Source organism: Vicugna pacos, chromosome 4 (genome assembly GCF_048564905.1).
Source record: "Vicugna pacos chromosome 4, VicPac4, whole genome shotgun sequence".
Taxonomy (NCBI): domain Eukaryota; kingdom Metazoa; phylum Chordata; class Mammalia; order Artiodactyla; family Camelidae; genus Vicugna; species Vicugna pacos.
The window spans coordinates 19,974,344-20,035,375 of record NC_132990.1 but is presented as its reverse complement, the minus strand read 5'-3'; the positions used below and the strand labels follow the sequence as shown (position 1 = coordinate 20,035,375).

The window sequence follows — 61,032 nt, the reverse complement described above, 5'->3', positions numbered from 1 at the left end:
AAGTGTTCTGCCTATGTTTTCCTCTAGGAGTTTTATAGTGTCTTGTCTTACATTTAGGTCTTTAATCCACTTTGAGTTTATTTTTGTATATGGTGTTAAAGAATGTTCTAATTTCAATCTTTTACAGGTAGTTGCCTAGTTTTCCCAGCACCACTCTTTGAAGAGACTGTCTTTTCTCCATTGTATATTCCTGCATCCTTTGTCATAGATTAATTGACCATAAGTTTGTGGGCTTATTTTCTGGATTTTTCTATCCTGTTCCATTGATCTATGTGCCTGTTTTTGTGCCGGTACCATGCTGTTTTAATTACTGTAGCTTTGTAGTATAGTATGAAGTGAGAGAGTGTGATTCCCCCAGCTCTGTTCTTTTTCAAGATTGTTTTGGCTATTTGGAGTCTTGTGTTTCCATACAAATTGTAACATTTTTTGTTCCACCTCTGTGAAAAATGTCATTGGTAATTTGATAGGGATTGCACTGAATCTGTGTATTGCCTTGGGTAGTATGGCCATTTTAACAGTATTGATTCTTCTAATCCAAGAGCACGGTGTATCTTTCCATCTGTTTATGTCATCTTCAACTTCTTTCATCAGTGTCTTACAGTTTTCAGAGTACAGGTCTTTTGCCTCCTTGGGTAGGTTTATTCCTAGGCATTTTATTCTTTTTGGTGCAATGGTAAATGGTATTGTTTCCTTAATTTCTTTTTCTATTTCATTATTAGTGTATAGAAATGCAACTGATTTCTGTATATTAATTTTATATCCTGCAACTTTACCAGATTCCTTGATGAGCTCTAGTAGTTTTCTGGTCGCTTCATTAGGGTTTTCTATGTACAGTTATCATGTCATCTGCAGTGACATTTTTACTTCTTCGTTTCCAATTTGCATTCCTTTTTCCTCTCTGCATATTATAAAAATCTTGTTTCATAACATAAAGCATTGGTTAATACTTCCAGCAAATTATAGTGTAACATGAGGCATTGTGTCTTGTAGGTAAGTTTTTTTTTTTTTTTAGGTTTTTTTTGGGGGGGGTGGCAGGAGGTAATCTGGTTTATTTAGTTTGTAGGTAATTTTAATAGGGATAATTCTAGTTTTAGAATTCCTCTGTAGAGAGATATTCTTGATCTTGTTCATGAAGTATCTATTCTTCATTAGTTGGGAGTCTTAAAAAAATCAGTGATTCCTATTTAATTTCTTTCTGATAGTTCGTCAGTTTATCACAAGTGCTTATCAAAATTTACTGAAGTGGCAACCTAATTCTCATGTCAGATACTGAAAAAGTTTTTTTTGTCTGTTTCCAACTGTTGGGTTAGATTAGAAAGCACTCTCATACCTTGCTGACTGCATTATCTATTGGTATAGTTTAGAAAGTAATTTGGCAAGAGTAGTGAAAGATTATCTTCCAGATTTCATACAATTTGGATGTTTAATGTATTACTGGAATTAGTAAAAAAAAAAAAAAAGCCCAAAATTGTTAATATCAGCATGACACTATTATTATTTGCTTCCTAATATGACCTCATCAGACCTTCCATAAGTTTACTTCTACAAAATGAATTTTCTGGAATTCTTTCCCTGATTTTCATACTTTATCTGTGTCTCTGGTATCCACTGTTAAGCATATATTTGAATGGCTAGTATCCACTGTTAAGGAGGATGTATTTGAATGCCTGAGTGATCGTTGAAAAAAAAGACTTAGATATTCACTAAAGATCATTGCACACACTGTAGAACTGTTGAGGTGTGGTGCTTAACCAAATGCAGTAATAATAGGTAGCTCCTCTATTTTCTTGGTAACAGTCTCTGAGCAACCACTTTCTAGATGTTAATGTCATTTTGCCATCTACTGTTTGAAATTTAAAATCCTTATTTAGATAGGTTACAGAAAATGTCTGCTTTTAAACAAAACAGTAATGACAAAAACTAGCAGAAATTTTCATAGTGTGTGTGAGAAAGTTTAGTCTTTAACTCGTACTTAATTACATAATTGAATACAAAAAAACCTATGGTAACTCTTGGTGTATAGAGTGGGTCAGATACTCAGAGAATATATTTCTTTCTGAGGTTTTATTTAAAAGAGTTTTTAAATTGAAGTATAGTTGATGTTCAGTATTATATGAGGCATACAGTATAGTGATTCAAAATTTTTAAAGGTTTTACTCCATTTATAGTTACAAAAAATATCAGCTATATTCCCTTGTATGATATATTCTTATAGGTTGTTTTATAGATAATAGTTTATACCCCCCAATCCTCTACCCCTATAATGCCCCTCCTCCCTCCCCTTTCCCCACTGTAACCACTAGCTCTTTATATCTGTGACTCTGCTTCTTTGTGTTATATTCACTAGTTTGTTGTATTTTTTAGATTCCACATATAATGATATCATAAAGTAATTATCTTTCTCTGTCTGACATTTCACTTAGCAAGTTTTTCCATGTTGCTGCAAATGGCAAAGCTTCCTTTTTTATGGCTGAGTAGTACTCCATTTTATACAGATACCACATCTTTATCCATTCATACGTTGATGGACACTAAGGTTGCTTCCATGTCTTGGCAATTGTAATGCTGCTGTTGTAATGCTGCTATGAACATTTGGGGTGCATGTATTTTTCAGATTGGTGTTTTGGGGGTTTTTTGGATTTATACCCAGAAATGGAGTTGCTGGGTCATGTGGCAGTTCTATTTTTAGTTTTTGAGAAACTTCCATATTGTTTTCCACAGTGGCTGCACCAGTTTACACTCCCACCAATAGTGTACGAGGGTTCTCTTTTCTCCACTCCCTCATGAATATTTGTTGTGTTGTCTTTTTTATGATAATCTGACGGATGTGAGGGGATACCTTGTTTTGGTTTTGATTTGCATTTCCCTGATAATTAGTGATACTGAGCATCTGTTTCATGTGTCTGCTGGCCATCCACATTTTCTCTTTGGAAAAGTGTCTTTTCAGTTCTTTTCCCCATTTTTATTTTATTTTTTTTTTTGAGGTTGTGTTGTATGAGGTGTTTGTATATGTTGGGTATTAGCCCCTTATCAGTCATATCATTTGCAAAGATTTTCTCCTAATAAGTAGGTTGTCTTTGCATTTTGTTGATGCTTTTCTTTGCTGTGCAAAAGCTTTTAAGTTTAATTAGGTCCCATTTGTTTATTTTTGCTTTTATTTCATTTTAGGAGATGGATCCAAAACAAATATTGCTAGTTTATGTCAAATAGTGTTCTGCCAATGTTTTCCGCTAAGAATTTTATGGCATCCCATATCTTACATTTAGGCCTTTAATCCACGTTGAATTTATTTTTGTATATGGTATTAGAGAATGTTCTAGTTTCATTGTTTTACATGTAGCTGTCCAGTTTCCCCAGCACCACTTATTGAACAGACTATCTTTCCTCCATTGTGTATTCTTGTCTCCTTTGTTGTGGGTTAATTGACCATAAGTGTGTGGGCTTATTCTGGGCTCTCTGTTCTTTTCTATTGATCTAAGTGTGTTTTTGTGCCAGTACCATGTTTTGATTACTGCAGCTTTATGATATAGTATGAAGCCAGGGAAATGATACCTTCAGCTCTGTTCTTTCTCAATATTGTTTTGGTTATTTGGGGTCTTTTGGATTGCCACACAAATTTTAAAATTATTTGTTCTAGTTCTGTGAGAAATGCCATTGGTATTTTGATACAGTTTGCATTGAATCTGTAGATTGCCTTGGGTTATGCTAACAACATTAATTCTTCCAGTCCAAGAACATGGTTTATCTTTCCCTCTGTTTATGTCATCTTCAGTTTCTTTCATCAGAGTCATATAGTTCTCAAGTACATATATTTTGCTTCCATAGGTAGGTTTATTCTGAAGTATTTTACTTTAATACAATGGTAAATGGGAGTTTATTTAATTTCTGGTAGTTCATTATTAGTCTATAGAAATGCAACTGATTTCTGTATATTAATTTTGTATCCTGTAACTTTACTAATTCACTGATGAGATCTAGTAGTTTTCTCTAGTGGTGTCTTTAGGATTTTCTGTGTATAGATCATGTCATCTGCAAATACTGACAGTTTTAACTTACTTCCTTTCCAATTTAGATTCTTTTTATTTCTTGATCTTCTCTGATTGCTGTGCCTAGGACTTCCAAAACTATGTTGAATAAAAGTAGCAACAGTGGACATCCTTGTCTTGTTCCTATCTTTTCACTGTTGTGTATGTTATTAGCTGTGAGTCTCTCCTATATGGCCTTTATTATCTTATGTTCCCTCTGTGCCTGTGGAGAGTTATCATAAATGGATGCTGAAATTTTGTTAGCTTTTTCTGCATCTATTGCAATGATTTTTGGTTTTTACTCTTCTGTTTGTCAATGTGGTGTATTAGATTCATTTGTGGATATTCAAAAATCCTTCCATCCCTGGGATAAATCTCACCTAATCATGGTGTATGATCCTTTTACTGTATTGTTGGATTCGGTTTGCTAATTTTTTTTGAGGACTTTTGCAACTATGTTAATCAGTGGTATCAGCCTGTAGTGTGTGTGTGCTGGGGGGGTCTTTGTCTGGTTTTGGTATCAGGGTGATGGTGGCCTTGTAAAATGGGCTTGGAAGTGTTCCTTCCTCTGCAATTTTTGGAATAGTTTCAGAAGAATAAGTGTTAACTCTTCTCTAAATGTCTGGTAGAATTTACCTGAAGCCACCTGGTCCTGGACTGTTTGTTGGGAGTGTTTAAATTACTGATTCAATTTCATTACTGGTAGTTGGCCTGTTCATATTTTCTACTTTATCTGGTTCAGTCTTGGGGAGCTTGTACCTCTCTAAGAATTTGTGCATTTCTTCCAGGTTGTCCATTTTATTGGCATGTAGTTGTTCTTAGAAGTCTTTATGATCCTTTGTTATTTCTGTGGTGTCAGTTGTAACTTCTTTTTCGGTTATGATTTCATGTATCTGGGCCCTCTCCCTTTTTTTCTTGATGAGTTTGGCTAAAAGTTTATCAATTTTATCTTTTCAAAGAACCAGCTTTTAGTCTTTGATCTTTTCTATTGTTGTTTTAGTCTATTTCATTTATTTCTGCTCTGATCTTGAGGATTTCTTTTCTACTAACTTCGGGTTTTGTTTGTTCTTTCCCTAGTTCCTTTAGGTGTAAGATTAGGTTGTTTACGTGAGATTTCTCTTCTTTCCTGAGGTAAGCTTGTATCGCTATAAACTTGCCCTTAGAACTGTTTTTTCTGCATTGCATAGGTTTTGGATCATTGTGTTTTCACTTTCATTTGCCTGTAGATATTTTTTATTTCCTATGTGATTTCTTCATGACCCATTGGTTGTTTAGCCTCTACATATTTGTGGGTTTTGCAGATTTTTTTTTTCTAGTTGATTTCTAGTCTCAGCATTGTGGTCAGAAAAGATGCTTGGTGTGATTTCAATTTTCTTAAGTTAACTCAGGCTTGTTCTGTGGCACAGAATGTAATCTATCCTGTTGAGTACCCTTGAAAAGAATGTGTATTCTCCCTTTGGATGGAATGCCTTCTCTCTCTCCATAATGTGTCATTTAAGGCCAGTCTTATTTCTTTTCTGTCTGATTTGTCCACTGATGTAAGTGAGGTGTTAATGTCCCCTACTACTATTGTTACTGCCAGCTTCTCCTTCTATGTACATTAATATTGCCCTTTATATATTTAGATGCTCCTATATTGGGTCACATTTACATTTGTTAAATTTTCTTATTGATCATTATATAATGACCTTTCTTGTCTTTTGTGATAAAAGTCTATTTTATCTAGAAGTATTGTTACTCCAGCTTTCTTTCCATTTCCATGGAGTACTTTTTTCATCCTCTCATTTTCAGTCTGTCTGTGTCTCTAGATCCGAAGGGACTCTCTTGTAGGCAGCATATATGTATGGGTTTTGTTTTTGTATCCATTCAGCCACTCTGTGTCTTGGAGTATTTAGTCCATTTACATCTAAGATAATTATAGACATGTATGGTCTTACTGCCATTTTGTTAATTGTTTTGGGGGTTATTGTAGTTTTTTTCCCTTTTGTTCTCTTGTGACTTGATGACCATCTTTGTTACATTTAGATTCCCTTTTCTTTTAGGGGTGGAGGGTTGGAGGAGTGGAGAGGGAGGTAATTAGGTTTATTTTGTTTCTAGAGGAGGCACTGGGGATGGAACCCAGGACCTCCTGCATGCTGGAGCATGCACTCTACCAGTGGAGCTAGGCCCGCCCTCCCACCCTACCGGGTTCCCTTTCCTTTTGTTACCCAACCCTCTGTCTCTTAGTTTAGTTTAGTTTACTTCTAGAGGAGGCACTGGGGATGGAACCCAGGACCTCCTGCATGCTGGAGCATGCACTCTACCAGTGGAGCTAGGCCCGCCCTCCCACCCTACCGGGTTCCCTTTCCTTTTGTTACCCAACCCTCTGTCTCTTAGTTTAGTTTAGTTTACTTCTAGAGGAGGCACTGGGGATGGAACCCAGGACCTCCTGCATGCTGGAGCATGCACTCTACCAGTGGAGCTAGGCCCGCCCTCCCACCCTACCGGGTTCCCTTTCCTTTTGTTACCCAACCCTCTGTCTCTTAGTTTAGTTTAGTTTACTTCTAGAGGAGGCACTGGGGATGGAACCCAGGACCTCCTGCATGCTGGAGCATGCACTCTACCAGTGGAGCTAGGCCCGCCCTCCCACCCTTCCAGGCTCCCTTTTCTTTTGTCTGTCACAGATTTTTTGGTTTCTGGTTACCACGAGGTTTTTATACAGCAGTCTACATAGACAGATGATTGTTTTAAGTTGCTAGTCTCTTAATTTCAAATGCATTTTTAAAACCCTGCATCCATATTCTTCTCCCCTCAGGTTTACTATTTTTGATACATTTTATATCTAATTTTTTATGTATCCCTTAACTGCTTATTATGGATATAGATGATTTTACTACTTTTGTTGTTGAACCTTCCTCCTAGCTTATGATTGAGTGCTTTCCTACCTTTACTCTATATTTACTGGTACCTTTACTGGTGAGCTTTCCCATTTCATAATTTTCTTGTGGCTTTTCCTCTTTTGCCTAGAGTGGTTCCTTAATCATTTGTTGTAAAGCTGGTTTGGCGGTGCTTAATTCTTAGTTTTTGCTTGTCTATAAAGCTTTCTGATCTCTCCATCAGATCTGAATGAAAGTGTTATTGGGTAGAGTGTTCCTGGTTGTAGGTTTTTACCGTTCATCACTTTATATATGTCTTGCCACTCCCTTCTAGTCTGCAGAATTTCTGCTATAAAATCAGCTGATAACCTTACGGGAGTTTTCTTGTTACTTTCCCCTTGGTGCTTTTAATATTCTCCTTACCTTTAATTTTTGTCATTTTAATTATGATGTGGCATGGTGTGTTCCTCTTTGGGTTAATCTTTATGGGACTCTGTGCTTCCTGGATTTGGGTGACTGTTTCCCAGGTAAGGAAGTTTTCAGCAGGGCCCAGAGACCCCAGAGCTGGTGTCAGGTTGCTGTGGGGGGAGGCAGGGCATTTCCTGACACAGTTGGGTACTGGGTCCATGGTATCCCAAACCATGTGTTGGCCTGTTAGTGGCAAGGTCAGGGTCCAGCTTGTCCTGGAGGAGGTTCTGGCCTGCTGGATGCAGCCTGGGTCCCCAGGCTTTGTGATTATGGTTTTCTTGAGTGTAATATCTGCCCCTGGTGGGTGAGGCTAGTCTAGAAGTGTGTCTAAAGGTGGCTGGAGGATCAGCAAGTCCTTAAGCAGCCTGTCTGCTGATAGCTGGGGCTATGTCCCCACCCAGTTGCTTGGTCTGAAGTGTCCCAGCACTGGCCTCTATAGGCTGTTGGGCGGACCCAGGTCTTGGTGCTAATAAGCTAGAGGGAGGATCCCAGAATGACACCTGCTTGCAGCAATGCCCACGTAGTAAAAGGAGCTCCCAAGTATGGCTGCCACCACTGTCTATGTCCCTAGGGTTAACTGCAGTCACCCCCACACCCAACCTCTCTGCAAGACTCTCCAAGACCAGCAGGTAGGTCTTACCAGGCTCCCATCAAATTACTGCTTTTTCCCTGGGTCCTGCTGCATGTGAGATTTTATGTGCCCTTTAAAGAGTGAACTCTACTTCCCCCAGTCCTTTGGTACTCCTGAAATTAAGCCCCTTTGTCCTCCAAAGCCAAATGCTTTGGGGGCTCCAGTTAGCCGTGCAGGACCCCCGGGCTGGGTAACCTGAGTGGGCTCAGAACTGACTCCTGTGGGAGAACCTCTGCAATATTAGTCTCCAATTTGTGGGTCACCCACCTTTGGGTAGGGAAATTGAGTATATCTGAGTCCACCCTTCCTACCTGTCTCACTGTGTTTCCTTCTTTCTGTCTTCAATTGTAGAAGATCTTTGCTAGTGGGTTCAAGTCTTTTTCATCAATGGTTATTCTGCAAATAGTTGCAATTCTGGTGTGCTCATGAAAGAAGCAAGCTCAGAATCTTTTATACTTCGTCATCTTGGCCGTAGAGAATATATTTATTGATATAACAAAAAGATTTAAATTGCTTTAACCTTTACTAATAAGTTCACGTAATTTGAGATTTATAAGAAACTTGCCACATTTCATCTGGATTCTCAGCATTCACACCCACTGCTACATGGTTTTTTTTGAATGGGTTACCCGTAACTTTTTGGGGTTTTTTGGCAGACCTTTAGTTTACAGAATAAGACAGAGTAAATCACTGTGATGTCATCACGAACGTAATGTACCAATTTCCAGGTAAAAAAAAACCAGACAAACTTACAACACTTTAAGAGCTTTTTATATTGGCTTGCTCATGCAGATGCTAGGATCAGATCACTGCTCTACTTTCATCCTGTCCAGCCAGCAACACATATACAGAAGCACACAGGTGTGATACAGTGGTTCCTGCACCAGCAGACCAAATTCTTTCTAGTACCATCCATGGACTCAAGGAAAGCCGGTTTCTTGGCTATGGGAACAGTAAGAGTGGTGTAACTACTCATTTCCTCAATCTCCAAAACACTGCCTCGTAGCAAAATCGTTTCATATATGGAGCATTCTTTCCCCTCCGGATGGCTATGACTGAAATCAGGTGACCTCTTCGTTGTCCTCCTGAAGGCTATGAAGAGTTCACTTATGACCATATTTCTTTTCTAGACAGAACTGAAGGAACAAGGTTGTATTCCATGCAATATTAGAGCAAGATGAATATAAAGGTGATGACAGCAGTTAAGGTCTGCTACCTGAGCTCAGATGTTTCATTGGTTATATGGCCCCTTCTCCTGGCTCTTTACTGGTCCATCATCCAGAAGGCTGTTGCTATACAGGTAGCAGTTTTATCCTTTGCTTCATTTACCCAAGAGCCAGTCAGCAGGGTGTGTGTGTGTGTGAGTGGACTACACGTCTAATTTCTACTGACTCAACTTTGTATTCTTAGTTAGAAGTATAGTTTATCACTTAGAAGTCAAAACATTCTTCCAGCCAGGAATTAGTGATCCACAAAAACTTTCTGACTCATGGTGTAAGTCATGAACCAAAATACAATCAATGTACAATCCTAATTAGTAACACTCATTTCTTCATACTAGGCAGAGTGTTCAGTTTTTATTAAATTTTTTATTTATCCTTCTCCAGATGAGAAAAACATTTCATAAAACCTTCGATGTATCATATGTATACAGATACACTTGAAGGCATTGCTTAAGCTCAAAGACTGGGGAAAGAGGGTTTTCGAACCTTGCACGCTCTCTCCATTAACAAGCTAACCCCTGCCCTGGTTTCCTGCTTCATCCTGCGAGGGGAGTCAGTTATGGATTCCATTTACAACTGTCCACTTCATGTACATATCAAATTTTGGTATCTACACTTCCCATTCACTCTCACCCCTTACCTGGTAGCCAATCCAGCCATGTGCAGCATGCTCCTGGCTATCATTTGGGAATAGTTCTATGTGCAGGTCAAGCTCAAGGAGATTCCTCTGGACTTAAACCCCAAACTCAATGTCCGGACATGGGTTTTTGCATAATGTGCTGGGCACTTGCGGCTGGTCAAAGTTCCCAGTAGACATCCTGCCTGTGCGGAGTCCTGGTTGGGGCAGAGAAGATTGGTGAGAAGCCCTGTCAAGATCTAGGTAGCAATCAGGATTGCAGCTTTGAGGATGACCCAAGTCTGCTGAAGTCTTGGTCTTGTGCAGAGGCAGGAGCAGGAAGGGGGCTTTGTTCAGAAGAATGACAGAACTGGAACCATCTCATTACTGCTACTAACCAGTCTTAAACTACAAACAAGTCACCAGCCGTATGCTTTATTAAAAACAAAAATAAAAAAATAAAACTGATTATTCTCTTGGTCCACTATCTCACTTCCCTGGGGTAATTATCAATTCACTTTTGTTCCTGGACCACAACTACTCTCTTTGGAAAGATGTGCAGTATGAATACTTAACCATATTCAGGATGACACCTGCACTCCAATGTTCATAGCAGCACTATTTACAATAGCCAAAACATGGAAACAGCCTAAATGTCCATCAACAGGTGACTGGATAAAGAAGATGTGGTATATTTATACAATGGAATACTACTCAGCCATAAAAACCGACAACATAACGCCATTTGCAGCAACATGGATGCTCCTAGAGAATGTCATTCTAAGTGAAGTAAGCCAGAAAGAGAAAGAAAAATACCATATGAGATCGCTCATATGTGGAATCTAAAGACTCATGGACAGAGAATACAGACTTGTGGTTACCAGGGGGGTAGAGGGTGGGAAGGGATAGACTGGGATTTCAAAATTGTAGAATAGATAAACAAGATTACACTGTATAGCACAGGGAAATATACACAAAATGTTATGATAAATCACAAAGAAAAAAATGTCACAATGAGTGTGTATATGTCCATGAATGACTGAAAAATTGTGCTGAACACTGGAATTTGACACAACATTGTAAAATGATTATAAATCAATAAAAAAATGTTAAAAAAAAAGAATACTTAACCATAGACACGGACAGGATGCTCTTTGGGAGGTGACTGCAGATGGTGGTATCAGACACAAGAAAAATGCTCAGCCTGCTGCTTCTACACTCCATCCCTGCACAGAAAGTGATTCACTTTCTTCTACTATCCATTACTGTCTCATCATCACACTGCTGGCTTTCAGAAGATGAGGGTCACAGAAAAATCTCAACAATACTCCAGTTTAACTCTAATAGCAGCCTTTGTCCATCCCCCATGATTGACTTTACATCCCAGATCCTTACCACAGTCCCAGCAATTCTATTTTCCTACCCAAGTTGGGCAGTTGACCTTCAAAAACTGCTTTTATTAATACCAAGGATATAGTGGTGAGAAGCACTGTTTTCTCACATCATAGACTAATGTCTGATATATCTGACCATCCTCTTGAAGGATCTGACCCATGTGGTCACTTTCATACAACAGAGCAGCAACTGTACAACCCAAATGCAAAGCTTCCTCTACTGGGTTTTCATATACTTTATTCCACTTTTATCCTGGTATTTCATTTTCCAAGGAAACAGGAACAGAATCCTGTTTAGTACTGTTGCATTGGTAAATATGACATGATGTTCCTAACAGACCTAGAACAATCTTTCTAAAGAAATGTGGTCAGTAACATAACTCTTGTTTCAGAGTGATCTGTAAGAAAGCGACAAGGACTACCCCAGCTCTGCTGTGTTCCTAGAACCTCTGGTACAAACACTAGCTTGCAAGAGTGCAAATACTATAGTCCAGAGCTGATGCCCTCTCCCCTTCTGAGAATCACGTAGTCCAAGCATTAAACCCTCTACAAACCTCCTTCCCACTCCTTCCTACTGAGCCTCCTCATGGCTCTTCATGGTGAGTGCTCTCCCTCACTACCAAACTTAAGAAACCTGAATTTGTTTGACCGTAGATCTATTCCTAGGGGTCTGTACCTGCTGGACTTCATTACAAGTCCAGGAAAGAAGGCATGTGAGAGTAGCCAGAGAAAGAAAGCTCAGTCTTCCAGCCCTATCTGCACTGTAGTGGTCTAAGGAAGGTGGCACCTATGTTTTTAACTGTTTTAAGAGTATATGAAAGGTTTTAGAAAAGAAAACTCTATTTCCTTCAGCTAATATTTTAAAAATGAAGATGGGAGATTTAGATCTGTAACATTGTCACAGCTATAGTGGAAGTATTTTGTATTATTAAATTCAGCAATGTGAACACATCTTGTACCCAAATCCCTTGAAATGAGAACATCATCAAAACTGATTTTGAATACTTTCTGGAAGATAAAAACAGACTGATAAGCTTGTCTTCTCAGAGCAGAAACATCCTAAAATGTGAGTGTGACAGAAATCACTGCAGAGGAAGAGAAATGGAGGGAGACTCTGTGACAGATTTTATCTTCTAAGACAGCCACAGTGCTGTCTCCCATCCCACATGTGCCTTGAAAACTTTGCCACTTCTCAGGGTTGAATCTAATTCATGTCTCTTTAAACATGGGAAGGCTTGTGGTGGGCTGCACCCCACAGCCTTGCAAGCCTTCTAGTTACTCAGCCTGGGAACCAAGGAAAGAGCCCAAAGACAGCGGCAGAAATATCAATGGCTTATTGGACAGGGGATCATAAGCAAAAGGTCCTGGAGCGACACCCCATGGACAGCAGAGGGCAGGACATGGCAGCAATCTTCACTACTTGGGCTGTATATTTATAAGGGTAACTGACATCCAGTTGGCTCATCAGTTACCAGGGAAACCAGCAGCTGGGGCACATCTTCACTACCCCTCAGGTTAACAGCTGCCACAAGGGCAGATATTTCCCTTTAATGAACTAGCAAGTGGACCCATTCTGACCTAAGTATTAAAACAATCACTAACTGGGGCAGTGAGCAAGCAAGTGTGCAGACACAGCCATCAAGACTCATTTTGCAGTGAGGCCACCACTGTCACCCAGTCTGGGAGGGAGCTGATCCCCGGCCCTCAGGCTAGGGAGGAGATTTGAGATCTTTTAGCAGCACAGTACAGGGAGGTCATGACCCATACACCAAACGCACCCAGTAACAGCATTGTGAGAAAATACAACCACCGCCTGTGGTTTTCGTTCTGACTTGCAGTACCAAATTGCCTTTCCACCACCGGTCCCCACAGTTAGTGCCAAACACTGGAGCCTTTCAATTTACTCGGCAGCAGCAAGGTTGTAGGGCACATGGAAATGCCAGTGTCTGAACTTCATGTAAAATAAAGTGGATTCCTCGGTTTCTACCATTGTCCATAGTCAGACAGGAAGACAAGAGTTCAGCCATTTTGAAAAGGACCAGAGAATAGCCTTTGGCAAAAAAGCCTTTGCAAACTTTTCCAAGGGAAAGAGAAAAAACAAAAAAGCCTCCTTGGAATAAAAGATGAGCTTTATCTCTGTTACGGTAACGAGTATACCTATAGCTGCCACAGACAAGAACCTCAGCTATAAATTTTACCCGTATCTGTTCCTGTGCTTTCTTGCGGAAAATTCTCCTGCTTTTCTCCCCTCAGAGAAGCACTCCCTATTCCTGATAGCCACTATGTTTATTGATATGACTTGTAGTATTTTTTGTGCAAAGACTGCTGAAGCCATCACTCATCAGCTGCTGCCGCCACCCCACACAGTGAGCTCAGGGTGCAGACAAGCCAGCAGCCCAGCCTCTGCAGCACCCACAATAGTGCACTCTGAGGGGACTCAGAATAAGAAAGGACAGGATACTGGCCCTTCACAGCTAAGTGCTTGTCAAAGGGATGGTTTCAATAAGCCCGGACATTTGCCTCTTCCCATACACAGAAAAGTGCTAAATTCTTTAACTTGAGATGTCTGGTTTTGTTTTTAATGTTTTAACTACCTGGTCTTTGTTGTAAAACTCCTATATATCCTGGCTCCTCCCCTCCCTCTTCTGGAGCATTCCCTGAGAGCCTGGGCTCAAAGGGGTTCAGGTCCTCAGAATTGTCCACAAAATAAAACATAACTCTCAACTTTCACGTTATGCGTTATTTCAGTCGACAGTATTGGTGACCACAGGGGACCCAGAGCAGACTTCTCTCCTTCGCCTGGACTCTATGAGGACCCGGAGCCTTGGTACCAGCAGAGGCCTCTTGGGCTCATCTGACTCCTCAGAGTCCAGACTCTGAGAATTTGGGTGTCTCCTGGTTCTAGGATCACCTGTTATTGGTTGATGATCCTAAGTTTTATTTGATAGTGTTAAACTCCTCTCTGGAGTAGTAGGTTGTCCTTGAAACTTTTAGTTTCAAGAAGAGGACCAGGTTATCCTCAGTGAAAGGCCCTGGGAAGATTTTACTCACTTTAGACACTGAGTGTTTTTATCCTCAGTTGAAAGACTGGGAAGACTTTGTTCAGTTAACATTGAGTGGGGTTGGACTGGGTAATTAGGGGGGAAACTGGCCTGTCATTTTTTTCTTGAATTGGCTACATTAATAGAGTCTGTCAAAACTGAAATCATATGAGAAGCCATTTGACTCCAAAGACGGGGCCCTCCTCCTGGCCAGCAATGGCTTCCTCAGGTGACTGAGAAACTTGCAAGAGTGGTGGAGGCAAAGACCTCATGCCATGCAGCTGTCGCATGCAGTGGGGAAACCCACTAGCGATTTTATTCTGACAAGCTAACCTAAGAATGGAGATAAAAGCTTTCAAAACAAAAGAAGGAATGACAGGTTGCCAGCCTCTCACTAATACCCCAGCCAGGTTCATGTATATACAAAACTTACAAGTACTTAATTGGGAATTAAAGAAAAGCTCTCCCTGAAAATACCTAAGCTGGGGCTCTATTATTGCATATGCAATAAAGTTGAAGAAAAAAAAAAAGGCAGCCTGATAAAAACATCTTTTCAGAATTCTAACCTTATAAAAACAAAAGCCCTTCTGGGGGAACTTGCATTTCTCTTCCTGTGCCTTTTCGAAATGAAAATGTTTTATATGAATTTTCAAATAACTTTATTAGTGACTTTTACCTTTACAATATAATCTAAGCTTTATCCCCAATCACTTGATAATTTTTAAAGTAATTTAACATACCAATTATGTCTAATTAGTTTAATATCTCTCACTGGGATGTTTAAGGGGCCCTCTGAAGCTTCTCAAAGTTAGCAGGAGGTCAAAGGAACTTTAATCAAAATTTGGTATTTGGAAAACTTGTTAAAAAGTTTTGAAACACTTGGTAAGATAAAATCATAGGTCACAGTGAAACAATACTTATTTACTCAACCAAAGTGACAATGGTTTCAAAAACAGATACAAGCACAGACACTCACACAATCTGTTATCAAAAGTAGCACTAAGAAACTTTGTTTTCTCAACAGAGAGCATCAAAACCCAGCCTTCTACCAGCTGACTTTTAACAAAAATCCATTTAGTCACTCCTGACAATACACACACTCTTTTCTCAGGATTCCTTTTCCATAACCTGTCACTTTCTGCATCCATATTATTTCATCCCTTAGTTCACCCAACTAGAAACTACCAACTCTAAAGTAGCAAAATGAAGTCTTATCTTTTATATCTTCTTTTACTGAAAACATACACTCATTTTTCTACCGTATACCAAAATATTTCTTCATTATTTGTAGCTTAATTACATACTTACATAAGAATACTTAACTCTTAAAATCCTTAATTTCCTGTGAAAACTAGGAAATAAGCAATTATGAACTGTCTTCTACATTAGTGTTTTGTAGATTGACAAATACCAATAATAATTTCTAAACCCATGTTTTCTTATAGAAAATCTTTTTTTTTACTTTTTTCCATTTTTTCTTTATTCTTTAGTTTATTATAATTTTTTAACATTTTTTATTGATTTATAATCATTTTACAATGTTGTGTCAAATTCGAGTGTTCAGCACAATTTTTCAGTCATTCATGGACATATACACACTCATTGTCACATTTTTTTCTCTGTGATTTATCATAACATTTTGTGTATATTTCCCTGTGCTATACAGTGTAATCTTGTTTATCTATCTTATAGAAAATCTTAGTGTGGCACCAAACATATTTATCAATTGTCCCAAATACCTTTATCTTCTCTGTAAAGGGAAGCCAATGTTTGGTAATTAATGTTCTAATATTTTACTTTATTTGGGAATGACCTAGTTATTTAATAAACTCCTACCATTTAATTTAGCACAAGTCTAGAATTTTAAGATACCAAATATTTGCAGAGATTACTTCAAAAACACATTCCTAAAATGTAATTATTTTTAAATTGTTTACCCAAAAGCTTTTATCTCATTTGCGTTTAATTTACTTATAAGACTTTTATCACACCAAATTACTATTTTTTTGACAAATCTGAAACAGATACAACAAGATCTTATTTGACTGTCATCAAACCTAAGTACAGTAAAGGTATTATACTTAATATTGATGACTCTAAAGATGTCTTAAATCAACAAACGATTAGAGCAGGGAGATAGCTAGATATGAGCAAAGGGGGACACAGACCAAATGGCAGGAATTGGGCAGAAAGGAGGAGCACAGGCCAAATACAGAAAATCACACATCATGTAAGCACCGGGGCAGAGAAAGAAAAGCAGGAACCTCTGGGTTGACGTGGTTACGACTTTTGGGGTGATGAGTGGCCTGTAGACTTACAAAGAAAGGGGGAAAAAGGCAGGAATTTCCAGTGTCAGAATGTAACCTTTTGCTCATTATGCCCTCATTACAATCAAATTAGCCTTGCAGATTAGAAGTACCCATCATACACCAACATGCCATGACACTTCTGATCCAGACTAAATAAGGACAAAAATCCCTCCTCCATTCGGGAGGGTGGTTAGGATGAAAATCAGGGAATACGATCCCTGACCATTAAGACAATGGGCCATCAGTGATACTGAAGCTACGAGTATACAGCCTATGAGGATTTAAACTTCGACTCCTACATATCCCCACGTCAGATCTAAAACTGGGCGAACTGCGATTATTCGAAGTGGATAACCAAGTAATCCTGCCAATAGAAGTAACAATCCGAGTGCTAGTTTCATCTGAAGACGTCCTGCACCCATGGGCGGTCCCTTCCTTAGGGCTAAAAACAGATGCAGTTCCTGGGCGCTTAAATCAAACTACACTAATGTCGACACGACCTGGACTTTTCTATGGGCAATGCTCAGAGATTTGTGAGTCAAACCACAGCTTCATGCCGATTGTCCTTGAAATGGTGCCACTGAAATACTTTGAGGAGTGATCTACGTTTATGCTATAAGTTCATTAAGAAGCTAAATAGCGTTAACCTTTTAGGTTAAAGAGTGAGAGCCAAGGACTCTCCTTAATGACATGCCCCAGCTAGACACATCAACATGATTTATTACTATTTTATCAATATTTTTGACCCTCTTCATCGTATTCCAGTTGAAATTCTCCAAGTACACCTACCCATCAAGCCCTGAGCTAAAATCCAGCAAGGTCCGTAAACAGAGTACCCCTGAGAAACAAAATGAACGAAAGTTTATTTGCCTCTTTCCTTACCCCAACATAACAGGACTCCCTATCCTCATCATCATTATTATGTTCCCAAGGATGCTATTCCCAGCCCCTGCCCGACTGATTAACAACCGGCTCATTTCTATCCAACAGTGACTAGTCCGACTAACATCAAAGCAAATAGCCATCCACAACTACAAGGGACAAACCTGAACCCTAATACTTATATCCTTAATTATATTCATTGGGGTTACAAACCTTTTAGGACTTCTTCCACACTCATTTACCCCTACCACACAGCTGTCAATAAACCTGGGAATGGCAATTCCTTTGTGGGCTGGAACTGTGGTCACCGGCTTTCACAATAAAACAAATGCCTCACTAGCACACTTTCTTCCCCAAGGTACACCAGCACCACTAATTCCTATATTAGTAATCATCGAGACCATCAGTCTGTTTATTCAGCCCGTGGCTCTGGCCGTACGACTGACAGCTAATATTACAGCAGGCCACTTACTAATACATTTACTTGGGGGAGCCACACTTGCACTAATAAGTATTAGCACACCCACGGCCCTCATCACATTTATTGCTTTAGTCCTATTAACAATCCTTGAATTCGCCGTTGCTCTTATCCAAGCTTATGTGTTTACTCTACTAGTAAGCCTATACCTACATAGTAACACCTAATGACCCACCAGACTCACACGTACCACATAGTAAACCCCAGCCCCTGACCTCTTATGGATGCCCTGTCCGCCCTCCTTATGACATCTGGCCTGACCATATGATTTCACTTTAATTCAACCCTTCTACTGTCACTAGGATTAGTAACAAATGTGTTAACAATATACCAGTGATGACGAGATATCGTACGAGAAAGCACATTTCAAGGACACCACACCCCCGCAGTCCAAAAGGGGCTGTGATACGGAATGGTGCTCTTCATTATTTCAGAAGTTTTATTTTTTACTGGGTTCTTCCGAGCTTTTTACCACTCACGTCTTGCCCCTACTCCAGAGCTAGGTGGGTACTGGCCCCCATCAGGCATCCACCCCCTAAACCCACTGGAAGCCCCACTTCTTAACACTTCTGTCTTATTGGCCTCTGGGGTATCAATCACCCGAGCACATCACAGCTTAATAGAAGGCAAGCGCACGCACATACTCCAAGCGCTATTTATCACAATTGCCCTAGGACGGTACTTCACCCTACTTCAAGCCTCAGAGTACTGCGAAGCACCCTTTACAATTTCAGACGGCATCTACGGGTCCACTTTCTTTGTAGCCACTGGATTCCATGGCCTTCATGTCATCATTGGCTCCACTTGCTTAGCCGTATGCTTTCTACGACAACTAAAATTCCACTTTATGTCCAGCCACCACTTTGGATTTGAAGCTGCTGCTTGGTACTGACATTTTGTAGATGTCGTGTGGCTACTCCTTTATGCCTCTATCTATTGATGAGGGTCCTATCCTTTTAGTATTAAAAAGTACAACGGACTTCCAATCAGTTAGCTTCGGTATAACCCGAAAAAGGATAATTAATCTCATACTAGCCCTGCTTACAAACACTGTCCTAGCATCACTCCTAGTGCTAATTGCATTCTGGCTCCCCCAATTAAATGTCTACATAGAAAAAACAAGCCCCTATGAATGCAGATTTGACCCTATAGGATCAGCGCGCCTGCCTTTCTCTATGAAATTTTTCATAATTGCCATTACCTTTCTTCTCTTTGACCTAGAGATTGCGCTCCTACTCCCCCTACCATGGGCCTCCCAAATAAACTACCTATACACCATGCTCATCATTTCGCTGCTAGCAGTTAGCCTCGCCTATGAATGAACCCAAAAAGGACTAGAATGAACTGAATATAGTAATAAGTTTAAATAAAATTAATGATTGATTCATTAGATTATGATTAAATTCATAATTATCAAATGTCTCTAGTATGTATAAATATTATTCTGGCATTTATAATATCCCTCATCGGCCTCCTGATATATCGATCACATCTGATGTCCTCCCTACTATGTCTAGAAGGCATGATGCTTTCACTATTTGTAATAGCATCGCTAATAATTCTAAATACACACCTTACACTAGCCAGCATGATGTCTATTATTCTTCTAGTATTCGCAGCATGTGAAGCCGCACTAGGCCTGGCTTTGTTAGTAATGATGTCAAACACATATGGCACAGATTACATACAGAACCTTAATCTACTACAAAGCTAAAAGTCATTTTGCCCACTGTCACACTGATCCCCCTGACCTGGCTATCAAAGAATAGCATAAACTGAATTAACACTACAGCCCATAGCTTGCTGATTAGCCTCATCGGCCTCTCTTTGCATAATCAATATAAGACAATAGTATGAACTTTTCACTCACATTTTTCTCAGATTCCTTGTCAGCAGCCCTGCTAGTCCTGACAACGTGACTTATCGCCAGCCAATCCCATCTGTCCAAAGAGCCCGTGACTCGAAAAAAACTATATATTACTATGCTAATTCTACTCCAAGCCTTTCTAATTATGACATTTACCGCATTAGAACTAATTATATTCTACATACTATTTGAAGCGACTCTAATCCCCACCCTAATTATTATCACTTGATGGGGAAACCAAACAGAACGTCTTAATGCTGGCTCCTACTTTCTCTTCTATACACTGATGGGGTCCTTACCACTCTTGGTTGCACTTGTCTATATCCAAAACACAACAGGTTCCTTAAACTTTATGATCATGCAGTACTGAAATCAACCAATAGCTGACTCTTAATCCAATGCACTACTATGACTGGCATACATAATGGCCTTTATGGTAAAAATACCCCTCTATTGCCTTCATTTCTGACTACCAAAAGCCCATGTAGAAGCCTCAGTTGCAGGGTCAATAGTTTTGGCTCTGCTGTTCTACTTAAACTAGGGGGCTACGGCATACTATGAATTAAAACTATTCTAAATCCCCTTACAGAGCATATAGCATATCCCTTCTTAATACTGTCTCTCTGAGGCATAATTATGACTAGCTCCATTTGTTTAAGTCAAACCGACCTTAAATCACTAATTGCATACTCCTCAGTCAGCCAGATAGCTCTAGTTATTGTGGCTATCTTAATCCAAACACCCTGAAGCTATATGGGGGCCACGACCCTCACAGTCACCCATGGACTTACATCTTCTATACTTTTCTGCTTAGCCAACACAAACTACGAACATACCCAAAGTCAGACGATAATCCTAGCCCGGGGCCTACAAACACTCCTCCCACTAATAGCAATGTGATGATTGCTAGCAAGCCTCACTAACCTAGCCCTACCACCCACAATCAACCTAATCGGAGAGTTATTTGTAATCATATCTTCATTCTCATGGTCCAACATCACAATTATTCTAATAGGGGCTAACATGATAATGACAGCCTTGTATTCCCTATATATGTTTATTGTGACACAGAGAGGTAAATATACTTACCACATCAACAGTATCAAGCCAAACTTTACACGAGAAAATTCTCTCATAGCCCTACACATGCTACCCCTGGTTATATTATCTCTCAACCCTAAGATCATCATGGGCTTCATGTACTGTAAACATAGTTTAAGAAAAACACTAGATTGTGAATCTAGCAATAAGAGATCAGAACTCTTTATATACCGAAAAAGTATGCAAGAACTGCTAATTCATGCCCCCATAGTTAACAATATGGCTTTTTCAAACTTTTAAAGGATAAAAGTAATCCGTTCGTTTTAGGAGCCAAAAACTAGGTGCAACTCCAAATAAAAGTAATAAATATATTCGCAGCCTTCACATTGCTCACATTGTTCATACTCAGTACCTTACCAATTATGATAGCAACCTCCAATATCTACAGAAGTAACCTGTAACCCCTCTTTGTAAAAAACACCATCACATCTAGCTTTGCTATTAGTCTAATCCCAACTACAATATTCATCCACTCTGGACAAGAAACAATTATCTCAAACTGACACTGAATTACAGTCCACACCCTAAAGCTGTCACTCAGCTTCAAAATAGACTACTTCTCAATAATGTTTGTACCAGTCACATTATTCGTGAAATGGTCTGTTATAGAATTTTCAGTATGATACATACACTCCGACCACAACGTTAATAAAGTTTTTAAGTACCTGCTTCTATTCCTCATCACAATACTCATCCTCATTACCGCTAATAACCTATTTCAACTTTTCATCGGCTGAGAGGGCGTAGGGATTATATCCTTCTTACTGACTGGATGATGACACGGCCAAGCAGACGCAAACACGGCATCCCTCCAAGCAATTTTATATAACCGTGTTGGAGACACTGGATTTGTAGCAGCCATGGCCTGAATTCCTGACTAATCTAAACGTGTGAGAATTCCAACAAATCTCTGCCCTCACCCAAGGCCACCCCAACATGCCCCTAATATGTCTCCTTCCAGCCGCAGCAGGAAAATCTGCCCAGTTTGCCCTACACCCTTGACTGCCCTCTGCGCTAGAAGGCCCTACCCTGTATCCGCCCTACTGCACTCAGGCACAATTGTTGTAGCGGGGGTATTCTTACTTACCCGATTCTACCCTCTAATAGAAAACAAGAAAACAGTTCAAACTGTAACATTATGTCTAGGAGCAACCACATTATTTATGGCAATCTGCGCACTTACCCACGATGATAACAAAAAAATTGTCACCTTTTCCACCTCAAGCCAGTTAGGCCTAATAATAGTAAAGACTGGTATCAATCAGCCCTACCTAGCGTTCCTGCATATCTGCACACACGCCTTCTTCAAGGCCATACTATTCATATGCTCGGGCTCCATCATCCACAGCCTAAATGATGAACAAGACATTCGAAAAATAGGGGGCCTCTTCAAAGCCATATCCTTTACTTCAACAGCCCTCACTATCCGCAGCCTGGCCCTGACCGGAATTCCGTTTCTCACAGGATTTTACTCTAAAGACCTAATCACTGAAGCCGCCAACATGTCATATACCAACACCTGAGCCCTACTTACTACTCTCATCGCCACACCCCTCACAGCCACCTACAGTACTCGCATTATCTTCTATGCCCTCCTGGGGCAACCATGCTTTACTACATTAATTTTAATCAACGAGAATAACCCCCTCCTTATTAATCCCATTAAACGCCTGCTAATCGGAAGCATTTTTGCTGGATTTATCATCTCCAACAACATTCCCCCATAACAGGCCCCCAAATGACTATGCCTCATCACCTAAAATTGACCGCCCTTGCAGCAACAATCCTAGGCTTCGCCCTAGCAACAGAAATTAACCTTATCACCCAAAACGTAAAATTCACCCACTCTTCAAAATTATTCAAATTCTCCAACCTCCTAGGATTCTTCCCCACTATCATGCACCGTCTTATCCCCTATCTAGGCCTCTCAGTAAGCCAAAAATCAGCATCCCTATTCCTAGACTTAATCTGGTTAGAAACCGCCCTCCCAAAAACTCTCTCACTCATACAAACGAAAACCTCCACATTAGTATCCAACCAAAAGGGATTTATCAAACTGTACTTCCTCTCATTCCTTGTTACTTTAGCCCTAGCTACGATCCTATTTAATTACCATGGGTAATCTCCATAATAACAGCCACACCAATAAATAAAGATCAACCAGTGACAATCACCAACCAAGTACCGTAGGTGTATAAAGCAGCAGTCCCCATTGCCTCTTCACTAAACAATCCAGAATCCCCCATAACATAAATAACCCAATCTCCCAGCCCATTAAACTTAAAAATAAGCTCCACTTCCTCCCCCTTCAATACATAAACAGCTATAACCATTTCCACTACCAAACCTAAAACGAAGGCTCCCAATACTGTTTTACTAGACACCCACGCTTCAGGGTACTGCTCAGTGGCCATAGCCGTCGTATAACCAAATACCATTATTCCACCCAAATAAATTAAGAACACCATTAGGCCTAAAAAAGACCCCCAGATTTTAATGCAATACCACAACCCGCCCCACCACTCACAATCAGGCCAAGCCCCCCATAAATCGGCCAGGGCTTTGAAGAAAAACTAACAAAGCCAATCACAAAAATAATACTCAAAATAAATACAATGTATGTTGTCATTCATTCCCGCATGGACTCAAACCATGACTAACGACATGAAAAATCATCGTTGTAATTCAACTACAAGAACCCTAATGATCAACATCCGAAAATCACACCCACTACTAAAGATTATTAACAACTCATTCATTGACCTCCCAGCCCCATCTAATATCTCATTTTGGTGAAACTTTGGCTCTTTATTAGGAGTCTGCCTAATTGTACAAATTCTAACGGGATTATTCCTGGCAATACATTATACATCGGACACAACAACTGCCTTCTCATGGGTCACACACATTTGTCGAGACGTAAACTACGGCTGAATCATCTGACACCTGCACGCTAACGGGGCCTCTATATTTTTCATTTGCTTGTATATTCACGTCTGACGAGGACTTTACTATGGGTCATATGCCTTTCTAGAAACTTGAAATACGGGGGCTATCCTATTATTCACAGTGATGGCAACAGCCTTCATGGGCTACGTCCTCCCATGAGGACAAATATCATTCTGAGGGGCCACAGGTATTACCAGTCTACTCTCAGCAATCCCATACATTGGAACCACATTAGTCGAATGAATCTGAGGCGGCTTCTCTATAGACAAAGCCACCCTAACACGGTTCTTTGCCTTCCACTTCATCCTACCTTCATCATCGCAGCCCTGGCGGGACTGCACCTGCTATTCTTACATGAAACAGGCTCTAACAATCCCACAGGAATCTCTTCAGACATAGACAAATTCCATTTCACCCATACTATACAATCAAAGACATTCTAGGTGCTTTGCTACTAATTATAGCCCTACTCATTCTAGTACTATTCTCGCCAGACCTACTAGGAGCCCCCGACATCTACACCCCAGCTAACCCCCTCAACACACCACCCCATATTAAACCAGAATGATACTTATTTGCATCTGCCATCCAACAGTCGATTCCTAATAAACTAGGAGGCGTCCTAGCCTTAGTGCTCTCAATCCTAGTCCTAGCGCTCATTCCATTCTTACATACATCAAAACAATGAAGCATAATATTTCGCCCCATTAGCCAGTGCCTGTTTTGAATCCTAGCAGCCGACCTACTGACCCTCACTTGAATTGGAGGACAGCCCATTGAACCCCCCTTCACTACGATTGGCCAAGTAGCATCCATCTTATACTTCTCCCTAATCCTGATTCTTATACCAGTAGCAGGAATCATCGAAAACCGCCTTTTAAAATGAAGAGTCTTCGTAGTATATTGATTACTTTGGTCTTGTAAACCATAAAAGGAGGATCATGCCCTCCCTAAGACTCAAGGAAGAGGCCAAAGCCCCACCCCCAGCACCCAAAGCTGGAACTCTTCTTAAACTATTCCCTGATAAATCCCATAGAGCATTAAAAACCCCAAGTATAATCAGAGTACCAGAGACAAGCCCATGCTTATGCGCATGAATTTTCTCAATACTTACATGTCACAGCACACTTCACGTGCTATATGTACATTATACATAAAATTATCTGCCCCATGCATATAAGCATGTACATCTTATCCTTGATCATGCATAGAACATCAAGTCAAATTATTTCCAGTTAACAAGCGTATCATAACCCTTAGATCACAAGCTTAATCACCAAGCCTCGTGAAACCATCAACCCACTCGGCAGGTGTCCCTCTTCTCGCTCTGGGCCCATCCATCCTGGGGGTTTCTATACTGGAACTTTACCAGGCATCTGGTTCTTACTTCAGGACCATCTTACCTAAAATCGCCCACACTTTCTTCTTAAATAAGACATGTCAATGGACTAATGACTAATCAGCCCATGCTCACACATAACTGTGGTGTTATGCATTTGGTATTTTTATAATTTTAAGAGGGGGAACTTGCAAGGACTCCACTATGGCTGTCTGAGGCCTCGACACAGTCAAATCAATTGAAGCTGGACTTTAATGAATATCATTTACCCGCATCAACAAACAGTAAGGTGCTATTCGGTCAGTGGTTGCAGGACATAACTCACACATACACCCACATGTGTATACGTACACATACACCCACATGTGTATATGTATACATACACCCACACGTGTACATGTACACGCACACGTGTGTATGCGTTAAGCAAGTAATTAGCTTGCTTAGACCAAACCCCCCTTATCCCCCACAAGTCCTATTTCCTATGCACCAGATGGTCCTGCCAAACCCCAAAAACAAGACATAGTGCATAAGCTAATAGAACCCAAACAAGCCCTATGGATAAAATTTAATTTTACTCAAGCGGCAACACAGTCGTATTGTACCAATGTGCTACTTAGATATACTCAAAATATATAGACAGCTATGTCCCTAGATCTGCCAAAAATTTTGAAACAGAATTGAACAAGCATTTTAATTAGCACATGTTTCACCTAAACACCAACTTAAGCTGACACACAGCCTGTTGATGTAGCTTAAATTTAAAGCAAGGAGCTGAAAATGCCGAGATCGACTCATGGCTCCATAAACACATAGGTTTGATCCCAGCCTTTCTATTAGTTTCCAATGAAATTACACATGCAAGTATCTGCATCCCAGTGAGAATGGCCCCTAACTCTCAATGGATAAAAGGAGCCGGCATCAAGCACACAAAGCTGTAGCTAACGACGCCTTGCTTAACTACACCCCCACGGGATACAGCAGTGATAAAAAATTAAGTCATAAATGGAAGTTTGACTAAGTTATATTATTCAGGGTTGGTAAATTTCGTGCAAGCCACCGCGGTCATACGATCAACCCGAATTAATAGAGATACGGCGTAAAGTGTGTTAATGAGTAACAACAACAACAACAAAAAAATAGAGTTAAGCCCTGGCTAGGATGTAGATGGCTATAGCCAGAGTGAAAATAAACTACGGAAGTGACCCTAGTACTATCTAATTACACGACAGCTAAGACCCAAACTGGGATTAGATACCCCACTATGCTTAGCCTTAAACCCAGGTGATTATGATGAGAAAATCGCTTGCCAGAGTACTACTAGCAACTGCTTAACACTCAGAGGACTTGGCGGTGCTTCATACCCTCCTAGAGGAGCCTGTTCTATAATCAATAAACCCCAATCAACCTTACCAACCCTCGCTAATTCAGTCTATATACCGCCATCTCCAGCAAACCCCCGAAGGGAATAAAAGTAAGCTTAACTATTTAAAAATGAAAATGTTAGGTCAAGGTGTAACCAATGGGATGGGAAGAAATGGGCTGCATTTTCTTGCCGCCAAGAAAATCTACAGCTCTAACGAAGGCTCTTATGAAATTGAAGGCTAAAGGAGGGTTTAGTAGCAAATTAAGAATAGAGTGCTTAATTGAACTACGCCATGAAGCACGCACACACCGCCCATCACCCTCTTGAAGTATAATGGGCCTTAGATTACAATAATAAGTGCTAGACACGTGAGAAGAGATAAGTCGTAACAAGGTAAGTATACTGGAAAGTGTGCTTGGATGAACAAAACGTAGCTTAAATAAAGCACCTAGTTTACACTTAGGAGATTTCATAAAAGATGAACGTCTTGAACTAGAGCTAGCCCAAAACCTACGCATTTCAAATATTTCAAAAATGTAAAACAAATCATTTATGTTAACTCTACAGTATAGGAGATAGAAATTTACTACTGGCGCTATAGAGAAAGTACCGTAAGGGAACGATGAAAGAACACCTAAAGTAGTAAGAAGCAAAGATTAACCCTTGTACATTTTGCATAATGATTTAACTAGAAAATTTTAGCAGAGAGAACTTAAGTTAACTACCCCGAAACCAGACGAGCTACTTGTGAACAGCCTAGGGGGCTAATTCGTCTATGTGGCTAAATAGTGAGAAGATTTACAAGTAGAGGTGACAAGCGTGACGAACCTGGTGACAGCTGGTTGTCCAGGAGAAGAATGTAAGTTCATCTCTAAAAATACCTAAAGAATTACTAATTTTATTGTATTTTTAAAGGTTAATCTAAAAGAGTACAGCTTTTTAGACTAAGGATACAGCCTTACTTAGAGAGTAAAAACAACAATTACCATAGTTGGCTTAAAAGCAGCCATCAATTAAGAAAGTGTTCAAGCTCAACACTAAATAGGTTTTAATACCAATAGTTAATAAAGAACTCCTAACCCGATACTGGACTAATCTATTAAATAATAAAAGCAACAGTGTTAATATGAGTAACAAGAAACAATTTCTCCTTGCACAAGCTTATGTCAGCAACACTCTACTGACAGTTAACACTTAATAAATTTAATCTAATAGTAAACAATTTATTAAACTTACTGTTAACCTGACACGGGTGTGCACTAAGGAAGGCTTAAAAGAAGCAAAAGGAACTCGGCAAACACGAGCCCTGCCTGTTTACCAAAAACATCACCTCTAGCATTGCCAGTATTAGAGGCACTGCCTGCCCAGTGACGCTTGTTAAACGGCCGCGGTATCCTGACCGTGCAAAGGTAGCATGATCATTTGCTCTCTAAACAGGGACTTGGATGAATGGCCACACGAGGGTTCTCTCTTGCTTCCAATCAGTGAAATTGACCTCCCTGTGCAGAGGCGGGGATGAATTAATAAGACAAGAGGACCCTATGGAGCTTCAATTAACTGACCCACAAAAAACTATATTTAACCGCCAGGGATGATAGCCTTTTAGCAGGGCCAGCGATTTTGGTTGGGGTGACCTCAGAGAACAGAAAAACCTCCGAGTGATTAAAATTAAGGTCCACTGATCAAAACGAAGCATCATTTACTGATCCAAACTTTTTGATCAATGGAACATGTTACCCTAGGGATAACAGCGCAATCCTATTCAAGAGTCCATGTTGACAATAGGGTTTACGACCTCAATGTTGGATCAGGACACACCAATGGTGCAGCCGCTATTAAATGTTCGTTTGTTCAACGATTAAAGTCCTACTTGATCTGAGTTCAGACCGGAGTAATCCAGGTCGGTTTCTATCTATTATTAATTTTTCCCAGTACGAAAGGACAAGAGAAATGAGGCCTATCCCACAGGGGCGCTTTAGGACTAATTAATGATATAATCTTAACTTAATTAATCCATAAAAACACAAACCCTAGACCAGGGTCTGTTAGGGTGGCAGAGACTGGTAATTGCATAAAACTTAAGCTTTTACAGTCAGAGGTTCAATTCCTCTTCCTTAACAAAATGTTCATAGTAAATATTCTAAGACTCATCGTTCCCATCCTACTAGCAGTAGCATTTCTCACACTTGTCAAATGGAAAGTCTTAGGCTATATACAGTTCTGAAAAGGGCCCAAAGTTGTGGGGCCACATGGTCTGCTACAACCCATTGCCGATGCAATTAAATTATTCACTAAAGAACCACTACGACCCGCTACCTCCTCTATCTCAATGTTTATTATTGCACCCATCCTAGCCCTAACTTTAGCCCTAACAATGTGAATCCCACTACTAATACTCCAACCCCTCATCAACATAAACCTAGGAGTACTATTCATACTAACAATATCCAGCCTAGCTGTTTATTCCATCTGATGATCCGGATGGGCCTCCAACTCAAAATATGCATTGATCGGCGCTCTACGAGCTGTGGCCCAAACAATTTCCTATGAAGTTACATTAGCCATCACCCTACTATCTGTGCTTTTAATAAATGGATCCTTCACGCTATCGACCCTCATCACAACACAAGAACACATGTGAATAATCATCCCAGCCTGGCCCCTAGACATAATATGGTTCATCTCCACCTTAGCAGAGACCAACCAGGCCCCATTTGACCTGACTGAAGGGGAATCTGAATTAGTATAAGGATTTAATGTAGAGTACGCAGCAGGCCCCTTAGCCATGTTCTTCATAGCTGAGTATGCCAGTATCATTATAATAAATGCCTTCACTACTATTCTCTTTTTTGGGGCTTTCCACAACCCCTACATACCAGAATTGTACACAGCCAACTTTGTTCTCAAAACACTCCTGCTAACTAACTTTCCTATGAATTCAAGCATCCTACCCTCCCTACCCTCGATTCTGATAGGACCAACTCATACACCTACTACGAGAAAACTTTTTACCACTAAGCCTGGCCTTGTGTATATGACATGTCTCACTACCAATCCTGACAGCAAGCATCCCCCAACAAACATAAGAAATATGTCTGATAAAAGAGTTACTTTGAAAGAGTAAACAATAGGTTTAAATCCTCTTATTTCTAGAACTGTAGGAATTGAACCTACCCTTAAGAATTCAAAATTCTTCAAGCTACCACGCTACACCATATTCTATAGTAAGATCAGCTAAATAAGCTATTGGGCTCATACCCCGAAAATGTTGGTTTATATCCTTCCCATACTAATAAACCCCCTTGTTCTTCTTATTATTCTATTTACAATTATGCTAGGGACTTTAATTGTGATAATTAGCTCTCATTGACCATTTAACTGAATTGGATTTGAAATAAATATGCTCGCCACCATTCTAATTCTAATAAAAAATTTCAACCCGCTGACCACAGAAGCATCTACCAAATATTTCCCAACTCAAGCCACAGCATCAATGCTACTCATACTAGCAATTATCATCAACCTACTATACTCGGGTCAATGAACCACTACAAAAATCTTTGACCAAATTGCCTCAATTATCATAACTACAGCCTTGACTATAAAATTAGGACTAGCCCCATTCCACTTTTGAGTGCCAGAAGTCACACAAGGCACCCCACTTAGCATCAGGACTAATCCTGCTAACTTGGCAAAAACTAGCACGTCTCTCAGTACTGTATCAAATTGCACCATCAATTAACCCTAATATAATACTAACTATATCTATCCTATCAGTTGCAATCAGGGGGTGGGGAGGACTCAACCAAACCCAACTACTTAAGATTATAGCATACTCATCAATTACCCACATGGGATGAATAACCGCAATTATGATCTACAAACCCACTGTAACAGTACTGTATCTACTAATGTACTTCATAATTACACTCACTATATACTATTCATAACTAACTCTACAACAGTAGTCTCACTATTGCACACCTGAAACAAAACACGTGTTATTACAATGCTAATTCTCACCACCATGATGTCCATAGGAGGCCTTCCCCCACTATTTGGATTTATACCCAAATGAATAATCATCCAATTAACATTCCACCCATTAATTTTTACACCCTATGTAACCAACTAAGCAAAGGAACTCAGGGCAGCTGCTCACCTGAGCCTGCCTGCTGTCCACTTGAGAGTATAGTATCCATCCCTTAATAAATCATCACTTTGCTTAACCTCTGTGTCTCATCTCTGAATTCTTTCTGGGACAGACAAGAACCTGGACACTGGCTACATCTACTGGCAACATCTTTGGTGAGTCAGCCTGATCAGAAGGTTTGGTAAGCCAAGGCCTCTCACCTCCCCTGCACTTGAGAGGCACTAACTGTTTCTCTCTCTCTTACTTATCATGTGTCACCTCTTTTGGACCTACTGTCACAAAAATGTGGATAGGAGTAGAGCACATAAAAGCCTCTAGGGTGCTTGCCGCTGAAAATGTCTCTCCTGTGAGGGTGAGAGGGTTGTGGAATGGACTAAAGAAACGGTAGTTCTGTCTGCCCACAATTTCCACACCAGGCTCTCTAGGCGCACAGGTAAATGCATAGCACTGACCCCTCCGTGCAGCTACACTTCTAGGCTTGTTATAGATCCACTTTTGCCTGACTATCTTTGTCTCCTCTCCCCACCTCTATCTCACTTCACTTTCACGTCTTACTCTTTGGAAAGGGGTGGGGGGAGGAGGAATTTACCAAGAACTTCCCAAACCTTGCTGCTAGGTTTTTATTTCTCATTGTTACATATGCACAGGGCTTGTTAAGAAAAGTTTCCAGCAACTTTCACAGGCAGCTAAGGACCCAAGCAAGCTATAGGATATTTGCCCTCTGGGTTTGACAAATAAATACAGCTTTAACTAGACTGTAAGAGAGCTGAAGCCACCACTACTGCTGCAGTCCCTGTGGAACCTCCCTTCCACCACAAGTGCTCCATGGACCACACCTCTGGTGTTGGTAGGGGGACAGCCCGTCCACACTCGATGGGACTGGGCCCAGCATTCGCTGCCTGCCACAGCGCAGGGTCCTGGCATCTGACAGACCCCTTCTGTGGGTCTGGGGTCTATGCCTGCCCTGTCCCTGCCTTGCAATCTTGAAGCTGCGCAGGACTGCGACACCAGAGCCATACACTTAGCTGCTCCCTGGTGACCCTGTGCTTGGCGCATGTCACCCAGGATGGACGGATGAACAGACACAGACGCAGACTCACACTCGGACAGACACACACACACACCCTCACCCTCAGTACAGGCATGATGCTTCCTCCTTCCCCCAAGTGCAGCCCAGCACCTGCTGGACTGAGTGCATGTGGGAGGGGGAGGGGGGATGGAACTGATGAGATCTGGGGCATTGCCCACAAAAGAAAGAGCATATCCCACACACCTCTAAGCCTTCAGGAAGGTCACCGTCCTGGATTCCATGGACCTGGGACGGGACACAGTGAGCTCCCAGGGTGCTGGGACAAGCACAGCAGGCTTCCACGTGGGGGGGTCGATACCCCACATTGGCCAGATTTGGCGGGACTAGGTGGACAGGGACACCTAGAACCAGCCCTCTGTTGGGGAGCCCCCACGGGCCCTCCTAACACTAGTGCCCCTTTCTGTTACAGGAGCACGCTCTCCCTGAAGGATCCATGGGAAACACCTCCTCCATCCCCAAGGACTCACCTTGGGTGCATTTTGAGTCACTGGGACCAATTTTCTAGATTTTTTAAAATGGAAAAAGCTCTTTTTCTTTTGTAACACAGCCTGGCCCCAGTATAAATGACGAGGTCTGGCCAGAAAATGGAAGCCTCAACTATAACACTATCCTGCAGTTACAAAATTTTTTACAAAATACAGGGAAAATGAATGGAAGTTTCTTATGTTCAGACCTTTGCAGCCTTAAGAGAGAACCCAGAGCTATGCAAGTCCTACGTAAGGGGACCTTCTCGGTAAAGACCTATTCAGGCCACATAAAAGCCCCCTATAATGGAAACTCTAGAAAAACACAAGCCCCAGACAAAAGACCCAAACCCGGATAACTTTCACCATCTTCAGCCCCTCCTCCACCCTATAAGCCTCTTTACCCTTCCATACCAAAAGTGCCACCAGAACTTCTTTGCCCTCTTCAGGAAATAGTAGGTGGGCCTCAGGGAATTATCAGAGTCCACACCCCATTTTCTTTGTCTGACCTCAACCAGTGTCCAAGTCACCCAGCCTCATCAGTACCCCGTGGGCTTGACAGCAGTGCCTTTAATTGACTCCAATTGGGATTATCAGCCAGGCCAGCCTGGCATCACTAGAAGGGACCACATGGTCCTTTGCCTTATTGAGGGGATGAAATGGTGCATAATTAAACCTGTTAACTATGATAAGGTTAAAGAGGTCACCCAGGGCCTAGATGAAAATCCAGCCCTATTTCAGGCTCGGCTGGTAGACGCCCTCAGAAAGTATGCTAATGTAGGCCCAAACACTTTCGAGGGACATGTTGTATTTGCAACCCACTTTATTAGCCAATCAGCCCCTGATATCTGTGGAAAACTTCAAAAGCTTGAATAGGACCCCAAACCCCTCTTGACTATCTTATTGATACGGCCTTCAATGTCTTTAATAATAGAGGCCTGGCTGAGGAGGAAAGGAACAGCGTGACTTAAGAAGAGAGCGATGGCAAGCCAAGCTTTTGGCAGCTGTCATGATAAGACCTAACCCACCTCTTGGTCACCCCAAAAGTACTCCCAGAAGACCCCCACCAGAAAGGTGAGCCTGTTTTGGCTGTGGGAGCCCTGGGCACTGGAGCAAGGAATGCCCAGGAAGCCAGTCCCAGCCTCCATCCAAGGTGCCATGGCCACTCTGTAAAAAAAATGGGCCACTGGAAGAGGGAATGCACTCAGCTCCAAAGGGAGCGGGGAAATTTCCCCATGCCAGTCATGGCGGTGGTTGATTGATGGGATCGGGGACCTCCCAAGGCTCCTGAGAAGACAGTCATCACATGGGAGGAAACATGGGTGACCACTGACATGGCAGGAAAACTTGTCCGGTTTCTAGTGGACACGGGAGCCACTTATTCTGACTTCTCACACTGGGCCCCTTCCTCCCGAAACCTGCTCTACTCTTGGGGTAGAAGGAAGGCCAAAGGTAAAACATTTCACCACCCCTCTAACTTTGCACCTGGGGAAAGATCCTTATAACTCACAAGTGTCTTGTTATGCCTGAATACCCTAGCCCATTACTGGGAAGAGATTTTCCCTCAGCTTTGGGGGCAACTCGTACTCTCCCTGAAAAGCAAAACCGGGGCTTTTTTTCTGGCTGGACTACATATTATACAAGACACAAACAATCCAGCCAGAAGTATTCCCCTCAGAAATTGAAAAACTTGTAGATCCACAGGTGTGGGATCAGGGAACCCCAGGGAAGGCAAAGTTTGTCACTCCCATAAAAATCACTTTAAAGGAAACTAATTACTTCCCTTGCAGGTGCCAGTATCCCATTAAACCAGGGGCTCGACGAGACCTCCAACCCCTAATCTAAAAATTCATTAAATATGGGCTTTTGGTGCTATGCCAATCCCCCTGAAATACTCCAATCCTACCTGCCCTCAAACCAATGGGGAATATAGAATGGTCCTAGATCTTTGAATCATAAATGAAGCCATAATTCCTCTCCATCCAATTGTTCCCAACCCATAAACAACCCTCACTCAGATCCCTGGTTTACCATCCTTGACCTTAAAGATGCCTTCTTTAGCATACCCATTCACCCTGATTCCCAAAACCTTTTTGTTTTGAGTAGATGGATCTAAACAGTAATAAAACCCAACAATATACCTGGACTGTCCTTCTTCAGGGATTTCGGGATATAGCCCATCCCTGTTTGGCAATGCCTTAGCAATGGAACTAAGGGAACTCAAATTGGAGGCAGGGACATCATTACAATATGTAGATGCCCTCCTATCTGCAGCCCCTCAGGGGAAACTTCAGACCAAAACACTGTACAGGTCCTCAACTTCCTGGGTTACAGGGGATATAAAGTATCCCCACAAAAGGCCCAAATTTCCTCCCACTTACCTACTTGGGACATGTTCTAAGCCCAGGAAAGTGTGCCCTTATGACCCAGTGCTAGGAGGCAATCCTTCACTTGCAGCCACCACACACAAAGAAACAGCTTAGAATCTTCTTAGGAATGGCTGGGTTTTGTAGGATTTTGACCCCCAGGCTTTGGTCTCATGCAAAACCATTGTATGAGGCCTTAAAGGGACCAGATCTGGAACCTCTAGATTGGACAGGAAATTTATAAAGAGCATTTGATTAGATTAAGACTGAGTACATCAGACCTTAAATCCAGCCACCCTTATGCCAAAAGAAAACTCAGAGGAACTGGCTCATTCTTGTAATGAGACCATAAAACAGGTATATTCTAGCAGACCAGATCTTAGGGACCAATCCCTCGAGGACCCCGATGCTGCCTGGTTACCTGATGGAAGTAGATACATACATGACAGCGTCCGGAAAGCAGCATATGCTGTAGTGGACTTACATGGGGTCATAGAGGTGGATGCCCTGCCACCTCAGACCTCAGCACAGAAAGCTGAGCTTATAGCCCTAGCTCAAGCTCTAAGACTAGGAAAAGACAAGAGGATCAATATCTATACAGATTCTAAATACGCATTTTTGGTGTTACATGCTCATACTGCCATCTGGAAACAGAGGGGGCTCCTGACTGCATGGGTCTCCCTAGTCCAACACTGCAAAGAGATCTTAGAGCTCCTAGACACAATACAAGACCCCAAGGAGGTGGCAGTGATCCACTGCAAGGAATATCAAAAGGGAAACTCAGATATAGTAAGAGGAAATAACCTGGCAGATAGAACAGCAAGAAAGGCAGCTCTTAAAACCCCTTCAACTCAAGCTGCCTTGCTCCCCCATATACCAACCCCCCAGCCCACTTTTGCCACCTCAATGTACAGACAAGGAAATAAAATGGGCTAGGAATAGGGGATACCAAGAGGGCCCTGATGGCTGGTGGATTAAGGAACAAACAATAATGCTGCCCAGGGCATTACAATTTTAAAGTCACTCCATGCCTCCTCTCATTTGGAGAGGGATGCTTTTACTAGCCTGGTAGAAACAGTTTTCTTGGGCATAAGCCTTCCTCAGACTATCTTAAAAACCATGAAGACTTGCAATGTATGTTACTATAATGACCCAGGGGGAAAACTTAGGCCCCCACCCCTCCTCCAGCCTGCCCAAAGGAGAAGAACTTATCCAGGAGAGAACTGGCAAATAGATTTACCCACATGCCATCCTCCCAGGGATATAAATATCTTCTGATTTTTATTGACACTTTCACTGGACGGGTGGAAGCCTTTCCAACAAGGACGGAAAAAGCTCAAGAAGCCATAAAGATAATATTAAAAGAAATAATTCCTCAGTTTGGACTTCCATGGTCCTTGCAAAGTGACAGTGGCCCCTCTTTTATGGCTAGGTTCACACAATGAATTTCTACTGCCCTAGGCATTTGCTCCCACCTCCATGCTGCCTGGAGGCCTCAATCATCAGGAAAAGTAGAAAGGGCAAATCAAACTTTAAAAAGTCCTGGCTAAGCTTTGTCAAGAATCAGAACCATGGACAAAGCTCTTACCCATAGCCCTGCTGAGAATCAGGGCGGCACCTAAAGCGGGGCTAAGGCTCAGCCCCTTTGAAGTGGTTTATGGTGGACCCTTTTATCCTGATATATTGGTGGACTCTGAAACTAGTGAGCTTGTTAAATACCTAGTTAATCGGGGACTGGTCCAAAAGGCAATTACACAATACGGAAATCAGGTTTTTACCGAGCCCCAGCCAGGAAACAGGTTCCATTCAGGTTCAACCAGGAGTCTTCATCCTCCTAAAACCACGGAGAGAAGGACCCGCCTCCGACCAACTACTGCCCAAGTGGACGGGGCCTGAACAGCTCCTTCTCAGCACTCCCACTGCAGTAAAGTTACAGGGGATTGCTAACTGGGTGCACCTTTCTAGGATTAAACCCCCCGCCCCCGAGTCCTCACAGGACACAGAGGGCCTTGGACGGCCAGAGGAGCCCAGGTGGACGAGTGAGCCTCTTTCAAGACCTGAAACTCTTATTCAAGGACAAAGGCACTTCACAGATCCCAGGCTGAGGACCATTATTTCCCCTTGTGCCTGCTGGTACCCTCGTCCACCCACCCACCCAACATGCTCTGGTGGACGTGGATACTTACCGTCCTCCTGTTCTCCGGCTCGCTCTCACAATCTTATACGAGAGCCGCTTTAACACCGCAGCCACACCTGAGAGGAAGCTTCTCTGCCTGTACTGGCTTTAATAAGACCTGCCCCAAATCTAAAAGGCACCCCACAGCTTCTATTCTTCCTTTCTTTTTTTCCTTTTTCCTTTCTCCTCCCAAAGAATAGTAGGGACCCTACCTCCACCCTTACCTGCTCTTGTCTCATTCATCCAATCTCTTTGGTCTCAGGAGTTAGCATGGAAATATAATGTAATAGTCAGTAACTCTTGGATTATTGCTAAAGGAGAAAATCTCTCTCTGCTGGATTTGCCACCCACAACCCACCACCCTAGGAGACATAAGCACCACCTTCAAGGCCCACCCAGTCAACAACCGCATGGTATTCTCGACTTTTAACCAATCTTCTTTTAATCACTCTGGACAAGGTTTCTCTTTGTTACATGGGAGAGGCCCCCTCCGCTCTGTTACCACATCACACCTCCCTACTCTGAGGCTATAAATATCACCAAAATCTCCCTTGTCTGTACTCAGCCTCTAGGATGCACCCCTTGTTACAAGGATACACACAGGGGACACACAGACCCCTTTTCAGTCCTTGAGGATCTCTCTAACAGAAACCTAAGTCTGCCCCTGGATATCTTTAAGCCTATAAGTTGGAGTGATATAGTGGGCCAGCCTATTTACACATCACCCCGCATTCCTAACAACACACACGTGTGCTATGACAATTCACAAACTAATGCCAACAGAACTTCTTGCGCTGGCTATTATATCAGACATCCCCTTAGTATGGCCCTCCATAACTACCCCTTCCTGGATACGCCAAACCAGAAACTAAACCCAAAATACAGATGGGACCCCTCTGCAACTGTCTCCCACCTCCCAAAACTTTTCTCCAGCTGTATAACCAAACCAATCACACAGTTTTATCAGCGCTGCCTGGATTATTACAGGTATGTGGGACCTCAGATAGCTACCTCGCAATGACCAAAGCCATTGCTCTCTCACATCCAGACAACACACTTCACTATGAGGGCTGCATCTTGGGAACTGTGGCTCCAGCCCAAATAACCATCCTCAATGTGACCCATGTGAGACAGAAAAGGGCCTTTGGTCTGGTACTAGCGGGAATTATAGGGATGTTAGCTACAGTTGCCCATTGCGGAGGATTTGCCTACAATGAGACAACCTTGAGGGACCTGACCCCTTCCCTGGATAACGCACACGCACACACACACACAAAACTGTAGACACTCTAACACTCTTACAGAAGCCCCTTGATTCTCTGGCAGGGGGGTCTTTGACAATCACCAAGCCCTAGGCTATCCCCTAGCAAGCGAAGGAGGGGTTTGTGCAGTCATAAACAAAAAATGCTGCACATACATTAATGTCTCAGGAGAAGTAGAAGTCAATGTTAAAAAAAAATTATGAACAGGCTTCCTGGCTCCAGAGGGACAACCATGGAAAACAGGAATGGACTGAGACTCTTAAGTGATGGTTTTCAGGATATACCTGGCTTCTCCCATTTCCAGGCCCCACACAGCCACCATATTTCTCATCTTTATCTTTGGCTCCTGTATTTTTAACTATCCAGTAAAATTTCTATCCTCTAGAATACAACTCCAACTTCAAATGATGATACAGCAAGGATTCCAGCCAATCCCACCTGAAGAAGAAGACCATCAACATCACTGGACAAGGCCTCTGCCTCCTACTCCCCACTCTCCATCCCTGCTGACACTAACAACCCCTACCTCTGAGAGACAGCAAGGAGATCTGGGCCCACAGAGAGGGGCTACATCCATGTTCAGCTTGAAGTAGTTACGGAAGGCTGACCATCATCCCTTTTCACCTTAAAAGAAGGTAAGGATCCTTGAGGGGGAAATGTTAGAGCAAGCAGATGGCTAGATATGAGCAGAGAAATGAGGACACAGGCCAAATGGCAGGAATTGGGCAGAAAGGAGGGATTCAGCCAAACAGGAAATCATACATCATGTAAGCATCAGGGGTCCCTGGGCAGAGGAAGAAAACCAGGCTGGTAAGTGGTCACACCTTTGGGGTGATGAACAGCCTGGAAACCAACAAAGAAAAGTGAGAAAAGGGAAGAATTTCCAGTGTCAGAATGTAACCTATTGCTCATTATGCCCTCATTACAATCAAATTAGCCTTGCAGATTAGAAGTACCCATCATGCACTGATACCACAACACCTACTATCCAGACTAATTAAGGACAAAACCCCTCCTCCCTTTAGGAGGGTGGAGTTGGGATGAAAAGCAGGGAATATGACCCCAAACCCTTCCCTCCCCAATGAATATTCTGCCCATTCATTTTTTACACCCTATGTAGCCAACTTGCGGGGGGGAAAAAAAACAAACAAAAAACTTAGGGCAGCTGCTTACCTGAGCCTCTCCCATTGAGCGCAGTATCCATCCCTTAATAAATCTTCACTTTACTTAACCTCTGCATCTTGTCTCTGAATTCCTTCTGGACAAGAACCTGGACATGGGCTACAAAACAAACTAAATACCAGATATTCACTTAATATTGAATATTTCCCAGTTCACATGAACCTGAAAGTCAAGTTGGCTAGTTTTTATTTTAGAAATATTTAATTTGTAAGTGCTTACTTTTAAGTCAATCAAATGGAGCTCTTTTATAAATTTAATTCTGATATTTTTTAGCAGTAGAGACATTTCATATCTATTTGCATACATAAACATACAAGACTAGAAATCTCAGCTTCACTTCAAATCATAGGTATTACAATATACGTTTATTGCTTATAATTACAGTTGGAATAAATTGAATTTGCTTGCTCAAATCACTGCTAACTAAAAATTGGCACTTGCCATCTAACTCTGTTTGGATTAAATTGTGAGCCACTGCAGACACTCACCTCCAACACACCCTTCTGTAAGGAGTTCAGGATGGAGGTCAGGAATGAGGCACTCTGTGTTCTGGGAAAACTGGCTGAACAGGCCTTCAAATAGTTAGATATTTTCTAAATTTTCTAAAAGAGGTTTTATGAGCCCCAATTCTCGTCTTTCCTCCTATCTAGAAAAACACTAAACTCATCAAAGGTGACAACTGCTTCTCATGACCAACAGTAAGCCTCTGCCTAAGTGTGTGCTTGACTGCACATACAACCCCCCTTCACTGAAATCACATACAATACTGAGGTCTCCCCAGCCTCCTTGGAACACTTTCCCAGAGCTTTCTGGGATGCTGTCTCCTGGGCTATAGTCCTCATTTTGCCCCCAAATAAAGCTTAACCCACAACTCTCATGTTGTGTGAGGTTATTTTAGTCTACATCACTAAGGCTTACTATTTATGGAAAAGACTTCTAAGGTTTGTATTTTTATTTGATAAAGTCTGAAAGACTTGTTAGAGTTTTGAGTTTTAAAATACCAAATATTTTTTCGGTTTCAAGTTTTACCTCATTGAGCTAATTAGGCTCAGTCTCAGGTCATTGTTGTATTTACATTTCTGATTTGTAAGACAAACATAGTTGCTTTTAGTTCCCCGAAGAACTGATCTGTCACCTAAGTCCAACTGTATCTCCTTAATTTGTTTTTCTGTATCAGTGAGATTTCTGTATCAGTGAATTTTATTCTAAGGGTTTATTACATCTTCAAAGGCTTGCAGAAGGCATTTAACAAGGGCTCTCTTTCTTCACTTACAAGTTAAATTCAGAGTAAATCTCTACTATTATTCTTCTTAGCCCCTGAATATTAGTTTTTAGTTTTACTTTATATTGTAAGTCTTAAGTAACCCTATTAGTTTCCTTTAGTATGTTTAATTAATATTTTCTGAGGGGCACATTTATGTGCCCTGTTTTAAAATATCAAGAAGAGGAAGCATTCCCCATTGAAACATATCTATCCCACAACATAATTAAGCAAAACAGCTTTATATAAAGCTGATTTAAATGTATCAATTTTATAAACGTCTATCAATTCTATCAACTCTTATACCTTTAATTTTAGTTTTTATTGGGTTTAATCAACATCTTATTTTTAGGAGTCCTTTTTTTTTTTTAAATCTCTTGTCCACTTTATCTAATTTTATCTAAATGTCACTGGGATCCCCAGAGGAGTTTGAGCCAAAGGACTTTAGGCCCTTGTCAATCTTTAAATTTGATTATTTGGTATAACTGTTGCCCTAATTGTTGACCAAGTATCTTAGTGTACATATATATTTACAGGGCTGGAAAAAAAATTTACTTTAAACTGGGATAAATAGAGCAGACTTGTTTGAATTTTAATGTTGGGGACCAGTAGGGGGGGGTCCCTTTGGCCTTTTTAACCTTACATAGTATCAAAACCTTGTATTTTAATCCATAAATGTCCATTTTATTTATAAAATTTTATATAGCCAGCCGAAAAATGTTTATCCATTTAGGATAAGCACCTTACTTTTTTCCTTTTTAGGAAAAAAAATCTACTCAGCCATAAAAACCGACAACATAATGCCATTTGCAGCAACATGGATGCTCCTGGAGAATGTCATTCTAAGTGAAGTAAGCCAGAAAGAGAAAGAAAAATACCATATGAGATCGCTCATATGTGGAATCTAAAAAACAAAAACAAAAACAAACAAAAACAAAGCGTAAATACAGGACAGAAATAGACTCATAGACAGAGAATACCGACTTGTGGTTGCCAGGGGGGCGGAGGGTGGGAAGGGATAGACTGGGATTTCAAAATTGTAGAATAGATAAACAAGATTACACTGTATAGCACAGGGAAATATACACAAAATGTTATGATAAATCACAGAGAAAAAAAATGTGACAATGAGTGTGTATATGTCCATGAATGACTGAAAAATTGTGCTGAACACTGGAATTTGACACAACATTGTAAAATGATTATAAATCAATAAAAATGTTAAAAAATAATAAAAATAATAAAAAAGAAAAAATCTTTAGACTTTTCCTACAGTCTTTTTTCCAGTTATTCAACCTAACTAATATTAATTATTCTAATCTTTTATTAGCATCTCTAAAACCTACCGAGGGGAAGGGGAAAACACAAATATAGCTTTCCAAACCAGTTTTCCTTGTTGTTTTAAACTAAGTGAGTTCTTAGGTTAACCATTAGAAATATATTTTTTTCCACCTGTAAATTTGATTGATTTTTAATAGGTACCAATTTAACACTTGTTTATAATGAGAGCTCTCTAAAATCTTACCAATTTAGAAGTTTCTCCAATTTAAAGTCTCCATCATCTGCCCATCAATGAGCTGTATATTAGTAGTGACTTTGAACCAATAAGACGAAGAGGTTTCCCACAAGAGGTGGGGGGTGAGGGTGCCACTTAAATAAGATTCAAAAGTTTAGTCCCAAAAAACATAAAGGCCTTCGTGGTCCAGGTTTATGTAACATAGGTTAAGATGTCAAAATGTCTGAGAATTGTTACACTCTAAGGATTGCTCAGCATCCAAATCTATTTGCCTGGCTGCTATGAACGAAAATACTGCAATGTGAATGAAAATACTGCAACCGTATCAGTAAACAAAGAATGCTGAAACCAAGTCAACAGCGGCTGCTGCCCACCCCAGTTAGGACAGGCCTGCAGCCACTCACAATGGTGCACTCTGAGCAGACTCAGAATAAGAAAGGACAGGATCCTGGCCCTAGATAGCTAGGTGCTTGTCAAAGGAATGAATTCAGTGAGCCCAAATATTTGCTTCCTCCCATACATGGAAAAGCACTAAATTCTTTAACTTGAGATGCCTGGTTTTCTTTAGATAACAAGCAATCTTTTATTGTTCCAACTACCCGGTCTTTGTTGTAAAGCTCCTATATATCCTAGCTTCTCCCCTACCTTTTCAGAGCAGTCTCTCAGAGCCATCTGAGGGTCTGTCATCCTGGCTCGAGTCCTCCCACCAAATAAAACATAACTCTTAACTTTTAGGCTGCGCATTTATTTCAGTTGACACTGCCATATGTACACCATACTTGTACCTTTTGGATGGCAGAGACCAAGTTTAAAAAAAAAACATACACATATACATACACACAAAACATCTAGAAAAAGATAAAACATTTATATTTCAAGGGCACACGAAGAGAAATGCAAGTTCCCCCTAGAAGGGCTTTTGTTTTTCTAAGTTCAGAATTCTGAAAAAAAAAAAAAAGTTTTTATCAGGCTGGCTTTTTTTTAACCTAACTGCGTACACAATAAAAGAGCTGGCTTAATTATTTTCAGGGTGAGATTTTCTTTAATTTCCAATTAAATTCTAAGTTCTGTATGTACATAAACCTGGTTGGGGTATTAATGAGAGGCTGGAAATCTGTTGTTCCTTTTTCTTTTGCTTTGAAAGCTTTTGTCTCCATTCTTAGGTTGATTTGTCAGAATAAAATTGCTAGTGGGTTTCCCTATAGAGACAGCTGCATGGCATGAGGTCTTTGCCTCCACCACTCCTGCAAGTTTCTCAGTCCCCTGAGAAAGCCATTGCTGGCCAGGAGGAAGGTCCCGTCTTTGGAGTCGAATAGCTTCTGTTGACTGAAATAAATGCACAGCCTAAAAGTTAAGAGTAATGTTTTATTTGGTGGGAGGACTCGAGCCAGGATGACAGCCTCTCAGATCGCTCTGAGGGACTGCTCCGAAGACGTAGGGGAGGAGCTAGGATATATAGGAGCTTTACAACAAAGACCGGGTAGTTGGAACAATAAAAGATTGCTTGTTATCTAAAGAAAACCAGGCATCTCAAGTTAAAGAATTTAGTGCTTTTCCATGTATGGGAGGAAGCAAATATTTGGGCTCACTGAATTCATTCCTTTGACAAGCACCTAGCTATCTAGGGCCAGGATCCTGTCCTTTCTTATTCTGAGTCTGCTCAGAGTGCACCATTGTGAGTGGCTGTAGAGGCTGGGCTGCAGGCCTGTCCTCACTGGGGGGTGGCGGCAGCCACTGATGACTTGGTTTCAGCATTCTTTGTTTACTGATATGGTTGCAGTATTTTCATTCACATTGCAGTATTTTCATTAACAGTACCTAGGTTTAATGAAAGCCAAATAAGATGTTTTATACTTGTTACAGATTTGTCAAAAAAAATAGTAATTTGGTGTGATAAAATTCTTATAATTAAAAGCAAATGAGATAAGAGCTTTTGGGTAAATATCTTAAAAATAATATTTTACGGTAAATGCTTAAAAAATAATTATATCTTAGGAACATATGCTTAAAAATCTCTGAAAATATTTGGTATCTTAAAATTTTAGACTTGCGCTAAATTAAGTTAAATGATGGGAGTTTATTAAATAACCAAGTCATTCCTAAATAAAGTAAGGTATTAAAACATTAATATCTAAACATTGACTTCCCTTTACAGAAAAGCTAAAGGTACTTGGGACTATTAAAACTTGTTTGATGCTACCCTAAGAGAGTCTCTATAAGCACACACATGGGTTTAGAAATTATGATTGGTATTGTGAATGAAAAATACTGCAAACCATATCAGTAAACAAAGAATGCTGAAGTCATCAAGTCATCAGCGACTGCCACAACTCCCCAGTGAGGACAAGCCTGTAGCCCAGCCTCTGCAGTCACTCACAGTGGTGCACTCTGAGAGGACTGAGAATAAGAAAGGACAAAAGACTGACCCTAGATAGCTGTGTTAAGAAAACAAAGTATCTTAGAGCAACTTTTGATAACAGATTGTGTATCTGTGCTTTAAGTGATTTGTATCTGTTTTTGAAATCATTGTCACTTTGGTTGAGTACATAAGTACTATTTCACAGTGACCTATTGAGAAGGAAAAGCCAGGCTGGGCTAACAAGATAACTCATAAATCTAAGTGTAATAAGTGTAGGTTTACTGATCTAAGTTCTGCTGGGCTTGTGAAGGAAAAGCCGGGCTGGTCTAACAAGATAACTCACAAGTCTAGGAATGTGAAGGAGAGGCTGGGCTGGGCTAACAAGATAACTCACATATCTAAGTATCGGAATACTGATCTGAGTTCTGCTGGACTAACTTGTAAATCTAAGTTAATTAGTGTTGGTTTGCTGTTCATGTGTTTTTGCTAGCCAGCTGGATTTTCAAAGATATATATCTGGCTTTGGAATGTTGGTTTGCTGCCTCCCTGCCTCCACTTTTCTGATAATGATGCTGCTAAAGCTGTCCCATGCCTATTGGCCGTATACCCCAAGCTTGTATGTACTTTACCCTATAAAACCTCATGCGCACATCCTGGAGGTGCTCAGAGCTTCGGAGAAGAAGCCCCTCTGAGCCTGCCGGCATACTACATCTGAGTGGTGCTTGTTTCTTGGCTGGCCTGTCTTTTCCGTAACATGCTAACTCGTAAATCTAAGTGTAATAACTATCAGTTTACTGATCTAAGTTCTGCCAGGCTAATTCATAAATCTGAAGTTTAGTAAGTGTCAGTTTACTGGGCTAAAAAGCTAACTCGTAAATCCAAGCTCAACAAGTGTCAGTAACAAGATCTGTTCCTAATAGATAAGTTCCAATGTACTGATTCCTTGCTTTTGCTGTTTGAGCCTTATTGGCTAATAGACCCATGCTTGTAATTAACCCTATAAAACCTCATGCACATGTCTTGGAGGTGTTCAGAGCTTCAGAGTAGAAGCCCCTCTGAGCCCACCGGTGTAATACATCTGAGTACTCCAACCCTCTGAGTGGTGCTTGTTTCTTGGCTGGCCTGTTGTTTCTGTAACAATTATACTATTGAACTGGGTAAATTATGAAACTCTAATGGAAACTTGATGACTTCATCGAGGTAAACAGAAATTAATTACATGGAACTGAATGAAGTGAGAAATATGATTGATAATCTTATGATTTTTAAAGGTTTTGAGTAATATACTGGCCTTTACTCTATTTCCCAGAAAACCTTTCCTCTTATCCTATGACCTACAAGTTGATAAAGTATGCCTTTGTAAACAAGGATGAAACATTTATCTTTTTCTCTCTACTTGATCCTTCCAGAATTTAACTTTCCCAGCTAACTCCTCTGTGAACTTCATGGTTATTGCAACCAGATTACAACTGTTAGAGCAGGCAGACAGCTAGATATGAGCAGAGAAAGGGGGACACAGACCAAGTGGCAGGAATTGGGCAGAAAGGAGGGGCACAAGCCAAATGCAGGAAAACATACATCATGTAAGCACCAGGGGGCCCTGGGCAGAGAAAGAAAAGCAGGAATCTTTGGGCTGATAAGGGGTCACAACTTTTGGCCTGGAGACCAAAAAAGAAAGGTCAGAAAAGGCAGGAATTTCTAGTGTCTGAATGTAACCTTTTGCTCATTATGCCCTCATTTCAGTAAAATTAGCCTTGCAGGTCAGAAGTACCCATCATGCACCAAAGCCATGACACTTCTGATCCAGACTAAATAAGGACAAAAATCCCTCCTCCCTTTGGGAAGGTGGAGTTGGGATGATAATCAGGAAATACGATCCCAAGCCCTTCCCTCCACCATGAATATTCCGCCCATTCATTTTTACACCCTAAGTAACTAACTCGTCAAAGAAACTCAGGGCAGCAGCTTAGAGCCTGCCCACTCTCGCCTTGAGAGTGTACTATACATCCTTTAATAAATCTTCACTTTACTTTTCTTAACCTCTACGTCTTCTCTCTGAATTCTTTCTGGGACCGGAGAAGAACCTGGAACACTGGTTGGATCCACCGGCAACACAAATAGTTATTCTAACCATTGTTTTAATTTGTTCTTTGTTTCTAAATTGTTATGCTTTTTTGACTTTATTAATGTTACTATTACTTATTCAATTTTATAAGATTATTGTTTCTTACATTTCCCAATGTGTAACTAGGCCTCTGACAAGATGCTAAACATCTTTAAAAACATAGATCACATTATACCCCTGCATAAAATAATTATAATAGTGTGATTCTAGGTATGGAAATAAGCAACATGGGAAAAACATTTCCTGGATGACAATAGACTATTAAGATTGATGATCCAGAGAATTTTTTAGTATAACCAGGGCCTTATCCAAAAATTAGCACTTTGAGTGGCATGTCAACAGTCTTCGCCTGATCTAGGAATGAGCCTTCCCAGCGCCACTGGACAAAATTGGTCATGAAACGTCTCCCAAAATATTGGTTGAACTTAGGGTCAGGGGGAGCACTGTGAATGGAAAATACTGCAAGCCACATCAGTAAACAAAGAATGATGAAGCCATCAAGTAATCAGCTGCCACCACTCCCTACAGTGAGCTCCGGGTGCAGAGAAGCTGGCAGCCCAGCCTCTGCAGCACCCGCAATAGTGCACTCTAAGGGGACTCAGAATAAGAAAGGACAGGATACTGGCCCTACGCAGCTAGGTGCTTCTCAAAGGGATGATTTCAATGAGCCCAAATGTTTGCTCCTTCCAGTAATAGAGAATAACCTTTGTTTTATTGGAAGTTTACATGGACACCATGACCTGGCTCACATGGATGGCTGCAAGAACAAAGAATGCCTGCAGCAAGAAGTTTGCAACAATCAACCACACCCCCTCCTTTCTTTTTTGTATAAAAGGAGCCTATATTCTGACTAGAGCAGGATGGTTCTCCAAGACATTAGTCTGCCATCCTCTTGGTCTGCCAGCCTTCTGAATAAAGTCGCTATTCCTTGCCCCAACACTTCGTATCCTGATTTATTGGCCTGTCGCACAGCGAGCAGAACGAGTTTGGACTTGGCAACATTCCCATACATAGAAAAGCACTAAATTCTTTAACTTGAGATGTCTGGTTTTCTTTAACACTAATCTTTTAATGTTCTGACTACCTGGTCTTTGTTGTAAAGCTCCTATATATCCTGGCTCCTCCCCTACCTTTTCGGAGCATTCCCTCAGAGTGATCTGGGAGGCTGTCATCCCAGGCTTGAGGGGGTTTGAGTCCTCAAAAATGTCCACTGAATAAAACATAAGTATTATCTTTTAGGTTGTGCATTGTATTTAAGTTGACACCACCAGGGAGCCACCTGCTGCTGACCAAATAAGTCTGATGATTTCTGGATATTTTCAGTGATCAGGAGACAAACTCTCCCTTTGTTATAAAAAAACCAACTTGCCCTTTCTACTCAGGGAGCTGACTCCCCCCGCCCCACCATCTCCCTTGTACACAACCTCTCTTTATAAAAAGCTTTGCTTGTCCAAGAGTTTTAAGTGATATTCATTTCTATGGTATCGCTGTCCAAGAAACTGGAAAGGGTCTTGTAACAATGAGGATCCTGTATGTCACACACAGCTGTTTTAGACCCTGAAGAGTTCCCCCTTTTTTATTTTTTATTTTTTTTTTGAATTCCTCTATTGTAAGCAGCTTTTTGCAGGAAACCGCCCTCAGTAGGAAACCCCTTGTCTTGTCCCTAACCTTAAGCCAGGCACTACTTTACTCTACTCATCTCTGGCCCTACTGTCAGAGCAGGCAGATAACTAGATATGAGCAGAGAAAAGGGAACACAGACCAAATGGCAGGAATTGGGCAGAAAGGAGGGGCACATAAAGGATGGCACAGGAAACCATCCATTATGTAAGCACCAGGGGTCCCTAGGCAGAGAAAGAAAAGCAGGAATCTTCTGGCTGATAAGTAGTCACACCTTTCAGGTGACAAACAGCCTAGAGGCCAACAAAGAAAAGGGCGGAATTCCCAGTGTCCAATGTAACATTTTGCTCATTATGCCCTCATTACAATCAAATTAGCCTTGCAGATTAGAAGTACCCATCACTCACTGACACCATGAAACTTCAGATTCAGACTAAATAAGGACAAAAATCCTTCCTCCCTTTGGGAGGGTGGAGTTGGGATGAAAATCAGGGAATAAGACCCCAAACCCTTTCCTCCCAAATGAATATTCTGCCCATTCATTTTTACATCCTATGTAACCAAAGAAACTCAGGGCAGCTGCTCACCTGAGCCTGCCTGCTCTCCCCTTGAAAGTGTTGTATCCATTCCTTAATAAGTCCTCAGTTTACTTTCTTAACCTCTGCATCTCATCTCTGAATTCTTTCTGGGATGGGACAAGAACCTCAACACCGGCTACATCTACCAGCAACACTAGCACACCTTTCAAATCTTCATCAAACGATACCTTGCCTAACCTATCAGTTCTTTTTGTAGATCAAAGAAACAAACAGAAAATAAGTAATTAACAGATGACCAAGGTCTCTTCCCTAGCTTCCCCTTCAGCAGTCTTCCCAACAAAGTGCACTAAGCAGCTGTGTGAACAGATAGCATCTAAAGAAAAGATCACAACCCTGCACCATAAGCCTGCTCGGGAAGCCTGCACACAGTTCCGGGCCTGGCAGTGACTCTGACCCCTATCTCAATGATTAACTGAAATTATTTCCCCCCTTTCCCTTCAAAACTTTCATGGCTGAGCAGAATATTTGGAGATGGTTTTTGGGGGACACTGAGTCCACCATCTTCCCAGATTGCTGGCATCCTGAATAAAAGCAACTTCCCTTTCTAACACATTTGCTTCTCTGGAGTACTGATTGAATTTTGAGCGGCAAGCAGCTGGACCGTGTTGTAGGCCTTTTGAAATGTCTTGTTGTAGCACTCTGTAGACTGCATACAGCTGCTGCTCCTTCACACTGCACTGTTGCTCTGCCCCTTTCCATCGCAGAGACCAGAAGCCCAAGGGTACTCACAATTTTGCCACTGCCACAGGCCCCAACCAAATCCTTCCAGGTAACCGGCCACACCCAATTCACAAGCCTGTCCTGAGTTAATATCCCTAAAACCTGTGCCTGTAATTGTTTAGTAGTGGTGGGTCGGGGGTAGGCTTTTATTATCCCATCAGATAACACCCAAGCATTTGATAGGTAATCCAGGTCCTTACAATTTGTCTGCATTCACCAGCCGTCCTCGTGTAGTCAGATGAGCCACCAGCATGGGGCTTCTACTTTTAAATTGGAAAGAGACTCCGAGGTTAACAGAATATCATCAACATACTGGAAAAGAAAGGCACCCCTCATGGTCAATGGCTGCCACAGAACCTCAGCCGCTAGAGGACGGCCACCTCGTGATCCCCCCACCCCCAACTCTATTTCCCATCCTTACTTCCCCTCAGTTCAGCACTCACAGCGTTTCCTTGGCTTCTTGGCTGGCTTGCCAATTGTTGGGCTGTACCCTTCAGGCCTGCAAGCCACATAGCTGCCCAGCCTCAAGACCAAAGAAAGAGCCCAAAAATAGTGGGTGAGACATCAGTGGTCTATGGGACAGGAGATCTTACACGTCCACAGCAAAAGGTCCTGGAACAAACACTCCACCGTGGGCAGCAGGCAGGACACTTCAGCCACCCTTGCTACTCAGAGGGGGGGAGGGGACTACCATTTATAGGGGGAAGTGACGTCAGATTGGCTCATCAGTTACCAGGGAAACCAGCAGCTGGGGCCCATCCTCATTACCCCTCAGGTTAACTGCCATCACAAGGGCAGATATTTCTCTTTAATTGCCTAGCAGGTGAAACCATTCTGGCCTGAGGATTAGAACAATCACAGCACTAGCAAGGGCGGGGGGGCAAGCATGCTCACATGGGTAGGATGTCGGTGAAGCAGGTACTGGTCTAGCAGGGAATGTACAAAGAGCAAGCGAACAGCATCTTGAATGGCCTAACCGTATAGCTTATGAATTGCTTTTAAAAAGAATGTTTTGGAAATAATGCCATGACTTCCACGGCTACGTTAGGGTTTATCAACCTTGGCACTACTGACATTTGGAGGCCAATAATTCTTTGTTGTAGGGTGCTGTCCTGTGTGCACTGTAAATATTTAGCAGCATCCTTGGCCTCTGTCCATTTAGATGCCCATAGTAGCCCTCATCACCAGTTGTAACAACCAAAAATGTCTCCAGGCATTGCCAAAAGTCCCCAAGGGGATAAAATCACCCTCACTGAGAAGCAATGGGTTAGGTCATTAAAGCTTGCTCACTGGGCCACTCACTTTTGAGCCCAAGGTCCCCACGTAAAAAGTGCAGCTACACAGAGTCCACCATGCTGTCAGAAAAGCCAGGCCACAAAGATAGGTCATGGCGAGGTGCTTCTGTACCCGGTGCCAGTGGAGGTCCCAGCTGAGAATTATAAGCATCAGACATATACAGGAAAGTTTCTACCAATGGCCAGGTCACCCCAAGCCACCCAGTGGGGTGTGCTCCTGCGGCCCTAGACATTGTGAAATAGAGACAAGCCATTCCTTCTGTGACCTGTACAAATCCCCAACTCACAGAATATGCGAGATAAGACCGTTATTATTTAGGGTGATAGATTTTGGAGTAATTTGTTTAAAAGCTATAGGAATGGGGATAGAAATTTATACTGTGAGTGGTGTGCTACAGCAATAAACAAACAGCAAGCCCTGTTTATCAGATCAGACTGAATTTCAGAGTGTAAAATCCCTTAAGACCAGAAATACCTAAGGTGGTGCCTCAGAGACTCTTAAATAAGCAAAAGGCCTCCTGAGGGTTTTCTCCATTAAGCAACAAGGCTCCAAAAAAACAAGTTGCTGTCCCACTGCAGACTCATAAGAAGCCCAAAGTGGAAAAGGGCATATTTTAAGAGACTTGTGGCTGGGTGTACTGCTTAATGGCATTCATTATAAACGGATATACAGCAAATCCACTATATGTTTAAAGTAATTAATACCAGTTTAGACTGAAAGTAATAGAGAACATATGAAAAAGAGGCCTTCAGATCCCCAAACTTTTCCAGAAAGAAAGCAGTCTGAGAAGTCTATGCAATTAAAACTATAAGCCACTTTTAGTGGAAAAGGAAGGATAACTTAAAAGGCAGAGAGCCAAGAAGCCAAAGAGGAGAAAAATCAGCCATGGAGAATAATTCCCAGAAACTCAGGACTGAGCCCTAGTCTACAAATTGCCCTAACAGATGTCAGTTACAACAGGCCAGTGGCTGCTGTGAGTTTCCAGCTTTCCCCCATTTTGAATGGGACTGTCTATTACATTGTCTTATGCCTGCCTCAGGCATTGTATGTTGGGAGTAAAGGAACAAACAACCTATTTCAATTACAAGGTTTCACACAGGGAAGAATGGCCCTCCAGGAGCAGTGCTGGAGGAATTGCACCTGAGGCGCTCCATCCATACCTTGCTCTGATGGAGATGGTGAAACTCTGGACTTGGATTTTGCCAAATTCCATATGAAGGTGAGATTTTGGAAGGTCTTGAGAAGTGGTGAATGTATTTTACACGTGAAAGGGCTTGACATTTTGTGGACTGTTACAGGCTGTATTTTCCAAAGATGGTTGTAACAATATTCATTCCACAGATTTTTTTCCTAGGGTGTTGAAAATCCTCCATTAAGAGATGTGGGTCTGTGACATCTAGAATATGTAAAAATGAACTGTGATTTCTGAGGCTTGGTCATTAAAGGCACTGGAGAGGCTGGTGCTGCAGTCCACAGCCCCAGCTGACAGACATCAATGGCTACCATGCCTCTGAAGGAAGAAAAATCTAAATTACTATTCATGTTATTCCAGCACCCAAACATCAAAATCACCCAAAGGTATCTATAGGGTACAGGAAGCACATAATATATTACATCATGCCCTTTACACTATTAATTTGTTTGAATCACACTAAGGATGGTTCTATTGCAGCGATCCATTTCTCCAATCCCCCTATGCCTGTATCTTCTATAAAGAAAAAGGTTTGGGTAAAGAAACCATTCCTGGATAAATAGGAAGGACCTTATGAGGTGAAATTTGGAAGAGGGGCTCTTTATGTATTGATACAGGTGATGGCCGTCAGTGGATTCCACAGAAATATGTTCATTTGTGCTCCACGACAGATGAAGCTGACCTCTCTACAGGTTACTGTGTCATATATATATATATACATGATGAGCATCTTTACCTCCACTTCTTTTTCTGCAAGCATGAACCTATCTTACTGGGCTTGTGTTCTGAACCCTCCTTTATTCACACCTTTAACCTGGTGGCATGCAGATCTCCCTCTTGACCCTAATGATTCTGAATGGACAGGTGGAATACAGATCCCACTGTTGACCAGTACTGGAAATTATCTGTGCAGCAACGATACTTTGACCCTGTACTCTCATAATCCTCCTATATGCATCCAATTTAATAACACAAGTAATTCTCCTTGCATACAATTACAAGCTCAATTGTATTTGTATTACCAACCTAAGAAGGGGAGCACTGCAGCAAACCTTACATTTATTACTGCTGTATCCACATCCTCTGAAACATTTGTGAATGCCTCTCAAGTTCCTCCTATACCCATTTGCCAACCAAACCTGGACTGGAAGTATAAGTTCTACTCAGTACAATGGACTCCTTGTCGAATTCCTCAACCTAGAAAAAGCTCCATTTTTAACGTGACTTTACTAGATTGGGGACCTTACGGACATTTAAGCAGTAACCATGTCACCATATAATTCAATACGAATTCCACAGCGCCCATCACATGGAGTGAACATGGTCTATCCAGACCTACAACTCATGGATGGAAGTACAATTTTTAGTTCTATACATAAAACAATTTGGAGGTTAGGGTTGCCTTTTATTAACAGGGTTATTTATCATGGCCACTATGACAACCATTCTGGTAAATACTCTATAAAACTGGAACAAAATGTTTCCAATTCTGTTATGATATGTACTATGCATCCATATATCTTGGTATGGGGACCTAACAGGCCTAATATTACGGTTGATCAATTGTATATGGTTAATTTACTTTCGCCTTTTTGGTACTCTGATTGTTTATCCAATGCTAATGTAACCTCTAAGAATGTGTCCTTTGTTATGGTATTGAAAAGAAGAGCTCATGTTTGGTTGCCTGTTAACACTTAACAGAACCTGGTCTAATGAACAAAGTTTATATGTACTTTTAGAGTCCCTTAAGAAAATCCGACCAAAGAGGTTTATTGCCACGTTGATAGCCTTCATAGTATCAGCTGTGATTATAATTGCCTCTGCTGCTGCTGCCACTACAGCCTTAGTTTCATGCATTAATACTGCTCATACTGTAGAGAAAGTGTTACCCAACGTTATGTGAGAATTACAAACACAGGTTGATGTTGATAGAAGCATTATGGCCAGGCTGCAAGCATTAGAGGCTGCAGTCAAATGGCTGGGGGAAAAACAAGAAGCCCTGGTTAATAGATTATGCCTCAAATGTGATTGGCAATTCTCTATGCAATGCGTCACTCCTATAAATTATAATGAAATGCATATACCTTGGTACATGGTAAAACAGCATTTACAAAGAGCATTTAATACGTTCCTCAGTGAAAAGACTGAAGAGTTACAAACTGAATTAGATGAGCAAGTGTGAAGTATACATTCTGCATTTGCTCAAAATACATTTGAACAAATAGAAAATGGCTTACGTTGGCTCAAACCAGAGAACTGGGTCTCAGGACTAAATTTACGAATCCTTCTCAATGTAGGGCTTTTTGCCTCCTTGGCATTGCTATCCTGTGCGTGTTGCGGTGTATATGTCGGTTGCGTAAGCAACAGCAGGCTCAAGAACATTGGCTATGATGGGGCTTCTTGCCTCTGCACAACATGATTGCTTCGTTGCTTTAAAACAAAATAAAAAAGGGGGAAATGTAGCCCCCCGACTGTGGGAACAAAGGAATGAGCCTTGGGCTGGAATGGTAAACAAGTTATAAAAAGCTGCAGACTCAGAGGTGAGAAGGCTGGGTAGCCAATGACGGATAAGATCGCCAGAGGGGGTCAACCTAAGACAGGCACAGCCACCTGAGTCCAAGGAGAACGTTGTTAAGCAGCTGTTTCTCATACATTCCACCCTGATAAGCTGTAAGGCTCACTGGTGCCAAGATGAACATGATTTACCAAAACATGAAGGGTCTTCTGATCTTGAGCCAGAAACTGCCTGTTCCCATAGAGAGTCATAAATAACATCATACCTTAGTTAACCATTTTCCTTATCATGCTTCTTTGCCATATAAGACTATGTAACTTAATAAAGCTTTAGAGTAGCCATCAGCTCTCTCCGCATATGGTGTGTATGTGTACGTTGATATTGCAACACCAAGAGTATCCAGTCTCCCAAGTGAAGTCTGATATACTGTGGAAAAGACAAGCCATCTAGGCAAGCCAGAAAAACCTTGCAGGTCTGTGATGCAAGACCAGAATACCCCCTCTTTAAGGCAAGTGAGCAAGGAAAGCCCAGGAGCCCTGAGTCTCTGGTCTTCCCCACTACCAATCTCTCAAGAAAACCACCAGTTTTTCCTCGTAGAAGAAGGTAGGTATTCTCCACATTGTCACAATCACTGTGCAAAATCCTTCCCTCCATGACAAGCTAGACATTCTCCCTCCTAGGAATGCCCAACACAAGGCCCAGCACTGAAACGGAAGCCCCAAACTCACCTCCAGAAAAATTCACTGAGCAGTAGCTGGGCTGAGGTCAGAGAGCGGCTGAATGCCAGGCTTTTCTGGGCCTATCCTTGGAGTTCATATTAAAAGTATAGGCTGGGACAGAGGGTAAAGCTCAAGTGGTAGAGTGCATGCTTAGCATGCACGAGGTCCTGGGTTCAATTCCCCAGTACTCCCTCCAAACATAAATAAATAAACCTAATTACCTCTCCCCCCAAAAATAATAAAAATATAAGTATAGGCTGAAGCCCAGGGGCTAAAATAAGGCCCCCAACTCCACAGGTAGGCCTCCAGTGCCCAGAAAGAGCTGGACTGCATTGATATGATCCACTTCTTCTGTCACATGTGTTCTATTGCCTTTCCAGGATGACATGTCTGGGCATCACGGCCAGACTGAATACTCCTACAGGGAAAAGCACGTAGGTATATTACCGGCAAAGCCCATTAACAATTCCAGGGAAATAAAAATAGAATCTGAGTAATAAAGTCTAACCTTCTTTTTCCTTTGTGCTGCTTGGTCTAGCCTCGCTCTCTCATAGGGTGCTCTGTGCAGAGTCTCAGGCCAGGGTTCCTGGTGGGAAGTGGCTGCTCGCCACACAGCAGCTTTGTGTGTGAAGGCGCTGCACCGGGCACAGCGTCTGGAGCCTGAGCGGCATGGCTGCGTCTGCCTGGCAAGAACTCCGGCCCCTCCCCACTGAGGAGAACCCTACGGTGCAGCCGCTCAAAGGGCCTTTCAAGGATAGCGTGGGCCCTAGGGTGCAAACTCACATCTCCCCATTATTTGATCAAAGAATCAAGCTTTCCCTGGCTTCTGAACTGAATTTGGCTCTCGTTCTACTGGCTCAAACAACACTGGGCATGAGGACCTTGCTAGGGCCGGACTAGAAAGGGTCAGTGAGAAGTACACCCCACAGCACTTAATAATAGATTTACATTGCACAATAGTTACAATGATCACCTTCATTTGTATCATGCTCTAGTGTTTACAAAGCACATTCACATGTATTAGTTCCTGAGAGCCTCAGAACAACTGTGTGACAAGCACCGCATTGATGATGGTGCCAACTTGACAGAAGAAACAGAGGTTCCAAGAAGTTAAGTAGCTGGCCCAAGGGTGCAGACCAAGTTAGAAGACCTGGCGCCAGGACTGAGGTCTTCCTTCAGACTCCCAGCCTCAAGGCCTCTCTAGAATATCACTCTGCCTCTTAAGCACCGCTGCCCCTCGTGATGCTCTTGCTCCTCTCTCCTGATGTATTCCAGCCCCCAAGTTGTTAGTGATCTTACCATCTATACAGTGATCAAATGTATCTCCTTTTCTTCATCACTTCCACCATCCTATTTTAGGCATTTTAATTGTGGCCTGAATCATTCTAATTGTAGCCTGTCACCAGCATTCTGGTCTCCTCCAATGCAAACAGCAGCCAGGGTGCTCTCCAGTCTTCCTATTCAAAGCACCACCAGCATCACCTGGGAGACTGCCGGAAACGTGGAACCCAAAGCTCCACCCTAGACCTACTGAATCAGAATCTGAATTTTAAGAAGATCCCAAATGACTCATGTAACTTTTACATGTGCATGTAGAAGTCTCAGAATCAGTGAGGAGAAACCAGAGACAAGAAGAAATACTTGCAAAAGATATACAGTTGATCCTCCATCTCCAGGGGTTCCTCATGGATGGATTCAATGAATCACAGATCAAAAATATTGGGAAAAAAATCCCAGAAATTTCTAAAGAGTAAAACTTGAGTTTGCTGCACCAGCAGTTTACATAGCATTTATATTGTATTAGGTATTGTTAGTAATCTAGAGATGATTTAAAGTATATGGGAGATGTGTGTAGGTTATATAATAGTACTACACCATTTTATATAAGGGACTTGAGTATCCATGGGTTTTGGTATCTGCAGGGGTCCTAGAACCAATCCCCCATGGATACCAAGTGAAGACTGTATGTGATAAAGGACTATTGTCCAAAATGTACAATGTACAAAGAATTCAAAACTCAGCTATAAGAAAACAAACAACTTGATTAATAAAATGGGCAAAAGAGCTAAACAGATATCTTACCAGAAAAGATACACAGTTGGAAAAGATGCCCAACATCACCTGTCATTAAGGAATTGCAAATTGTAACAACAGTGAAGTACCACTTCACACCTATTAGCATGACCAACATCCAAAACTTGACAACTCCAAATGCTGATGAGGGTATGGAGCAACAAGAGCTTTCATTCATTGCTGATGGGAATGCAAAATCCACAGTCCCTTTGGAAGGACGGGTTGGCAGTTTCTTACAAAATCAAACATACTTTTGCAATACAATCCAGCAATGATGTTCCATGGTATTCATCCAAATGAGCTGAAAACTGTTCACAAAACGCTTGCACACATATGTTTACAGCAGCCTTATTCATAATTGCCAAAACTTGGAATCAACCAAAATGACCTTCAGTTGGTGAATGAATAGAGATACATCCAGAAAATGGAATATTATTCAGCATTAATTTTAAAAGGGGCTATCAAGCTATAAAAAGACAAAGAGAAATCTTAAATACATATTATTAGGTAAAAGAAATTAATCTGAAAAGTTTACATACAATATGATCCCACATATATAACACTCTGGGAAAGACAAAACTAGAAAGATAGTATAAAGATCAGAAGTTTCCACGGTTAACGGGGAAAAGAGGGATGAACTGGTGGACCACAGAGGTATTTTATGGCAATGAAACTATTCTCTATGATACTATATCAGTGGATACTTGTCATCATATATATCTTCAAAAACATAGAATGTACAAGACCAAGAGTTAACCCCAATGTAAAATATGGACTTAAAAGGAATATGATGTGTTGACATAGGTTCATCAATGATAACCAATGTGGCACATAAATACAGGAGTTGGTCATGGGGAAGCTTGAATATGAGGGTAGGAGGTAGGAGATGATGGGGGCTCTCTGTCTACCTCGGGAGGTGGGAGGGAGCTCGCCATCTGCAGCATCATTCCCCTCCACCAGAGACTCGTCCCCACCTGTGCTGCACTGAAATTTGCTAACTAAGAATACGTCATTGTGCCAATGGAAAATCACTTCCCTTCTTTCACTTTCATGTCACTGAGACAATTGGGGTTTTTTTGCCTACAAAACTACTGTTGGATTTTACTTTCTAGGGAAGTTGAAATGAGAAACAAAAAATCTAAAGTCTTGAAAATGAGACTGCAGCCCCTCTGCCTTTCTTCCCTTTACTGTTCTCAACTCAGCAGGAATTAGAACTCATGCAGGAGCAGCAGGAGAATCTTGCCCAATAAGCCACTAAGTGAACATAATTTATAAAAATGTTAAATGAAGAATCACACGTGACTAAAAAAAATAAGGTTATTTATCCTAACATAGTGTCACCACCCTGCATTCTAGAGGGAGACAGAGACAGAGGAAAACAGAAGCCCACTGGAATCAGCTGACTGACTGAACAACTTCACGGCACTAGTGTCTGGGATGTGAGCTTCTAATGAGAGACACACCAGCACTGAACCCTCTGTGCCCAGCTCAGGAATCTGAGCATAACACGGGTTCAATAGTTTAACTAAAAGTGTTGAAGAAGAAAATCTATATTTGGGAAACTAAAAGCTATTTGTCTAGTCGAGGTGAAACGATTAGAATTGGATTAATCCTCTACCTACTTAGACAAAACAAACTTTGGCTCTCAGCATCTGCTGGCTGGTGACACTTTTGATACCTGGGGACGTGGGTCAGGAGAGGAGGCGGCTACCACTGAGGACCAGGGTCCTTCACACAAACACTCCACGAGCGAGGGCGCGGGTTGGAAGGTGAATTAACCCCCCGACAACTAAACATGTCCCTCCACACAAAGGAAATTTTCAAGTCCTCAGGATGTGGTGAGCCTCCCCTCAGGGAGTGGGTCTAGGGGTTTAAAAAAGGGGAGCCCGTCACTCAAAAGAAGGGGTGTGACTAGATGTGATTTGCACTTCGTGAGTGAGGTGTTTCTGGGAGTTAGACTCTCCACCGCCACATTCTGCTGAAAAGAACCAGGACCCCTGGGAGCGGTTTTGGCACAGACCGTGGGGACTACAGGTCCCCAGTAAGAAAACGGCGGGAAGAAAGGGCGGCATCTGTAACTGTGCTGACCCCATAGTCCCCTGCAGCACATCCACATGCACCTGCATGAACGTGTTCTAGAAGCAAGAGAAACATCAGAGAAGCTCATTGGATCATTATCATCAGCCTCTTTTGTAAATCAATTGGTAAATAAAACCCAACTCTAGTTTCAAAGAGCTTCACTGCCAGAGGTGATCTGTTAAATCCCTGAACACACACAGAAACCACAAGGCTGTGGGGACCTGCTTCCCTGCGTGAAGTAAGGGGGTGAAAAGGAGCCTAAGGTCAGGGCGAGAACTGTGTTCCTGCAACAGAGAAGAGCAATAGTTATGTATGAGACAGAGAGAGACAGAGACGGAGACAGAGAGGATGTGTGTGTTTACATACCTACAGCGCTTCTGACTTGACGACAATGACATTGCTCACCTGACTGATCAATACCTATTTGGATGCGCACAACTGAAGTTTACTGGGAAAATTAAACTTCTTGCAAATTATTAGGTTAGATTGATGACATCTTCCTAGACCATACTGAGAATACACGAATGAAAATCAAAAAAGGAAGTGAAAGTGTAGAAAATGTTCAGAAAATGAAAACTACTATGTCCCTATTTAATGGCCTTGCTTAGAAAGAATGTCATCAGAGAACCTACCTCCAAGGTTCACCCAGACGCCCGTCTCAGCCAGGTCAGCAGCATCTCACGTGCCCCATGGCCTCTGTGCTCTCTCTAGTGACAGCCTTGCTAGTGTTCAGCTATGGCCCTGGTGGGGCTCTGGGCTGTGACCTGCCTCGGAAGCACGTGTTGGTTAGCAGGGAGAACTTCGTGCTTCTAGGCCAAATGAGGAGAATCTCCCCTTTCTTCTGCCTGAAGGACAGAAAAGACTTCCGTTTCCCCCAGGAGATGGTGGATGGCAGCCAGCTCCAGAAGGCCCAGGCCATCTCTGTCCTCCACGAGATGCTCCAGCAGCTCTTCAACCTCTTCCACGCAGAGCGCTCCTCTGCTGTCTGGGACACCACCCTCCTGGACAAACTCCGCACTGGACTCCATCAGCAGCTGGAGGACCTGGACACCTGTTTGGTGCAGGTGATGGCAGAGCAAGACTCTGCCCAGGGAAGGGCGAGCCCTACACTGGTGCTGAAGAGCTACTTCCAGGGAATCCATCTCTACCTGAAAGAGAAGAAATACAGTGACTGTGCCTGGGAAATTGTCCGACTGGAAATCATGAGATCCTTCTCTTCACTAACCAACTTGCAAGAAAGGCTAAGAACTATGGATGGAGACCTGGGGTCACCTTGACATGATTCTCCCTGACCGAGATGCCATGTCACCCTTGCACATTTGTCTGCGGTCGTTTCAAGACTCTTATTTTTGCTTTAGCCACAGAATGTATTGAATTAACTAAGTTAATACTTTGTATGTAGTAATAAGCAAGGATATGGTAAAATTACTGAGTTCAAGGATCATCAGTCCCTATGCAATGACTTCAATGTTACTTATTATTCTTTATTTATTTATATTTATTCTTGCAACTTAGATATTTATATTTTCATATAGATGTTACACTGTGTTAAAATTTAAAAAATATGCTCACCTTACCACTTCATTAAGTTTGCATCTTGTTTTATTTATTAAATTCTATGAAAGAAAACTTGTGGAGTTCTTATAATTCTGAAAATCTAAAACCATATTTTTTCTATAGAAATCTCTCTCAGAATAGTATTTGTCCATTATATCTTATGG

At 41.7% G+C, this 61,032-nt stretch overlaps 1 protein-coding gene and 1 long non-coding RNA gene across 2 annotated transcripts; one reads left to right on the top strand and one right to left on the bottom strand.

Annotated features, from left to right (window-relative positions):
* Window positions 1-8,732: 8,732 nt before the first annotated feature.
* On the bottom strand, window positions 8,733-38,967 carry LOC140696005 (uncharacterized). Its single transcript, XR_012071910.1, has 2 exons — window positions 38,582-38,967; window positions 8,733-10,036 (listed from the first exon to the last, which is right to left on the bottom strand). It is a non-coding gene; the product is annotated as an uncharacterized lncRNA (long non-coding RNA).
* A 21,033-nt stretch (window positions 38,968-60,000) lies between these two features.
* On the top strand, window positions 60,001-60,588 carry LOC102536890 (interferon omega-1-like). Its single transcript, XM_006219761.4, has one exon. The coding sequence runs from the start codon at window positions 60,001-60,003 to the stop codon at window positions 60,586-60,588; it is 588 nt and encodes a 195-aa protein (XP_006219823.1).
* Window positions 60,589-61,032: the final 444 nt, after the last annotated feature.

Coding starts and splice junctions, on each gene's coding strand:
- LOC102536890 (XM_006219761.4), top strand. CDS start 60,001: ATGGCCTCTGTGCTCTCTCTAGTGACAGCCTTGCTAGTGTTCAGCTAT.